Source organism: Grus americana, chromosome 17 (genome assembly GCF_028858705.1).
Source record: "Grus americana isolate bGruAme1 chromosome 17, bGruAme1.mat, whole genome shotgun sequence".
NCBI classification, from domain to species: domain Eukaryota; kingdom Metazoa; phylum Chordata; class Aves; order Gruiformes; family Gruidae; genus Grus; species Grus americana.
Window position 1 is genome coordinate 11960940 of NC_072868.1, and position 69809 is coordinate 12030748.

A 69809-nucleotide genomic window follows, 5' to 3' on the forward strand; every position below is an offset into this window, starting at 1 on the left:
CTGCAGAAATCGCCACTCACTACAAGCAAAGCATTTGGAGTTTGGCACAGGCTCCTGTCTCTGCTGTGAGCACGCACATCTTTACTCCCTTGTTTATCCTCCATGACAACACGTCTAGCATCCTTAAGTCCTCTGCCCATCACACTGGTTCCTCTCTTGGATGTCTTGCTGGGGAAAGCTCTGAGGAGTGAAGGACCCAGGGTGATTGTGCTGAGCCACGTTTCAGTGTAGCTTATCCTGAGTTATAGAGTCAGCTCTCCATTATCTGGGCAAACAAGAAGCTGGAGCACTATGAATGATGGAAAAATCTGGAGAACATATAAACCGTGGGAGTTGTGGGTACTGAGAACAAATACACCACAGCAGCCCTGCCCAAGAGCATCACAGATGTCTCTCCATCTGCAGCATAATGAATATTGGTATTTTCAGAGGGCCTGGCATTCAGCGGTTGCTGTTTTGTGCATTGATGCAAGCCTGCCATGCCTTTAAAACACAGACAATATGTGTCAGCCTAGGGATGCTGTGTGATATGGTGATATTGGGCACTGGGAGATGAGACTGCAGGACCTGGAGCCCTGTTCCTGGTCGTGGGAACTCAAGCCCACATACACACCCACATAGATGCTTCTGTTTTGGCTCAGGCTTCGCTTACCTGAACTCCCAAGAAAACTTGAAAGAGCAGGTGAAAAGGGGTTTTGGTAAGGCTGCAGGCAGGCTATGAGGATAATTAATAGGGATGGCAGGAAGGGTTGGTGACATCTCCAGGTGGGCAGGGGAAAGTCAAGTCAGAACATGTGGTGAGCCTTTGATGACAGCAGATGGAGATGATGATGTACTGGCCTCACAGCCAGGTACTCCACTGGAAATACACCCATCAAATCAGAGCATGCCAGGAGCTTGCATGAATAAAGTCTAGTGGCCTGACTAGGGGTCGGGGAATCTGCAGAGTCTTATCTTGGTTAAGCCACTGAATCATGGCTTGACTTGAGAGGAGGCGCAAGACTGCCTGGGCTACAAATCCATGCAGCCAGAAAATAAAGACTACTGTAGATCCCGCTAGAAAACATGAAGGGGAAATTTCCTGGGAAAACCAATAAAAATACAGGTGAGTTGTAGCCCAGAATTGTATCAGAGCACCTAGGAGATGTCTGTCTTGCTCACGCTGGTGAAGAGCTGCATCTCCGCTCGGCGAGGCTCCCCTTAGCCACGCACTGCCTGGGGTGCAGAGCAAAACATCTCACTGGGACTTTCTTTCCCCTGCCACAGGCGTCCCAGAGGATCGCCAACCAGCTGCATGGAACCATCGCCCTGGTGAGACCTGGCTCCAGATCCTGCCTGCTGGAGAAAAGTCCTTCGGGGGCAGCAGTGTCCCCACCAGCAAGGAAGACTCCTCTCCCATCGGAGCGCGAGCACAGCCCCAGCCTTGAGGCGTGAGTTATGTGCTCTTGGGTCACGGTGTGGGCCTGATCCATGGCCCGTTGCAGCTGTCCCACCAGGCAGACTGCCATGAGATGGCCCGCATTTGCTGTATCTGCCCACCTTCTTCTCCAGACTTGTCCCACAGCCTTGGGGAGGAGGGGGTCTCCCAGTTTACACCAGCAAAAAATGACTGGAATCCAGCATGACGAGATCAGCTTCTCGTTACTCCAGCTTTGTCAGACAGACCCATAAAGTGAACCGGGTGCCCCCACCTCCAGCCGGGAGGAGAAGGACTTGTCTCACGGGAGGCAGCAATCCCTGCTCCTCCTTATCTATTCTAATGGGCTTTTCTGCAGGGCTCAGCACTTCCCTGGGCTTATCCTCCCCATTGATTTCGGAAGCGCAGAGGGCTGCGCAAAGCCAGTGAGTTCACCTGTAGAGACAGCGAGTTTCCCAGAGTGGGAGTAGGTCTCCCGAACATTCCCAGGAAAAGCTCGCACACACAGAAGCTGCCAAATAACCAGCAACAGCAGGGACTTGGTTTGCAGGGCGGGTTCATTCACCATGCCGACCTTAGCACGGCTGTAAAAATCTCCCACTGAGTGACATTAGGGGAAGGTGGGCTTCCTCAGTCCTGGAGGTCTTCAGGCCCATCAAGGCACTAAGAAAGCCCAATGGGGGGTAGTTAGGATGCTTCTGGCTGTAAGGCATGGTTTGACAAGGGACTTCTCAGCAGCAGTGGTGACAGGAGTGGTCACTGCATCCCCCCGCTCGCTCAACCACCTGCCCAGAGCTGCGGTGGCCCAGGGACAGGAGAGCGCTGTTGGATGGTGGGATGGTGATGGCTTCCTGCGGTGTGTGCAGTGCGGAGACCCACTGCCAGCTGCTTGACCCCTGCAGCCTCCAGGACTCTCCTCCCCAGCACAGCACTCGGAGGCAAGCGTGATGCACAGGCCAAGAGCTGCAACAGGGAACAGGGCAGAGAAAGAGCAGGAAAGACCATACACATCACCTGCATGAGCTGGGAAATCACATGAAAATTTTCTAATTAATATGATTATTTTTTCCTGCTTATTTTAGTTATTTAACAGCAAGCAAACCGGACTCCCCCAAGGTTGCTCCATCCTACGAAAACCTAAAACTGACCACCCGGAGAGAGCAGCTCTGCCTCCTCCACAAGCACCTTTCCCTGCACCACCTGGGGCTGATGAGCAACTGTACCTCGGCTGACCGGGATGGCAGCAGCTTCTCCAGCCATTTGCTCCGGGCTAAAGACACCGACAGCAGGACACGGTCGCGCGATAGCTGGGAAGATCGTGCAGCCTTGCTGAAGCTCCCTGCCGCCATGGTGTACGTGAGGGATCAGCACCTGGAAGAGAAGCTGCACCTCCTCAAGCACAGGGAACGACTGCAGCATTTCCTCACGCAGCAGTGCCAGCCAGGCCAGCGGGCACATGGAGACCCAAAGCTCATGCCTGAGGAGCGGCCCCTCTCCCCATGGCAGAGCATCGTGCCAGGATGCAAGGAGGAAAGGTCCTTCCTGGAGGATGATGCAGATGGGAAGGAAGAGAAGGAGCTTTGGCTGAGCCGGGACAGTTCTGAGCTCCGAGAAAAGGTGAAGGTGGCGAGCGATGATGGTGCAGACGCACCACTGGATCTGTCAGACTCCGGCCGTGGCAAGGAAACAGGGTGGCACAACTGTCGGGAGCCGCGGGGGGCCGGCAGCCCACAGCTGAGTCCCGGGGAGACTCCCCCTGTGCCAGCAGCCCGCAGCCTCTGCAGGGGACACGGCACAGAGCAGGACGACTTGCGCTTCCCCTACCGCTGGCCCAATGCCGCCTGGGCACAGCCTGGTGCTGTCGAGGAGGAGGATGCAGCTGTGGTGAGTACAGCTCATGCTGGCATCAGCCATGGCCCCTTCCCCTCCCCAGGGTGTCTGGCACTGGTGCTGGCACCGTTATGACCCCATTAACATCCCGTGGGAAGATGGCTGTGCTGTGTGTGAAGCCAACGGGGACATGTTCGCACATGGCAAAGCCACAGCCACTCAGCCCTAGATCTCGTTCCCCAGCTCCCCTCCCCTCTGGCGCCAAGTCCAAGGACAGGGAGCACATGTGCTCATCCCCACGGGTGTCACAGTCACTGCACAGAGGCCGGGGACGGCCCTTTGGTCCTGCCTGGCGAAGGCAGCATTTGTGCTCCCTGTGTCCCACAGCTCACGCTCTCAGAGGCACATCTGGCAAACAACTCCACGCCGAGCAACCCAGAAGCCCTTCCAGAGACCGGGGTGAGACTGGATGTCAGCGCGCAGAAGGGAGAAGCAGGTAAAAAGCCCCAGGCAAACGTGACATTTGAGAAGGAAAGAGCAAAAGGTGCATTTTGGTGAAGGTATCTTACAGCCAGGAGCTCTCTGTGCTGGGCTCTGCAGGCACCTGCAATCCCCACTGACCAAAGCAGTAGCTAACCAGCACGGGACACCCAGGGACCCGGGTGCTCCTGGCTCCCAGCTCTTTTGGGCCATTGGGGGAACTTTGGGTTTCACATTTCCATCCTTGAGGGCTCAATTTTCAACCGTAGGGATGCCAAAAATTCAGGTTCAGTATCTATAGGGAGAAAATAACCCCAGCTGTTCTGGAGAAGAGCCCCATGTCTCTGCCCAGTACAGACCAGGAGCTACCCACGGGGTGCCCTTGCACACCCTGCAGAGCATCCTGCACCCTGCACTCAGCTGCTGGGTGGCACAGAGTTCTCCAGGAACTAAAGAGGTCAGTTTAGCACTGCCCCATTGGCAAAACCCACTCCATGGTGAGCTGTGGCAAGACATTGCTACTCCAGCATTGCCTGCCCCTCTCAGGGAAGCAGAAGCTCAGAAGTTTCCCCAGCAGAGATGGGGAAAATGCAAAATGTTGGCAGGACTAGCACTGGAAAAACCATCCCTGTCTGTGCCCCCTTGCTCCAAAGCGTGTCCTGTGCTGGCACAGCACGTAGGGTTGAGCATGGAGCGAGGGATGCTGGTACCTGCAGCAGGTAGGAGAGGATGCTCTCCTCCCTTTCCCTGCTCCATCCCCTGTAAAAGCCCTTTCCATTCCCAAAACCAGCAGTGCCCTTAGTCTGGGGGCATGCAGTGCTTTCTCCCTGCCTGACCGCCGTGGGACGTGGGTGCCAGGTTTGCTCAGGCAGGTGCGAAGCAGCAGCCATGGGGAGCGGAGCGGGAAGCACGTCTGCTGAGAGCTGCTTGGTACCAGCCTTACTGGCTCGGCCAGAAAGTTGAGCTCGCCTGGATTAGTTGGTCTGGGCGTGTCGGAGCGGTTTGGGAACACTCTCCGGAGCAGGATTTTGCACGGTGGAAAGAAAGAAAAAAAAAAGGGGGGAGTCCTCTGTGATTTACATGCTAAGGAGATAGCATCATAGCAGAAGAATTTCAGCTGATTACATTCTGGGTGTGGGAATACAGGACTTTCTTTAGTTCTCACCTTAAGGTTGACACAAAGCCCAGGAAACAATACACAAATACTTCTGCACTTTCTAGTGAACCTTGACCCACAGAAGGATAAGGTGAGGAGAGGATCAGACTACAGGGGCTCTAGGAGTGCCTGAAAGCAGCACCCTCTGCTCTCCCACCTGGGCAGGAGCAGTAGGGGAGGCTGCCCTGCCCACAGTCCCACCCCGGCCAGACCTGGGTGTCAGCGGCAGAGTTACAGCAGCAAGTGTTGAGGTCCTGCGATGCCCCTGCCCCGCAGAGGGTACAGCTCCGTCCCCTCCACGGCCAGCACGGGTGTGCCGCTGCGGGTGCAGACAGGGTGATGCCACCGCCGGCAAGGCTCGGTCGCTGGCCCGGGCAGCTTTGCTCTGTGCAAAGGTTGGGTGCGTGTCTGGTGCGTGCAGGTACGTGTCTGGGGTTGTGCAGCCTCGGGGCCTGTGTGCAGCAAAATCCTTTTGCTGGGCAGGGAAGCAGCTCCCCCGTCTTTCCTTCCTCTGCTCCTTGGCACACGTTCCCGGCCAAGAGTCACCGACCGGGACCGTCAGCAAACTTCAGGATCGTTCATTTTGGCCTCTTTACCCAGACACATTTCTCTCCACATGGGTCTCTAACAGGAAGGCACAGTCTGGGATTTTAAACACTCCTTGGCTTCCCGACCTGCACAGGCCCATGGACTTCAGGGCAGCACTTGCTACCTTGGGGTAGCCAAGTCCTATGGATACAGTTTTATTGGGAGCTGGTTCCCCAGCAGAGTCCTGTTGGATCTCCCATAAACTTTCATTTCAAGCCACATAGCTCAGAGTGCCTCTGCTTTGCAACACAGTTTATTGCTGAATCTGTTTTCTGCCTCGATGGCTCTCAGAGCCTGGGCAGGTGGGTCTGCATCTGCTCGTGAGCTTGTCAGGCCCCCCATCAGCCAAAAAAACTCTTCCTTTTGTGTTTCCTTAGATGACGATGACGCTGAGTCTGAGAAGCAGGAGTCTGATGAGCCAGACACAACAGACAGCGAGGTGTGTTGCTCTCCTCAGCCATTAGCTCAGGCTGTCAGGTCCAAGAGGCGTAAGATGGGTTGTCCCCACCTGATCTCACTCGGGGAGGTGATGGCTTTTTCTACACGAAGAGCAAAATCCCATTCCCACACTGTTACCCAACGTGTTGCTGAGGGACGGAGATATCACCCTTTCAGCTAGTCAAGAGGGTTTATGAACAACAGCATTTGTACCGGTGTAGCAGTGGTTACAAAGGTCCCCAGCAATGCCACCGGACCATCAGCCACCTGGGAAAGCAGGGTAGTTTGTAGACTGACTGCCCTTCTTGTTGGTGTAGGTGGCTGCCCCATATGAAGATGATACCCTACAAGAAGCTCAGGCTGAAGGGAGATATTTTTGCACCAGAGACAAAGCTCATGCATTGCAGAAGAAGAGAAAAAGAGGACAGGATCCCTGGACAAAAGGTAGGAAGGAGGAATTCCTAGTGGCATCAGCTCAGGGCTACAGCTTCTGCTGCTTCCCAAGGGGCTCCTGTGAGAAATATCTGAGGGCACCTTCCCTGCAGCGGAGAGGAGGGTGCTTCTCTGCCGAGTGCATGCCACCCTGCAAACAAATGTTTGCTCAAGGTGATGATACAGCGGAGTGTTCTATTTCCCTGTGATAAAACACACTGCACAGTGTTTTGGCAATGGTTCTATCTCCAGCCAGAGGAGCCCTGCTAATGGTTAGCCAGGGGAGCCTGGGCAGGGTGGCCAGGAGAGCATTCCCGAGCACCTAAGCTAACAGGGCTAAGTCCCTTGTGTTTGCTTAGCCGGTCGGGGAGGTGATGATTGGAGAAGGCCAAATTCCCAGGGGTGAGTTATTGACATTCAGAGAAAGGTTCCTGCCAACTCTGTTGATCTCCCAGTGCGGCTGTGGAGGTTTCCCTGCTGACAGAGGAATGTGTTGTACCCGTGTTTCCTACAGGTGAATAAGCAGAAAACTGCTCCTGATAAGAGCAAAGATAAGCCAGCGTGCCTGTCAAGCCTTAAAAAGTGCTCTGTCAGAAGTACCCCGCTATTCACCCCCTTTGTGCTGTTGGTAAAGACAGGGAAGTGTTGCCCCAGTTATAAATGTAGAGAGGGCTGCTGCTTAAGCACGAAGGCAGCTCGTTTAACAGGCAAGCGCTGCCCTTTGCCCAGCATTCGGAGGTGCCGGTGCTCTCAGGGGACACCACCCAGCTGAGTGAGAAGAGGATTTGCTCTACAAAACCAGCTGCTCGGAGCAATGGGGAGGAAGCTGCCCTGTGCTCCCCAGGGTGGACACCATCCGATCCTCCGGGACTGTGGATGTCCTGAGTGAGGGCTGGATGCAGTTGTGGCACGAATGGGGTGATGGAGAGGCATAACCCCTCTCGCAGAATGTGATGTGTGCCATGTACCACATTGGAAGGGGGAGAAATCCAATAAATGCATCCCACTGGTCCGGGTACCCTTTTAGGTACACTCCTGCACCACGTCAGTTCTCTATTTCTGCTTCACATGTTATTTCTGTTTTTAGGGTCGCAACATCCTCCCCCAAGTACCTGCAAATCTCACGTGTGAGAGGGGTTTCTCTTCATCTTTGCTGAGCTTTGCTTCCCCCTGCGCTGTCCCTATTTTGGGACGAGGCCATGCTGACCTCGTACATGTAAATCCATTGTTCTGTGGTTAACTCCTGCGGTCATCTTGCTGTTTACAGGAGCTAAGAAGTCAATGAGAGGAAGAAAGAAAGCCAAAGTGGAGCAGTGCTCAGCAGGGATCACGAAGGAACTGGAGAACTGCTCTGCTTCCCACAACAATATCTCCAAGGAGAGCTAACAGCAGGGCAGGATGAGAAGTGACACAGACGCTGCAGACCAAAGGAGAGGGCTCAGAGACCTCAGCATCCCACCCATGCTGGGAGAGCGACTCCTCCTGCCGTGCTGGGCCAGGCAGTGGGGAATTCGTAAGGACTCATTAATGAATAGAGCACCCTGAAAATTCTCAGTCGGTGCCCCGGGAGAGGCTAGGCAAGGAAGAGCCGTGCAGGTGATACCTGGAGCAGCCAGGTCACTGCTGGTGGAGCAGCGCATTCAGTGACCCCCAGCCCTGTGCCAGAGCAGACCCTCAGACCGACGCTAGGAAGAGGAGATGGCCTTTTTGCAACACTCACCCTGGATCAGGACCATGTTGCTCCTGGGATTTCATGCAAGAACAGACTACCCAGACCCCGCTCCCCATGTACGATGTCCCGGTGGCTGGCTGAAGAGTGGTGACCAAGCTGAACACCCATGCACAAACCTGCATTGATTAAATCCCTACCCAGGTTTCGTACATGTGTAGATCTTGTTTGCCCTGGAGAAAGCCCGTGGTTTTCTTTTCTAGTTAAGTGAGGAGCAAGCATGTGGGCGGGCAGGTGGGACATGTCCCTGGAGAGGGCAGGGAGAAAACCATGGGAAGGGAGGGTTTGTGTGCTCCCTGTCCCCAAGGTGTCCTGCATGCCTGGAAAAGGCAGGTGAGTGGGACCCAGCTGTGGCTCACAGCAGAGCACCAGCTCAGCAGTTCACACTGACCCTGGCAGGATTGCTGGGAGCTCGTTTTCACCTGCATAAACTGTTCTTAAACAATTTTTTCTGATGTGTTAAGCATGGGCAAGTTTTCCTTCAGTGTCAAGTGACAGGGCTCTCTAGCCAGGGATGGGATGAGAAGGGCCGCAGCAAGCATCTCTGCAGCCACAGCATTGCACCAGGAGCCGGGCTGGGTTGTTCCTAGCACATGTGCGGAGAACAGGGCCGAAACAGAGGGAGACCAGCGGAGAAGTGCCAGAGGCGGTACCCGCCCTGCCTCATGTACCTTTACCTGCAGTCATTTCTATTTAAACGTGGTTTTACTTGCCCGTTCACCAGAGCGAAGGGCAAGGCGCAGCAAGCCAAGCACCCAGCCTGTCAAGAGCATCCTTTCTGCACCCCCCGCAGTGCGTTCCCACCTCCTCAGAGCGAGCAGGCAGGGGAAAAAAAAAAAACAACAAACCCACCCCAAAAAGCCCCAGCTGCAGGGGAGCAGGGCTGGGGGATGTCAGCCCCGCGCCCAGCCGGGGAGGAGGATGCTTGTTCCGAGGGAGATGGGCTCAGCTGCGCTGGAGCGGTTGCGGGTGGCGGGCTGTGCGGTGGGCAGTGCCGCCTCCTGGGCCGGGGCCCTCCGGGGCGGGGGGATGCGGTTCGGTCCCCGGGGACGCACGGCAGGGTCTGCCCCGGGCTGGGCGGCTGATGGCTGTGGAGCCAGGTAAAGGGGACCGGAGGGGCCCACCAGCTCCGGGAGCAGGAAGGGTGCGGGGGGGAACCCGCAGGGGCAGATGCTGCCAGAATATTTCAGAGCTAAACTTCCCAAGCTGACACATTATTGCGATGGCTCTCATCTTCCATCTCCACAGTTTTGCAGAGCTCGTTGGATGCCACGGGGTATCACCATTAGCAGCAGGCTGGCTGGAGCAGCACAGCCTCCAGACAACCCTGTCGCATCTCTCCGCAGCTTCTGCTCAAACCCAAGCCAGGCCCCAAAAAACAGAGTGAGAGCTGACAGGTTGGAGTTGCAGCAGGAATTTCTATCTCATTTGCACTGTCGTGGCAACTGGTTCCCCCAGAAAAAAACATGCAGTTGGAGGCTGTGCTCAGTGGAGGAAGCTCCTTTGGGCTCAACCCTTCGGTCGTGCTCTGCGTCGAGGAACAAAATCCCGGCTTGTGAGTTATCCACTGGCAGTGGATATTCTGGGAATCAATGTCCTGGAGGTCTGTGCTCAGAAATGCTTGAGACGTTCAGGTTATAAAGTGGTAACGGCTCTAATGGAGAAAGCGGCACCGGCGATGCCTCGTGTCTGCAGGCTCCAGGCAGTGCAGGAGCGAGCCTGGGGCTCTCGTCACACCACGACCCGATGGGCAGACCCCAACTGACACAGCACTTCCCCCTTCTCCTGGGGACCAGCTCAGCCCAGGTAACGTCCATCTCTCATTTTGCATTTCAGTGCTGTGACGTGGACACAAGGAGGGGACGGGCAGCCGGGGGGTGCAGGGTTGCAGAGCGGATTTATCCCAGCTCAAAGCGTTCGACGGATCACGGCCGTGGAAACTGGATCAGGGCCACAACTGACACCTTCCCCGTTCCACCCCTGGCAGCCAGCGCTGCGTCTGTCCCTTGCTCAGACTGACTTGCAGGGGGCAGCAAGACCCAGAGCAGTGCTGAACGCGCGTGGTGAACTGGATAAATCTGTCTTTTAAAAATACCCCATCCAGGAAAAAAAAAATAAAAAAAAGAAGTTGAAAGGTAATCCCATAAAGAGGCCCCTCAGACTGCAGGGAGGCAGTCTGGGCTCAGGAGAACTGAAGGAAGGAGGGAACTTTTATGCAACTATAAAATAATCCCTTCCCTATGACGATTCGTTGATAAGCAAAATGTGCAGAAATCCTGCCAAAAATAATGAAGTCCTCAATTTCTTTTTTTTCCACAGAATATTTTTTTCCTCCCACTGCACAAGACCACCACAGAATTCACTTTCATTTATCGGACTTTTATTTTCTTTTATATTGCTTCTTCTTCCAGCAGGCATTTTCAACTGATGCCCTGTATCTCCACACAGGATGTGTTCGAGGGGCTGGCAGGGACATCTATTTCATAGTTAGGGCAATCCCATAACTATAAAAACAAAAAATAGTTTTGTCAGCTCTGAGCAAAGTGCTCCTCTGAGCAAGTTGCTGAAGTGAAATAAAACTTTATACGCTGCATTTGATCCAGCCCTGGAAACTCCGCTCCTTCCCAGCCCCTGGATTGCTGTTACCCCACCACCACGTTGCAGAAACACAGATAATTGCTGAAGTCCATTAATTCTCATAATTATGCCTGTCAATCTCTTGTTCAAGCCTTTCTTGACAGATAAACGTATGTATTGACTTGGTGATGTGCAGGCAGCCTCAGACTTGAACTATTCTGCTGTAAGGAAGAAATCTGAGACCTGCAAGGAACCCTGCAGCTTCGCAGAGGTTTTCCAGACACAGGTTCAGTTCTGCTGAAGGTAACGTGTTTGCAGGACCGCACTGGGCAGCGTTCAGCCCAACGGGCTGATCCTGCCCTCCCTGAGAGCACGGCAGCCTCTTAATAACTTCACTGGAATTTGGCTAATGACTCCAAGGGGCATCTGCGTACCAGACACAGCAATCGATGCTTTCTGCAGAGTTAAACCACTTTTGTTGCTACATTTCTGTTCAGCACAAGAAGGACTATTTTGCACAATGATCTCAAAAAAGTCACTGAAATTACCCTTAGAGTTACAACACACAGAGCAATAAAGCAGTAGAAGAGAAGCTGTCCTGTGAACAGATCAGTCCTTCTGAGAAGCTGGCAGCTCCCGTTTGTTTTGTTCAAGCAAATTATAGCTCTGATGTCATCAGTGACGTGATGTAGGTAGGATGCCTGGGCCATGAACTGTTTTCCCAGAGGAATAGGTTCAGAGCACAGCTTGGGTTTGCTCCAGTCACGGGCTGGATTTGAAATCGCCCACAAATCTGGAAGAGCAACAATGTAAGCATTTCTGTTCACTTTTAGACCATCCAAAATAGCAATGTCTGCTCCCTTATTGCCCATCATATGAAACAATTCTGATAACAAACCATCGCAACTCTTTTGCTTGCTGATCCTGACGTGTCTGTACATGCTGAATCATTCTCACAGCACAGATCATTGCTCTCAGCTTGCAGACCCCCCGCCAGTCCTCCCTGTGCATCAGCCTCCCACTAAACTGACATTTTCAGCTACTATCTAGATTTGATTTGTAAAATTTTGTAAGAAATAAGTTTGTGCAAGTCTAGCTGTGAGTATAAATCTCCATCTCGGAAAAAAAAAATTTGCACTGCACAAAGGTTCCTCTGTTGCATGTGTAATGGAGACAGTGCTGGGCAGGGAAGTGGGAAGTCCTACAAGCTTGAAGCAAAAGGGAACTGTGCTGGGGACGCGGCTGGCTGCAATGCAGGAACCAAAAGCACCAAAAATAGAGAAATGCACATCAGATTGCTCCCCCTTACAATCTTCTGCGGTGGTATTGTCTCTGTGACGATGGGTATTTTAAAGGTGTCTTGATTCATGTCTTTTTTGTGAGGGTGATCCCCACCTTCTCTGTAGTGAAATGCTTTTAACCAAGACCTGATCAGTAGGTAATGCCCATTTATAGTGCTGGCTTTGGAAACACAGCTTCACTCCTCGGTTCGCCACAGGAAAACTCATTCCAGGCATTACTGAAATCTTGCTTAAGTCCCATTTTGGGGATTTAAGTGGGCCGGGCATTTTGTGCAGGTCCTTCCCAAGGTCAGATGCACCCTGCATGTCTGAAAAAGGCAGCACGCACCCAGGCAGCCTCGCACACAGCTCTGGGGCGCGCAGCCAGGAGCTCGGAGGGGACAGGGACAACTCGGGTGTTGAGAACAGAGCGCAAGGGCAAGGCTTTACACTTTTGAAAGGAGGCTGTGAAGTCGTGGCTAGGTTTAGCAAGTCCAGCGTGCAGTGGTGGTCCTTGGAAGGGAGAGATTTGGGGAGTTCCTTTGCTCCTTTATCTTGAGCAAAGTTTATTGTAGGAATTTTTGAGCTAAAGTGCATGTTCCTCCCACATCGCTTGGGCATCATGGCTTTCTGCTCCTCTTTCTCTGGCAGGCCTGTGCTGCACACCCTGCTCTTACCAAACTCGCTGCTAGATGTGCTGATCACCAGTGGGATCTCTCCAGAAAACACATTTTACAAGATCCTCCCATGAAAATTATTGCTCTATTAGTAACAGCATGTAGTGCAGCGCCACGTGGTCCAGGGGAGAGGGTTTGATTCATTCATTCACAAATCCTCACGTAAACATCACATACATTTTTCATGACGCGAGCACACGGCCCTCCTGAGTGCAGAGCTATGATTAAATCAATCAGCTCCGCATTTTTTAAAAACTTTGTGTCACGCAGGAGAGCCTGAGTCATTTTTCAAGGCACACAGTTATCGGCACAGAGGTCTGTTGGCAACACTTGCCTCCTGGGGCTCAGCGCGTTATTTTGCTGTAACGAAATCTCCAGCGAGAGCAGAGGATTGCGTCACCCACGGCGGGTGAGCAGCCGGGAATCCAGGGGACACGGCCGCTCCGCTCCAGCAGCAGCCAAGAGAACCCAGGATTCCCAAGTGGAACTGACTGGAGGCAGATTAAAACCATTGCAGGTTGCACGGCTAATGTACTGGTGGGGTCAACCCTGCTCGTGGGTTTGGGATGTAGGAGGAGAGCGACGGAGATGGATGTGCCAGCGGAGAGCAGGAGTGATCCAACATGTGAGTGCGGTTAGGAAGGGTTTCATAATTTCTTACATACATAACACGTGTAGGGAATGGAACCTCTGGGCATTTTCTGAGACATACTAAATAGGAGGGGGAGGACGTGCTCAGGAGAATGCATAGTCCCAAAACCACGGTGGCTGGTCCTTAGATGGATGTGGTCAGTGTGAAGCTTAGCTCCAAAGAGCGCTGGTCCCCTGGGTGTGCCAATTCAAGGAGAGGATTTAACAGGGGTGATCTGTGATAGAATCCTTGGGACAAGGACCTTGGATTGGAGCCTGTTCAGGAGAGAGGGGATGGTAAGCTCTGGATGCATGCTGTACTTACTCATCATCCTCCCAGGCTTCCGGAGGCCACCCTGGTCCCCAGTGAGGCTTCTTGAATCCCCATCCACACCCCGCTTAGGCTGGAAAAACATGTACAGAAATTTGTGGTGCTTTATCTAGGAACTAGCAGTTCCTCCAACTGGAAGGCTGTTCTTCTGGTTCCCAGTCTAAATATATTCCTGACCTGTTTATCTTTCTTGATTTTGGGCCATGATTTTGCAAAAAAATATAACACCCAGCCCACATATGTACTTTAAAATGTTGTCTCAGATGCTTAAACCAAGTCCTGCAGTTCTTGCATGCAGGAAAATCTCGGTGACTTTGGTGGTTCTATTCCCCCCATAATGTTGGAATAAGGACTCGCAGGCTTGGCCCACTCCAGACCAGCTCCTTATTCCAGCAGCCCCTGACTGCTCAGATGTGTATCCACATAGTCCAGGGCTTCCTTTAAGGAACAACAGGAGCTCCAGGAGCAAAACGAGCATGAGTTAAGTATTGGTGATTCAGAGTAACGCTTTACATTTGTGCAATAACGCTGCTGTAAATGCAAAACTACCTGCCTTCCCGTTTGTCCGGGGGCTTTGCAGAAGTGAAGACTGGAGCATGCTTCAGCCCAGACCTTGAAGCTGCTGTGCAGCAACACCATGACAAGTCCAGCCTTTCTCCAGAAGAGCATCCTTGTGTATGGATTAGGAGCATCTCCAGTCAAAACAGAGCTCGGGCTCCCTCCACCCGCCCACTGCAGAGATTCCCTCGTTGCAGGGAACAGGGAGCAAAGGTTGCTCAGGGTTGTACCCAGCCCCTGCCATTTGTGGAAACGATGCTGATGTGCTGCCCGTCTGTTTTAGCAGCAGGTTCCTTGAAACACAGCAACATGCCCACCGTACTTATACACTGTGAGCTAGTTCGCTTGTCAGATGTAGATGAAAGCTCCCTGGCATTAACAGCAGCAACATTCAAACCGCTAAATTCAGCTTTAAAGTTAGCAACCCACTAAGCTATGGAGGCTGGCTTCTTTCTGCTTCATCCTGCGCTGACTCAGTGGGACGATTTACATCCTACAGCTGGTTTTACAAGGAAAGAATGAAAAAAAAATAATTATTTTTTTATATCCAGTCTTGGGTTCTAGAGAATTGTTTGCAGCAAGCCTAGCTAGGTTTCCATGCCCTTTTATCCCTTGGCTTATTTGATGAGCCTGCCAGCAAGAAGAATTTTAATTCCTTTTTATCCCAAATTATTTTCTCCACAGCTGTGATATGAGATGATTCTGCCAAATAATTTAGGCTCAAAATTTGACCTATATTGAATATCATAAGATACTGAGGATGTTCTTGGGATTTTAAGGGGAGAGTTTATATTGCACTGTATTATTTTAAGAGCTTTTTATGGAAGCCTACAAGAAAATATTGTCTTATGTTCCCTATACTGATACTATTATTATTTATTATTACTGTTAATATTGTAAGACAAATGTTGATGTCCTGCTTCCAACAGTATACAAAAAAGGGTCTTGTGAAACAGCCATATGAAAAGACTTAGTTCCTGTATGTGTTTTATAGGACGGTTTCAAAATCTGTCTTTTATTTAGTGCCCACATATCAGGTCGTATCATCAGCATCAGTTTGATTGCTCATGTAAACTGCAAACAATATTAAGAGTTGTCATGTAGCTTCCTTAAACATGTTTGGCAAAAGCATTTACCATTCTAAGGGTCCACTGTTGCAAATACATGAATACCTGCTTAATTGTAAACATCTCAGTAATCCCTCATTAATGGCAAATTTGGTCTGATATGTCCATGTCTATGGGCAAAATCCCACTTGGGGGCACAAGCTGCTTTGGAGCATGTGAGGTGGGAAGCACGGGAGCCTGCAAGGGCCATTTCGGCTGCAGAGGAACACAGAGGCCACCAGCACCCACACTGTGGTGCTCAACGTGCCAGAGGCTTCGTCATGCTCAGCAAATCTCCTCTGCCAGGCCCAATCACATGACATCATCAGTGCATATTAACGTCCTCTGAGGACAGCGGTAAGGGCAGAGCTTTCTTACTTGGCAAGCATCTTTCTTGCTTGGTCAGAGCATCATCCTGGGATGCAGCAGATATCTGTTCAAGTGCCTAAGGGGTATGTTTATACTGTGTAGGATAAATACACCTGTCTGGGAAGTGGCGTGCTAGGCAGAAATGCCTCAAGTCACTTTGTGGAGATAAATACTAAGTGTATGCTCTCCAGATCCAGGTCTGCCTTGCCCATATAGAGCTCACCATCAGTGCTGCCTCAGCTTTGCCTCAGGGGCAGGGAGGCGTGGGGATTCATCCCTCCACATGGGTTTTGGGGATCGCCCATGAGTCTCAGCACGGTGCACAGGTATCCATGCCATGCACGGGGATCCGTGCCCTCAGGGATGGCTGGTCCAACCCAGCCCCGCAAGCTGGAGGGCCAGGTCCCAGGCTGCCGGGCTGGAGCAAGAGGAGTAACTGCCTTCATCTGCTTTTGTAGAAGAGGTTTGATGCACACAGCCGCCTGCCGATGGTTTTAGTAGATGTGTCCTCCATGTCTGCAGCAAGACCAGGACACCTTGGGAACGGGCCACCACCAGAATCGCTGGGGGTTTGGGCGGGGAGATGGGGGAAGGAGAAGTTTTAAAAAAATCATACAAAGGGACACGGCAGGTGTTTGCGTGGGGACACGGGGGGTATATCTGAGGGAGGAAGGGGCTGCCTGCGTAACGGCCCCGGGGAGAGGGCCAGGGACGGGCCGTGCCGGGCCACGGTCACTCCGGCCGCCGGGGCAGTGTCTGCCCGCCCGGCGGGGGCTCCACCGAGCTGCCTGGACCGACGGAGCCGTTGAGTGCCGGCGCTAGGACCCGGCAGAGCCTCGCCGGCCGGCGACGAAAGGGCGGAGCTACCGGTGAGGAGAGCCTAGCCAATGAGCGCGGAGCCGCGGCCGGTTCATTTGCATCCCGGCGCGACGCATCCAATGAGCGTGCGAGTTGCCGGGCGCGCTGTGCTCCCAGCCGCCCCGCCCAGGCGGCCGAGGCGGTCGCGGCTCATTCGGAGAATGGCTGCGGCCACGGCGTGCGGCTCCCCGCCTCCCCGTCCGCCCCGTGAGCAGCAGCAGCAGCAGCAGCAGCCGCCGCCGCCGCCGCGGAAGCGGGGCGACTCCCGGCGGCGGCAGGCCGCCCTCTTCTTCCTCAACAACATCTCCCTGGATGGCCGACCGCCCTGCCCGCCCGCCGAGAAACCGCCGCCGCCGACGACGACCGCCGGCCCGGGTGAGGGGGAGGAGGCGGCGGCGGCGGAGCCGGCCGGAGCCCCACCGCGCCTGCTGTCCCCGCCGCCCGCTTGCCAGCCGCCGCCTGCCCTGCTGCTGCCCGGCGTCCCCCCCATCGCTGCCGGAGCCAAGGGGGAGGCGGACCCCCCCCGCGGGGGCATCTTCCTGCCGCAGCTGCTGCTGGGCGGCCCGCTCTGCCCGCCGCCACCGGCGCCGCCCGCCCTGCCGGGGATGCTGGCGGCCGCCAAGCCGGGCGCCCCGGGGCTGCTGAGCCCCACGCAGAGCGCGGCGGGCGGCGGCTTCGCGCTGGAGGCGCAGCGGCAGAGGTGAGTGAGGGGACGGGGCACGCCGGGGCAGCCCGCACCTCCCCCCGCACCCCCCTCCCGGCGGCGGGGCCGCCCTGACCCCGCGGGGCGTGGGAAGCGGCGGGACCCCCCGTGGCCCTGGGAAGAGCCGGACTTTCTCAGGGCCCTCGCCCGCCCGGGGGGTGGGGAGCGGGGCATGGGAAACGGCCGCCCCCAGGGAGAGCGGTCGTGGGAGGCGGCGCCGGCCCCGCTGTCTCCGGGCCCCGGGAGGGAGCACCTGCCCCGGGGCGGCCCCGCCGGAGGTGTCCCGGGGGCCGAGGGGGTGGGATTCAGCCTCGCAGACAGCCGGGGAGCGCTGCCGGCTCTGCCCGGCTCAGCCCGCTGCTGTGGAAGCGCTGGGTGCGCGTCAGCCCGGGGGGATGTGCGGCCGCTTGTGCGGAGGATGCCCCAGCGTGCGGGAGTGTCTGGTGAGGGGGATTTGCGGAGTATTTCCCTCGCTGAGTCTCTGGCTGCAGTTCTGCGGTATCCTGAACCCTGCCTCCTGCTTTTTCTCTAGCCCAATTTTTGCATTTTTCTGTTTCCAGATGAAGCTTACAGAGTCACTGGTAGGTAGGACTCTTCCTCCGTGCAACGGCCACGCCGCTGATGTAGTGCCTTCTAATCTCTGCTGCTTGTCTATGCAGTAACGCCGTATATTAATAAATGCTTCTATGCTGGGAACTTTGAGTCAGCCTCAGGGGAGGATGTTCTGGCCTTCAGCACAGGATTACCATTGCATTTTCAAGGGACTTCTATGAGCCCAAAAGTGTTGGTTTTCTAAGCTACTGGAAGGCGGGCTCTTGCTCAGATCTTGGGGATTTGAGCTCTGAAGGAACTCTTTTTAGGGCGTTTCTTGCATAAACAGCTTTGTAAAGTGAGCTGGCCCTCTGAGCCTGCAGATAGGCAAAGCAATATCAAAGTCTCCATGGTCTTTATGCTGGCTTCCAGAGCTTTGTTAGTGAGCTGAAATAGAGATGTTGTCCGTGCTTTAAAGCTTTGCTCATGCAGTTGCTCAGTGTTCTCTTTCAGCATACATCTCACAATGGAGGTGTCTTCTTGATCCCCAGGAAATGGCTACTTGGAGGTTTGAGTGAATATAAAGAAAAGTAAGGATGAAGGGATGCTCTGTCACAGAGGTGTGGGGGTCCTCTTGTGTGCCATCCCTCCTGGGTTTTTCCCTTCTTGAACTGTCACTTACTACTTGTTGCTTTCCTTCTTGTAATGGAAGGGACCTTTCTTTCCTCAGTTCTTGGAGAAATTGAAGCTGGGCCTGGTAGATGGATGTTCTGTATGCACAGGTTGCACTGTTGTATTCGGCTTGTTGTGCAGGAAAGCTCCAAGTAAGGGCGTTGCTGTGGCACAGCTCCTTCCTAGCACTCCTGGTCCACAAAAGCCAGCGTGCTAGGTGCTGTGCTATTCATTTCATTGTTTTAATACCATAGGTAAAGTTCTTCAGGGTGGGTTTTCCATCAGGCGCTTTAAAAGCACAGTTACCTCTGTGAGTGTGCATTCGGTGTGCCTGTGCGTGCTGAGTTCTGGGCTGCTGGAGTTCATGTAAATGGTTTAATCCTTCCCCTTCCCACGCCAAGTCAAGAGGACACTAAGAAAACACTCTTTAATCCATATGCCTGAGATCTTCTCATTCCATGTCCTTCCTGCCTCTTTCCTTGGCATCTGATTTTAGATGTTATGTTCCACCATCATAATTCTAAACAATCCATCTGAAAACAATGATAAATTGGAAATAAAAGGTAGAGAGAAGTGCAAGGAATATATTCAGAGGAATGAAAGGGCTTCTGTGTGAGTAACGACAAAACAGGCCGTGATTTTTCAGCTTGGAGGGGATGGCTGAAAGGGTATATTGTATTGCATTAATCATTTTGTATACTACTTTTGAGAGTGATTTGGAGTGAGAATTCATCTATTTTTTTCTTTAAAGAAGAGTGGAGAACATCTGCTGAAATTTATCAGGCGGAAGACCCACACCTTTACCTGGAGGTACACACACCTTCTGACAAAAGGACAGGTTTACGCTGCCTGTGGGGATGTGTTAGACCCAACGTATCTACTCCCACTCACGTTGGGCACAGGAGCGAGTGCGATGGACCATCCCTCTGTAATAACGTCTTTACCTGCGACTTGCAGGGTGAGACTTGGAGCACTAGTCCTTCGCTGGACGGTTCTGTGGTTTGCTCTGTGACAGAGCATCCCTTCATCCCTGCAGAACGGCAGCGTCTCTTCTTGTTGTAAATACACAGGGACTTTCTTTGCTGCGGGACGGTGGTAGTTATGCTGCTTCCCCTTCTGGTTGCAAAATAAGATTCAGAAATCAACAAACAATTGCAAAATGGATTTCCTTTTACTGAGACTTTGGAATCTGGGTATCGTTTTGCCATAGAGTAATGTTGCTACTCTAGATAGGTTAACTGCGTGTATCGTGCAAATGTACAGGCGTACAAAGTCATCAGAGGGAAGGGGGAGGTGGAATCTGTGCTGCAACTCTGGACGTCTCGTCTTTGGTGCCCACTTAAGGCAGTGCTCTCCTCAGAGTCCTTTTTTAGTCACTGTCAAGAGCTGCTTTGAGTTGGAGCCTCCCTTAAACGCACCAGGAGCATGGGCTGAAAGGTCTCTAGATTTGCTCTGTCCATGTTTGGTGACCGGTGCGGCTGCAGTCCTGTGCCATGCCCAGGGATTTCATCGCACTGGGGCTTGCCCCAATCTGTGGAGATCACTGTATCTAGAACTGGCAGTTTCACTGGGCAGAGTTTTATTACAAAACTTGATCTTGTTTGACTTGATTGAGAAGTTGCAAGAAGCCGATGAGGCCGGCCAGCGTAGGTCAGTGCAGGTTGTGACGGTACCTCTGCTAGAGTTGGTGGTTATTTATCGGCAACAGGCAGGATCTTCGGTACGGCCCAAGGAATAAGTGATCTGTTCAGCTGATGTAACGTGGAGTTTCTTGAAGCTGGCTCAGTAGCAGTCAGCTCCTTTAGGATGGAAACTCCAGCAGTGCACTGCTCAGTCTGGATGCTTGGTTTCATTGTGCTGCTGGCTGAGCATTATAAACTTAATGACTTCAACCTTTCACTTTTGTTTTCCTAAGGAATCTTCTGTTTACAGGATCTTACTTGCAATGCTGTGTTATACTAGCTTCCTTAATCTGCTTGCTATCCCTCCTCCCTTCTCCTTTTGCATCTCGCTCTGTTCTTTTGTTCTTTCAAAGAACAAGCCTCACAAAAAGCAGTGGAGGGAGGCAGCAAACAGCGAACAAATCGGCATTCACAGATTTTTAATGAATTTCTGCAGCTGTGTCTGAAACCAGCAGAGCTTTCTGGGGAAACACAGATAAGGGAGCCCTGAAAATAGCCAGGTTATGAAAGCATGAAGAATGGGAAAAACAGCCCTGAATGTCAATGCTTCTTGTGCTTCTGAGGTTTCAGTATAGTGTAATGTAAAGCAGCTGATTTTGCCATATATTCGCTGCATTTCGTTGGGCCTAAGAATAAATACGGAGACTAAATTATTTGCAACTGATGCTTTAATGTCCTTGGTGCTCAGTGGTCAGGGAGCTGAACTGAATGTTCACGGTTGCTGATAAATCAGAAATGACTGAGCTAATTTAGGTCATTTTAAGGGTAGGCGTTTAAACAGTAGTTAAGAGCAGCAATTTGGACCAACTCTGCTTTTAAGTGTTAATTGTATGCCAGATTGCTGACATAGGTGTGATCAAATTAGTTCCTTGAGTAGAATGGCAGAATGCTTGGTCAGGCTTTTATGCTTATGATGGTTAATGTGTTGTTTTGTCCTACTGTCAGCTTAGCTGCTGTTTTCACTCCAAGAAACATAAATACTTTTTTAAAATCCTTCTGATAGTAAACAGATTTTGTTGAGATGGACAAAATATAATGTTTAAAAGTCTTAGTTTTAATTTTGAGCCTTATTTTGGATAACCTGAGCACACAGGGTGCTTTTCAGGAAGCAGCAAGATCTGTCAGAGCCGGCGAGCTTTGACCTTTCAGGCATGAATAGTAGACTGGGATGTGCTGCTTGGGGCTGAAAATGAACACATTCTAAACCTGAACTTTATTTAAAAGTCAGCTGAAATGTTAAGGCTGCGGGCTTCTCAGCAAGCACAATTTGTTTCGACAGCTTTCTCTCATATTTGCAATTGCAGGTGAATTTCATGTGTCCAGCATTAAATGTTTATAATTTATAACTGCCTGTAGTATTTATTATCTGACATTCCCAGCCAGGTATATTAATCAGAAGAAGTTGTATGCCTAGCAGGAAACTTGGGGATCAAAAAATCCACGTCCTTGTGTCCTGCGCACCTCTGCAGATAGGTCTGGGTCAAACAATCATAGACACTTTTAACACCAAGGTTATTTGACCTCTTCAGTTAAAGGAGTCCAGAGGCTTTTAAAATAACTTTGTACAGGCTACTCCTGCCTGGAGATCAGAATTAACTGTACTTGCAGCTGATTTTACCTGTGGACAGATTCTGTAGCTTTTCAAAGGGATTGCGCAGGAGCCCCGGCAGCGGGTTTCGGGATGCTGCAGGAGGGAGGATGCTTCGGAAGCGCCATTTCCACCTTTCCTTTTCCCTTGCTGCAGCTCACAGCTCCTCTCTGCAGGAGGCCACGAGGGTGGTCGGAATGATGTTTTGTCTTGCTTAGAGTCAACGAGTCATCAGCTGAGAGGGAAAATGCTCCCAAACTAAATGTAAAAAGCTGAATAGCTTGACTTTGAGGAGGAATCGATGGGGCCTCGTTTCAGACCTCCAGTAAGCAAGTCCTGTAGGAGCGTTACAGCCGGAGCTTCTTATCCTGGTGCTCCTCTGCCATGGACTTGAACATACTGCCAAAACCTTATGTGGCAACGCGGCGTTCATGGCCGTTTTCTAACGGTTCACTTGCAAGATTTATTTTACAAGCTTACTTCAAGTTGGGAAAAATAACGCAAGCTTTATTGAACCATTATTTTCAAATGTAACTCTTGACTCTGAAGTCTGCAGGATCTCAGAGTACTGGCTTAAAACGTCGTTTCTTTGATTCACAGTCTAAAATAGTTATCTCCACTCTCCTCCTTGCCTTCCCACCCCAAGATCTCAGCTGGTGAACAAGTGCCGCCTTCTCAGCCTGAGCACTCGGGGCTCCCAAAGCTCACGTTGGGCAGCAGCTGTATGCTGAGCGCTGTGGGTGCCGGTGAGAAGGACGTGTTCAGGTTGTCGGTGCTCTTTTCTGTGACTTTGCTTAGCCCCAAAGTCCTTGATAATTGCAGAGATGTGGGCTGCCCAAACTTGCATCTCCTTTGCCAGCTGACTGAACAGCTATTGTGCCTAGCTGCGGGCCAAGCTGCTCCGTCGAGGCTGTCGTGTGCTCTTGGCACCATGACTGAACCAGTTCAGGAGAGTTACTAGTGGTGGTTCTCTGTTTTTTTGTAATTTACTATGAGCTGTGCGATGAGGCAGAGAGGGAAGGATCTTTGCTTTCCCTTTTAAAGAGTAGTTCTGAGCTACAGACAAGCTCTTCTGCTCTGGGTTTGGGTATGGTTTCTTTGGTTTAGAAGGGAAAATAAAGGTGGAAGGAGGGGAAGTGACTCTTACAAAATTATCTTATTTTTTTTATTTCCTGCAGTATGTGTTTTTTACTTACATTAAATCTTGCAGACTGAACTTCAGCTGTCCTGTGTTCCTCCTTTTTTCCATCTGTCAAGCAGTTAAAGCTGTGAGGCTGTCAGGCTGAGCCAGCTTGAAGATGCTTTTGAGCTTTCTTTTGAAGATTGTTCTGAAGTCTTCTGGCTCTGTAGTTTGAGTTTAAAAAAATGCACAAGCTGACGTGCACATGAGCATAATGAAATTTGGATTCTTTAATGAGCATGAGGTATCGTTGATAAAGCAGGTGACTGCAGATGGAGGGTGCTCAGCTAAAGCTGCTCTGTCACGCTTCACATGCAGAGCTTTAAACTCCTAACCTTTGGTTTATAGCTGTTATGTATATAACTTACTGTAAATTATTATAGTTTAACCTCTGAAAAAGGTGTTAAATGAAGAACCTCTAACTGATCTCACCAGTGCAAGCAAAGCACAGTGTTTCACCAGGTAGCCCTCTGATTCACAAGCCATACCAAGTTTAAAATGAAAAACTTGCTGCCCGCCAACCCCACCGCTTCCCCTGGGAGCTCCAAACGCCCCGACTGTGTGCAGCCACCTTCGGGGAACGCTCCTCTTGTGCCAGCTCTCGCTCCGCGTGGTGGTACCCTGGCTCAGCGTAGCCTGCAGACCTGTCTCGGAGCTGGGTAGCCATTTCATTTGCTAGCCAGCCACAGCATGGGCTGAACTGCTGCCAGGCAAAGCTGCTTGCTCTACAGCACGGACAGACTTGCACTTGCTCTGTTGTGGTTGCTGCAATTTAAGCAGAAAATTTTGCCCTGGTGAGGCTGCAAGCTCTTGATTGTGGGTCGGAGGGGCTGACAGATGTTGCGGTGGGAAGAACCAAGTGCCCATAAAAACACTGGGAGACCGCTCTAAACTTTCTTTGACTGGTTTCCTCTGGTTGCCTGTTTTGAATTTTCTTCTTCACAGTTAAAATATTTTTTGTTTTTTAACATGGTGTCCTGGTTTCAGCTGGGATAGAGTTAATTTTCTTACTAGCAGCTGGTATAGGGCTGTGTTTTGGATTTAGGATGAGAATAATGTTGGTAACACTAATATTTTAGCTGTTGCCAAGCAGTCAAGGACTTTTCAGCTTCTCATACTGCCCTGCCAAGGAGAAGGGCGGGGGGGATGTGTGTGCACAAGAAGCTGGGAGGGGACGCAGCCAGGACAGCTGACCCAAACTGGCCAAAGGGATATTCCATACCATATGACGTCATGCTCAGTATATAACTAGGGGGTTGGGCAGGAGGCAGTGTGGCTCAGGAACAGCTGGGCATCGGTTCTCGGTGGTGAGCAGTTGTGTTGTGCATCACTTGTTTTGTATATTCTGTTGTTATTCTCTTCCTTTTCTGTCCTAGTAATCTGTCTTTTTTTTTCAACCCATGAGTTTTACTTTTTTCTTTCCAATTCTCTCCCCCATCCCACCCATCGAGGGGGTGGGGAGTGAGCGGGTAGTACTCTGGTGGTTCTAGCTGCCTGCCAGGTTAAACCATGATGCATGGGAGTTTTATTGTGCTGAAGGCTTTTATCTTAACAAGGCATGTGATGAAATGACAGCATCACCTCAGGGAAGTGCATGAATATTTCTAGCATAATGCCCACAGTGTTATCAAGGACGCGCTTTGCATTTCACTTGCCTGTTTTGGTCAGTGGTTCAATGCTTAGTGAGCAGAGCACAAAGCACAGAGGGAACCAGGGTGGTGAGCTAGGAATGCCTCTGGAAACTGGTAGAAATTTGGAAAAATACAGTTACTGGTTATGTTCTGGCCAGCACATCCAGTTTGCGTTGTGAGAAGCAGCAAGGATCTTTAGGAGCGGGCTGTAGAAGTGGACTCTGGGCATGGCAAACCTTGCATCTGGTTTTGTGGTTCTGTTGCAACAGATGGCTTTCATAATACTTATTGGAAGGCATTATTTTATCCTTGGGTTGTCTAAACACTCTTAGCACTAAAACAATGTGATTTATGAAATGCAATGAATACAAAGCTCGTTTCTTAGTAGCATTAGGTCTTAATCATATGTGGTTGAGAATCAGCAGTGAAGTAGCAGCCGCTGTGAAGAGTATCTAATTTCTTTCCTTGTTAGTATTTAAAACTCTCCAGACTTAGTGAGCTTCCTATTTACTCTGCCTCCACCTTTGTTCAAATTATACTTAATTTTTGTTCCTTCTTGCCTGTCCCGTAGGCTGCATGACATTCTTTTCCTTGCATGTGCTTTACGGGTGTTTGAGGAGTGCAGGATTTTCTCTTGGCTGTTTGGGACCAGCAGGAAAGCCCCTGGTGCCCCTTCAGTTTTGCAAACAAACCTTGAATAAGAACACAAAGGGGAAGGAATTGGGCCTCACCCCCTCATCCTGAGGTCTCAGAGGGACCTGCTCTGAAGCATAAAAGTACTTCCATGCTCATGTAGCTCATTTGGTTTTACTCTTTAAAATGAAAATTGCCAGAGGAATAACTTAAACTAGCCCTGCTGTGAGACTTGCATTTATTCTCTGGCAGTCTGATACTTAAATGTCAGGACGAGCTCCTGGGACAGTGGCGGGCAATCCAAACTGCACGCTTGTGGTGCCATAAAACAGCGAGTAGCTGACTTTGTAAAGGAGGAGTACTTAGCTGTATGCTTACTACAGGTCATGCAGGGTGTGTTCCCTGCTGCTGCCTCCCATTGAACATCAGAGCTGAAACCATCTAGCCATGAAAATGGCTTGCTCGGTGCTGTGCACTTCATGGTGTAGATTCTTCATTAAAGTCATTTATTTCACCAAATATGTGGGTTTGAAAGTGATTCAGTATAAATGTGCTCTCTGACTTCTTTTGGCTTTAATTACTGAGAACTTGTTGCTACTGGTGAGCTGTACTCAATCTGCTTTTGAGCTGGAAACTCATTAATGTAAGCGCCGAGGGTGGTAAGGCATGGGGCACTGGTACGGGAGTGGGGATGCTCACACCCGTACGTTGAAATGCAAGCCTGAAAACAGTAAATGTCTCCTGGGCTGCATAAGTAACAGCAGTTGTGAAAAATTCAGCTTAAAAACTGGAGCTGGCTTTCTTAATCCCGTGATGCCAGTATTTTACCTAATCAAACCAAAGCACGGTTCGTATCGGGTTGTTGGCTCGCCTGTAAGGAAGGAAAACAATACAGCTTAATCTTTAAAATATGTCTTGGCAAAACAAAAATCTGACAAATAGGTATGTCTTCCTACTGCAAAAAGGATTTAGGATCTGGATTCTTGTGCATATTACCTCTGACAGTTGTTACTAAGCTAGTGCTTCCAAAAACCAATAAATGATTTTTGTCCTTGTTATATTAATAATTCGGTCCCCTGACAGCTGTGATTATACCGAGGCCTGTAAAGGACCTTACAAAGGGACATCCATGTTAAAATAAAACTCTTTCAAGTGAGAAATAGGAAACTAAATTCTATTAGACCCTAATTTTACACAGTAATTAAAAATCCTTGACCTCCTCCATTCCACCCATCTATCAGCAGTACGCATGGCTAAAGAGCCACAGAGGATATAAGCCTTGCAGCTAATTTCAGCCCGGTGCCTGGGGGGTGCGTGCCTGTGTGGGTGCATGAGCACGGCATCCTTCCCCCGGCACAAGGGCCATGGATGTGACTCCATCTGAAACGAATCCGCCCCGCCGGTCCCTGTGGCTGGAGGAGTTCTCAAGTCATGTTACTGTCTGGCTTTTGCAGCATCTTTGACGCTTGTGTCGCAGCACTTGGCAATTCTGGAAGTGGTGAGGATGAGAAGTGATGGCAGAAGATGAACTCAAGGTGCGGCGTTGGTGAAAATAGCTGAATGCTGATTGAACTCTGGCTGTGTGGTTAGCTCAGAGTGCAAACCTGTCCATGAGAGACGAGGGGTTAATTGGGGTGGGAGGAGAATCCCAGTAAGACTTTAGAAACTTCTGATTTAGCTGTTCAGGAAGGAGTGAGACCAGCCAGTCTGTTCACCTGCTGTGGTAGAAATGTAAGGACCAGAAGGGCAAAACAGTGAGAAGCTTCAAAATTGCCAAATGGCGGCTGCACATGGGCTTAAGTAAGATCACTGGCCACTGTAAGGCCCGATATTAGGGGCTAAAATGAGATTAATGATGAGGGCTGTTTATTTCCAAGCCTGAAAGCGGAACCTGGGAGTGCTGAGCGGGGACATGGATGCCCAAAGAGCTGACACAGTGGCCCAGGAGCAGGCGTGCAAGAGGCTTCCCTGTGCCTGAAGCCACGTCTGGTAGCACAGGGTTGGTATCTCTTTTGCATGCAACCATATCTGCCAAAGCATGGTCAACTTGGATACTTCCAACTACAGCAACATCCTGAAACTTTACCGTTGTCCTCTTGGGTGTCTGCAGGTAGCCCAGCCCCTGGGTGGGAGAGGGGAAAATACTCTTGGCAAGCCGTTGGAAAGGTCACAGCTCTTTAATCTGGAGCTGTGACTTAACCAGCTTTTTCCTCTCAATTGGTAAGACGGGACGTGTAGGGATTACCAGTGCTATACATAGCTTGCTCTTAGCTGTGTCCTGTTCTGCTGGGAACGCTTAAGAGCTGTGTCAACCTCGGGGCTGGGGATCTGCTGCTTGTCCGTTGTTTGCCCTCTGCAGAGGGTTTTTCTGCCAGCACTCAGTGGGCACTGGCAGGAATAGGAGAGGACAACTCTGAAGCTGGTGGCACTGAGAAGTTGGGTTTTCTCAGTGGGAAATCCATCAGAAAGGATAAATGTGTGGGCTGGCTACTGCTTCCCAGTAAATGCACCTCTGGACTTAATGTGATTGGGGTTTTTATCGGAACATGAGGGGTTTTTGTGTTGGTTTAAGTGCGTGTTTAGCTCATCAGGGATTCGCAGCAGTGTTGGATTGTGTGCGTCCATGTGTGCACATGGAGATAACAAGCCAAGACGTAATCCAGAATTCCTCTGCCTGATAGCCGCTTATCTCTGAGCATGTGCTGCATGTGTTTTCTCTCTTGGTGGGTCCCCTCAGGGGTGCTGGCTGTGTAAACACAGTTGCTGTTTCTCATGTTGAAGTTCTGGGAGGGTCCTGCTTTATTGGCTCCAGAAATAGTGTCTGGGAAGCACCCAAAAAGGAGCTCCTGGCCAAGGACGTACAAAAGAGCAAACTCTCTATAGTTTGTCAAGGAAATAGCTGGTATTGGTGAACGAGCATGTCTGAACGTTCTTTAGGATACTGTTGAAATTATAGCCTGCTCCACAGTACTCATGAACGTCTTAGTATTGGATATTTCAATTTCTAATTGTCAGGTAGTGTGTCAGTAAGGATGTGTGTAAGGTAACTTACAGTGCGTGCAGAGATTTTGGTATTCTGTTTTGGTATTTAGTTTGCATTTGGCAACAAATGTTCTATGTAAACTACTTAAAATCCTTTGAATTCCAGTGGATCAGACCACAAGCAAGAAGTGTTATCCTAGTGAAGCTGCTTAGGACAGGGTATGTGACTTGATGTTTTTTTCCTCAAAGCTAGCAGCCGCTGAAGTGATCCTGTGCTGCCTATTGTTGAAGTGTGGATTGGCTGCATGAGAAGAGCACTCAAACTAAAGCGCATATATATATATATATATATGTATGTATATGATAAGTGCAGGCAACTGGAAGTGTTAAATTTTCCAGCATACTCCCCTACCTAATAAGGAACTTCTGCTGATCAGTGGTACTGAGGAATCTAGCAAGTCTCTCTTGGACTGCAGCGAGGGAGCTGTGTTGCTGTAAAACGTTGGCTTGACCATATAAACAATTTTGGGTACTCTAACTGGATTAGTGAGACCTCCTTAGGCACACCCTATTTTAAGATTTGCAGGAGAGCATCTTGCTTAGCATCTTGAATTCTTCCAAGGCGACAGCTTCACTTGAGGACAGAAAATATTCTTTATAAGCGTAGCTAAAAATGAAGTTTCCTGTTGGCAGAGTGGGGATGAGTCATTGTGGTTTTGAGTCAAAGGGCAGGATCTTCCCTTCACTGCAGCAGGTTTTTACTTCCAGCTATGCTCTTACAGAGCAGCAGGTTCAGGTGTTTGGCACTCTTGTTGCTACTGAGAAAACGAGGCGATGTTCTGGATGGTCTCCACCATGGCAGTGAGCACATTCTCATTGACCCTGCGGGCAGTCGCACTTACAGCACTGTGAGGTTACTGGTGAGGGTCTAGCTGTGGCGCTCTCAATCCATCCAGTTACTTACACCAGTATCCTTTTACAGAACCACATGGGATTTTTTGTACCAATGCCTATTGTCATTGGCCTTCGCTGTGTTTTCCCTTTGCTTGCTGCTCATGGCGTCTTTCTGTCTGCATCCAGACAGGTCTCCCCCAGGAGGGGAGGAAGACTGGATATTATCACCTGCGTTCATGCCAGGAGGCTTGAGATTGGCCTCCACATTTCATGAAGGGTTTTTTTTTTTATTGCAGGTTAGATGCCAAAGTAGACTGGAGAACCATGTGCATGTGAAAGCATTAAACTTTCTTGTGCAGTTCTCACTGAAAAGAAAAAAAAAAATTTTTTGAACTGAAGTGCTGGTGAAGGGTGTCGAAGCTGTGCCAGAAACATTCTTCAGTAGTACCCTTAATAGCTGTTGATTTGTGGGAGGCAGTCTCTAGCAATACTGAGGGTGTTAGTCCTGTGGGAGGATTTACCTCTCTTGTGTTTACAGAAAGGGGCGCTAATTTTTCATCCTCCTACCTGTTTGAATTGTGGTCTTTTTTTTTTTTTTTTTCTTTTAAGAATGCCTGAGTAGTGCTGCTGGGAACCTGAAGACAATTTCCTTCTAGGAGAAAAAATAAAGTTTTATATGGGAGTATAAATTATTACAAATTCACTGAAAAAGGCCACTAACTGTATTTTATTAAGGAAATTGTAAGCAGACGTTGGGAAGAAAATGAAAATGTTCATTAGTTCGGCATTCATTCTCTTTATGTACTTGAGGACACAGAGAATATGGTGACTTGTTTCTTTTGAGCACGTGGTGAGGATGAGGAGCTAACCTGGTTTCAGGAATACTCAGATTGAAGTGTCTTTTTGCAAAACCTGTAGATAAGTGTTGGTACATTAAACTACAGCAATAACTTCACAGACCTTATTGGAGGGGCTTGCCTGCGAATCGGTATTTTTAAGTAACATTCATGTCAATGTGTAAGGAACAATACCAGAACACCATCTTTTCTAAAGTGCTGTTTTTCATGTTCCTGGTAGAGCTTGAAGCAAGATGGGCAAATGCTCCTGTTGCTGATCATCTGCTGCTTGTAGAAATCCATAATTTTATAGCAAGTCTGGTGCAACAGGGACACTGCCCATAACAGTGATGTGCTGTGCGGAGTGAAACTGCCACGTCTAGCTGGCACAGTTTTTGGTAGGCAGCTCTGGCAATACCTCCAAGTAGCTCAGAAGAGAAGAAATAATTTGCAAGAAGAGGGAAAAGAGGTGAAAACACCTGGTTTGTCACTCAAAACTTGCATTTCTAGGTGCTATGCTTAAGAAAAAGCAGTCAGGTTTTGTTCATGTCCAGAACTCTGGTATATCTCTTCTGTAGCAACCAAATAGTGTGGTTTGGTTTCTCAGCCAGCTCAGGCTGGAGAGGAGGAAAGGCAAAGTCACTGGCACTGGCAGATTGTCAGGCTGTTTCAAAATCCTGTAGTGCTGGACTTCAAGACCAGACTTAAATTCCAAGTAGCTTTTTTTGATCTTTACCTTGAGTCAGCTGAAGCTGTAAATGCCTTTGATGTGTAAAAACTTTTCTATAGCTGTTTTTTAATACATCCCATTTTTCTTGACCTCTTTTTTTTTTTTTTTCCCCTGAACCAAACCAAGGCACTGTGCTTTTGCTTTGGGTATTAACTTACAGGCACAAGAGCCTGGCCTTGGTCTGAGCAGTTTGTCTGCTCGTGGGTGCCAGAGCTCTGATGCGACTTAAAGTTTGAATTTTTTCCAAAAGTAGATCTTGTCAAACCAGAGTCCTGCAACTTTTGTCTCATGTACTGCTTCTACGTTGACTTCCATGGCGGTATTGTCCATTGAGTTACTATGACACTTTGGAAGAAAACCTTGAACTTGAATGCATGTGGCGTATGCTAAAAAATGCCACACAACGTATGCTTAAACAAAAGCAGAAAATATGGAATCTGATAGTTGTAGTATCAGCGTTTTGCTGGTGGCAGTTGAATCCAAGTGCATTGTTCCTATGGAAATTGCAGTCATAGCTTCACAATTCATTTGTAAATCTCTACCTACAAAGAATGACTTGACTTTGACAATAGTAATGTATCTTACTTTGGCAAAGTCTATTTTTTTGCTTAAATGTAATATCCTATTACTGTTGCACTAACTCACATGATTCCTACTATTATTCTCCTTCATCTTCCACTCTGGGATTTCAGATGGGTACTGAATACTCTTTGCTTCCTCTAATAGCCCCCTCTATTGTTTTCCGGAGAAATCTGTCAATTTTATTGAGCTACTGTCGTAGACTCTCGGTCTGCCGACTCCTGCTGCTGGAGACAGCTGTGTTCTGAATCAGGAATGCACACAGATGTTCAGACATCATACAGATATATCTGTATCTATCCATAGATTGATATAAAATTACTTACTCCCTTGCTGAGAGGGGAGGCTTTTTGCAATATTTCTTGTAATATTTTAATGAGTACTTCAAAGTTTTTTAGGTGTTTTAACTTATAGGTAGGTGTTCTTATGTGTTGAAGATAGTGAATGCTCTTGTTAATGAAGTTGGTATAACTATGTACTTCAAGGGTCCTGGAGGGGTGGACAAGTTCTTGGCCTTTTTAGGAACTTGAAACTTAGTTAAGCACTCTTCCACCACAAAAAAAAAAAAAAAAAAATTCAAAAAAACCCTGTCACTTGTCCTAAGAGCTCATAGATCTGTTGCAGTTCATAAACTCAGAGGCCATGAACTAATATTGTTCACTCTTCATGGTGTTGTACATTTTACAGAAGGCGTTTTATCTCCCAGCGCTGCTCTCTAGACTTTTTAGAAGACATAGTGGAATATGCCAGTGTACGAAGGTACTTTTTTCAAAAGCAGCATTAATCTCAACTCGTTGCATGCAGTCCTCTCCTCCCTCCACCCTCTTCCACGCCAATATCTGAGGTCCTGCATGCTAGTGCTGCCATCTGATCATAAAACTGGCATGACTTTTTTTCAGAGCACTTAATGGGTTTGGGTGTTTTTTATATAATTGCAGAACCAAGCACATATCTGGGTCTCCAAGACACAAGAGTTTGAAGAAGATGCACTTCATCAAGAACATGAGGCAGTATGACACCAAGAACAGCAGGTAACTTCTGTACTCAGGTGAAATAGGATGTGCTCAAACGTAGACTCTAGCTCAGTGCAGTTAGCAATTTAATGTCAGTGGGAATAAGGTGATGTCCTTGGGGTCTCAATTTTATACATACTTTATCGAAGGCAGTAGGTGCTCATATCTGCTATATCTGCAGCAATCAATATTCTGATGGTTCTGCCATCCTGCTCTGAGGAGGTTAAATCATTCCCCTCTAACACTCTCCTTATCTCCAGCACACAGAGGGGTTAGAGCTGAGGAGGATGTAAGGAGAATGGCTTGGTTTAGCCAAATTCTTAGCTCATAGTTCCTAGGCAGAAGAGGAAGAGGGGGCTGCGTTTGTATTTATTATTAATAGAGGTGTGAGACTTCATCTAAATGTAAAATACTATCTACATCTTTTCACAAGGTTTATGTAAAAATTACATAAATATATATTTAAAGACTGGGGTCTCCTTTGAGGAGCTCCCAAGGTGATGGCAGATGCTGAATGCTGGGGTTTGATACAGCTTGGCTTTAAAGACCTACAGGATCAGAATGAAACCTCTGCTTTTGTGCTGCTTTCTGAAAACATACAATCCGTAGCAGTATATGTAACTTAGAGGGCAATTTAAGAGGGGTTCTGGGTTCATGTTCCATAAAAAAAGCTGCTTTGTAACTTCTGAGTCTTAATTCTTACGCTGATCTTTTGCTGTCTGCTTACAGGATAGTGTTAATCTGTGCTAAACGAACACTGTGTGTAGCTTTTTCTATCCTACCTTACGGGGAGAGTTTACGGATCAGGTGAGTCAACTTTAACTGCTTTGTGAAATATGTGGTCTATTGTTTGTAAAAGGTCTTTTTAAATGAGTGTGGTTGGTGAATGTCTCCTGTTTTGAAGCAGGTGAACCTTTTTAACTTACCATTTATGTGTAAGGACAAGCATTTGCTATCAGAGCAGTAAAATCAGACATTGCCACAGTGTCAAAGTGTTTGTTCAAACTCCAGGAGAAAAATAGAGGAAAAGGTAAACTTTTCCAGTGTTTATTCACATTTTAAAGTATTCCAGTCCTGTGAAATCCCTGAAACCAGCTTTGAACAGGTGATGTGATTTATTGCTGTGCAGGATTTCCTATGTTCTTAAAGTGGTCAGAAATCAACTGTCTTTAGTGAAACAAACAATTGGGTCAGCAAAAAAGCATACAGAGCGTTAGGGAAAGGCAGCATCCAGCTGCCTTTACTGGAAACCTTTCAAGGTTTTATAGTGAAGTTACATCTAAGTCAATTTAAGATGCTTTTCCGGTTTTTTAGCTCTCCTAAGCCACAAATGTCACTATTTGCAATCTAAGAAAAACAGAAGCAGTTTAGACTTGATACTGCTTTTAGTGTTTGTACTACATTTTTCTATATAACTGTCAGTATGACTACTTATGAGAAACAAAACCTGCTAACTGGATTTCCCTGCAACTTTGCTCAGTCCTTTGTGGAGTCCAAGTTGATTCTGTGAAGGTCTGTGATCTACAGTTATGCCATAGAAAATACTAATTTTATTCTAATCCACTTTTGGCAAAACAATTGTGTTGTCACTTCTGTCCTGTGCGTAACTTATGGATGAAGGAAACGGATGTTTAGTGGTAGGAATTGTATTGTATGCAAATACCCTTGCCATAAAAATAGTTGATGGGAAAATATTCTGTCACTTAATAGAAAAGCAGCAAGGTCACTGGAGCTATTTTAGAGCACTTCTGAGCACTGTCGTTCTGCTTGTAAGCTGGCAATGCAATTCTTCAACTGAAAGCTGCTTTTTTGCATTGGAATATAGGTGACAAAGCTGCATGCTGCCATTGCTGAAGCAGTTCTGCTAGCAGCCCTAATTCTTAATTTGACCTTGTGTGCACAGTGGTTGGAAAATTGCAATTGAAAGGCAAGTTTCTAATCCTGGAAAACTAGTCATATAAATCATGTTTGTTAAGTGTTTGAGCATTAGTGTATTACAAATGGTATGGTCTTATGCAGAAAGACCATATTAAAAAAAAAAACCAACAAAAAAAACCCTGGTTACTTTTCATAAGTATATTGGTACAGATTTGAGTTAACATGAGATGAAATCTGATTCTTCAGTTAATTAACATCTCTACATTCTGAAAAGAGTACTTAAAAACTAATGCTTTCTTGGAGATGGGATTGAGGGATTGCACTGTTCTCACGTATAACTCTGACCTGGTGGTGTTGGCTGTAGCTAGTGGCTGCACCTGGTATTTACAATAGACAAAGCTGGGCTTGTGCTGCATTTTCCAATAGTGCATTTTCTTATCTGCATTTAGTGATTTAAAAATGGAAGGACAGAAGCAACGACATCCTTCTGGCGGAGTTTCAGTCTCCACTGAGATGGTGCTTGGCCTGGAAGGAGTAGAGTTGGGTGCTGATGGCAAGGTAAGGAATTTTTTTATTTTTCTGTTTTTTTCTCTTTGGTCTCTTGATCTGCAATGCCAATGACCAAACCACTGAGTAGAGCTGGGGACAGCGGGTGGGTAAGCTGGGTGCTTTCACCCTGGGACCATTTCATGCTGGGACAAATCACTTTATGGATGGCAAAGCACTGCATAAATTGAGAGCTGTAACTTTTCAGAGCAGTAGAAGTTTGGTTTGATCCTTAAAGTTTGAAATGTTTGGCTTGTGATAAAGCTTCTTCTGAGGAGGCTGTTGAAGCCTGTGATCACTTCTGCCTCCATTTCTAGAGAATCGATTTGACTCTGGTATCTCAGGCAACATGTGATGTTTTGATAGAAATATGGGTGAAAGTTATATCTCTTTAGTTAAATTTATATACTGCCAGAATTTTACTGATGTCCCCTTTCCTTTGCCACCCCACCAAATCTTCTACAGCACTTCCATACTGAAGCCGTGGAAACAAGGCGTTCCTTTTCCAACTTTTCCCTTTCCTCCTGTTCCACAGTTTCAAGGTTGCCACTCCCAAATACAAACTGCAGGGGTGTCTGAGTTGTAAAATCCTAGATATCTGGAAATAAGCTTTTCAGTAATTTTTGTCCTATAACTATTACAACTTTCCCTTCTTTAAGGTTGTGTCCTATGCAAAATTCTTGTATCCAACCAATGCCCTAGTTGTTCGCAAAGCTGACAGCCATAGTGCTGTTTCCTCATGTCGAGCTAGTGCTTCACGGAGTCTTCCTGGATCAAGATATAAACCTGTGACAGCAAAAACGATACCAGCAGGAACAGACATTGGTAAGGACAGCCGACAGCTTTGTCACCACTTGTGCACACATAAAAACATAAAAGGAATATATTTGTCTGAAACAATTGCAAATAGTAAAGTGCTTTATTAGAAAGGATGTGCTGCAGCTAGGAGACTTTTTTTAGCACAGCCTAGCAAAGACAGCTTGTTAGTTAAGTATAAATGATAAGCCTCAAGACTGAGACTTGCACGCATTCCTTACGTCCTCTGTATATCTGGCCTAGTTCTGTTTATGCAATTCAAGGAGCGCAAAGCCGTTTCCTTGGAAATGTGAAGTTTTATATTGCTCAACAAGAAACATCTGGTGTATGTAGGTACAGGTGGTCCTCCTTGCCTTCTAGCACAGTAACAATGCATAAGCCAAAGAGTTTATGACAAGAATCCCTTCTCTTGTATAAAACAGCAAACGTGACAGTTCTGCTGTCTGCTGGATGAGACTATAGGCAAAAGAATTCAGTCTTGTGCAATTGTTTTCTGTGCATATTTGTGGAGGATAAACTGTTAGTTTGCACTAAGTCTAAAATGGTGTGTCAGGCATATGCTGGAGAAAGAGCTTGCGTGGGTTTTTTAAAAATTCTAATACCTGACTGGTGCATTCATGGAATGCAAACAGGTGACTGTAGCTGCAGTTTGCCTGTACTATGGGGTCTGCCAATGATTTTAATGTTTGCTGTTTGAAAACTTTTTTAAAGAGGAAACAGGGAATTTTAAAGCTCTGTATCTTGTGACCCAGCATAGTGCTTTCCTCATTCCACTCAGGAAGTGAAGCTGGGGAAGCCACAGAGTATGATCCAAATCTTCTGGATGATCCTCAATGGCCCTGCGGAAAACATAAACGTGTTCTCATCTTTGCCTCGTACATGGTGAGTGACTGGCATACCTGAACAGAAGAGTGAGTGAGTGCCTGGAAGATCCTCCTATAAAGAACTTCCTCTAGGAAGAGAACTTCCTCTAGGAAGAAAGTTGTAGCTTTTTGAGAACTGATTAGGAAAAATGTGAATACTTGGGTTTGTACACTCAGTTTGAGGACCAACCTGCCATGTATCTCCATGTTGTCATTGACTTCTTGTAACCATTTGCTTATAGTTTTTTAACTTTTTGTCTGTGGTTGAGATTCAACATGGTGTATTACTTAGGACATTATAGAAATGTTAAATTGTGAATAATAAAACTCAGGTTTGCCTTTGCATTAGTGTCTTTGGAAGACTTGTGTGGCTGTCAGTACTGTTCACAAGAGAAATGGTAAATTTTGCCTCTTGTGTTTCAGACCACAGTCATAGAATATGTGAAACCCTCGGACCTTAAAAAAGATATGAATGAAACCTTTAGAGAGAAGTTTCCTCATATCAAGTTGACACTGAGCAAAATTAGGAGGTAAGAAACAAGTGTTGAATAATGAGAACATCTCCTACGCTGTACAAGGCTGCTTTTTATCTTCCACTTGTATGGAGCAAATACTAGATCTATTAATAGTATATATGATTAAACACTAATCTTTTGTTGCCACTTGAGCTGACTGTAGGATGACAATCCTGTACAGGAATGTTTAGGGTGCTGAGAAAGGGTAGCAGTTGGTTTTCATAGTTCAGCCTAAAAGGGTTTTGTTTCACCAACTGTGGTGGAGTAACATTAACAGCCAGTTAGCAGTGAAACAGCATTAGCCTTGAAACACATACTTGTAACCTGATTGTTTGGCTGTAGTGCACTCCTCCTCTAAATAGATTGTCTTTCTAGACCCGCTGGCTATTTTCGCCTTTCAATTACAAGACTTTCTGGCTGTGGACTTTAACAAGATTCTAGGATAAAGAAAAGTGTTAGGTCTGGGGAGTCACAGTAAAGAAAAGCATTTTGTGAAGGTGGCACTATGCCTCGCCTTCCAGGAAATGCATCTGGCCGCTCATCAGCGAGGTGCACTGTTGCACCTTCCAAGAGCTGTAATCTTGCTGGTATTACACAGCAGTTAATGCAATCAGAGCCTTCTGAAATAGTCAGCTTAGAACACGATTCTGCTGAATCACCAGGGCTATGTGTAACTCTGCTCCAAGTGGAAGGCTTGCTCAGGCAGAGCCTGTGTTCTGCCAGTGTCCTGCATGCTCTTCTTTGTAGATGTCTCAAGTAGTGTGTTCATGCAGAGATCTTCCTTCAGGTGTAGTAGGGATGGCAGCCATGAGAGGTAGCATCCACCATAGTCTGCCTTAATGCTGAAGTGAAGGGTTAGCTGTTGTGGGAAGGGTGTAAACTAGTCTGCCTTCCTTCTCGGACCTGATTCTTCAATGAGGTGTGTAGTAGACCTGTCTCTGTGCAGGAACTGCTGTGATCTGCACGGCTTTGATGTGGTATTCTATAGGTCAGGGTGGTTCATTCTTGTGATATGAATCACAAACCAGTTTGGAAGCCCAGAAGGAGTCATATAGCAATAGCCTGTGTGTCAGTGATGCAGCTGAGCACCTGGTGTTTATGGGCAGATGAGGAACTGTTCTTCCCCAGTAGATGTTGTCAGCCAGGTTAAATCAGTTTGTGCGTCAGCTCCAGCATGCTGCCAGCTGGGCTTCTCCAGTCTGGCATAATACTCATCATGGTTTTCCAAATAGGAGTCTTGCCCATATGCTCTTCCAAGTTCCCATGCTGCAGTGTTTCTAGAGCATTTCATAAAAGCTGTGGTGGTTGAGAGGGTGTCTTTTTTTACTATTCCCAGTTTAAAGAGAGAGATGCGGAACCTGAGTGAAGAGTGCAATCTGGAGCCAGTTACTGTCTCCATGGCTTATGTTTACTTTGAGAAGCTCGTCCTCCAAGGCAAACTCAACAAACAGAACCGCAAACTGTGTGCTGGTGCTTGCGTTCTGCTTGCAGCCAAGATCAGCAGTGATCTCAGGAAACATGAAGTTAAACACCTTATAGATGTAAGTACTATGAGACTTGTTTCAGGTGCTGTCAAAACCCTCTATTCCATGGAACAAGACAAAGAGTAAAGCCAAGATTTTCAGCAGTGCGTGCTTGCATTTAAGACCAGCTCTTTCAGTCAGTTTTATGTCTCATTAGGGCTCTTCCTTGATTTACTTTTTTTAATTCATTAAAACTACCTGACTGGTGCAGTCTAATGTCCTACTGATCCTACAGTGAGGTTATTTTTGCACTTAGCATTTCTCAGGCAAATGTATGTTAACTGTTGTGTGGGTGTCACAGCTGAGCTGATAAGCTGGTTTACTTGTCTGATCCCTGGCAACACTTTTGATTCTGTACGTACAGCTCGGGCCACGCATCACCAACTCCTGTTTTATGCTGACTTAATCTAACAGTATCTTGTGGATTAACTGATTCTTTCTCCCCCTCTTTTTTTTTTCTATTACTATTATAGAAACTAGAAGAAAGATTCAGATTCAACAGAAGAGATCTCATCGGTTTTGAATTCACCGTCCTTGTAGCTTTGGAACTGGCTCTCTATCTTCCTGAAAACCAAGTTTTACCTCATTACAGACGGCTCACACAACAGTCTTAACCAAAGCTATGTTCCAGCTGATGGCCAGTGGCGCTGGGGATCACATCACCAAACGCTGCTGGTGAAGTTGCCACTGGCTTTTCTGTGCTGCTGTGCGCATCCTGCCGTGGCTACAGCTAGTTTTGAAGCCTGCAGTGTGTTGTTAAAGTGTCGAGGTGTGCATTATGGACACGTATGCCAAGTCTGGGGGATGGTACGAGAAGAGTTATTGAACTTTATTTTCTTTTGGACATTTAAAGCACAAATATTCACCAGTCAGCTGTCATGGCTGCTTATTATTCGTTATTTATCTTTTCAGTTTTACTAAAACTGTTCTTCCCTATGAAGAATACTATTGCATTGTCTGGGTTTTTTTAAGCCTTTATTATATTCCTTGAAACTAAAGGAAGCATCACTTCCATTCCAATGCACCATAAAGTTCAGATGTTTCTAAGAATCTTCTTGCATTTTTACATTAATGAAATGCATACTTTATTTTTTTAAAGATGTGCCTAAAACTGGCTGGTCTGGTACCAGTGCTTTTTAAGTTAGTTACGTTATTTAGTGGGGAATCCTGAATTTGTATAGCCATTTATTCTTTACCTGCATTGGCCTTGCATACAAGGAAAACCAATTTCAGTATATCTGCACTAATGATACACAGGGCATCTAGTCTATACTATAGATCTGTAAGCAGCAAGATTGCAAGTACTCCGTTCCAATTTAGTTAACTATTAATACCTTTAAGAATATATATTTTATTTAAAGTGGAAAGATTGTTTGAAAGTCTGTCATGAAATACCACGTGTTGAACAAGGTAGCTGCAGCAAATGATTGCCATCCTAGTTCACTCTTCAGCAGAAGATGAGCCCTTGACTAAGAGCAGTTTGCTGTCAAATGTATCATTTACGGTTCTTATTTGTTTCAGTGTTCCATAGTCTGAAATAAGCACCTTTTTAGTACGACTGTATTAAATATGGTCTTACGTGCTCTGAGCAAATACTTCAGTCAGTACAGCTACTGCTGCCAAACTAAGCCAATGAAACAAAGCATGTTCGATATTTAAAATGCTACTTTTTTACTCCGTTCTTCCAAGCATTGTGTCACTGTGATAGTCCTCATGAAACTGGCATTTGTTGCACATCTGAACAGCCACCTAATGGCTGGTGCCCAGCAGCACTATGACGCTTGTGCAGAGGTTAAATAACTTCTCTGACCATTGGCTATTCCTTCATTTGTTTTTAAATTATCCGGGTTGGGAATGAACTCTGATTATATGTGGAATCTTCTATGATACTGGCTCTTGGGTTTATTTTCTGAAGCAATATTATGATACAAGTAACCGTATCTATTTGCAAGGAACAAAACTGATGCTTGGCTGTTACAACTGAGAAATTTGCCATTTAAGTTTGACTTTTAAATGAAATACTAGACCTTGTACTGAGGTAAGGGACCTGCTATCTAATATGTAAAGTAATGTAAATTCCTGTTCCTTGTATTAAATGTTGGTTGTAGCCAAAACCAAAGCTGAATCTTTGAGTTTCAGCCGTGTTTTTGTTTGAAGCTAATTTGGCTTCATTAGAATTGCAGCAAACTTTACCAGAGCCCCTTTCTCTTTAAGTAGGGCTCAAAATGTATTTTTCATATATAATAATTACGGTGACTATCAAATCTTTTGTAACTGTATTCAGCTGTATGTAGCTTCAAGTTATTTGTGTAAAATTTAATATGCTTGTGACTTCTCTGTAATACAGAAGGACTTTCCAGCCTCCATAAGTGAGATGGTAGCTAATAAATTAGACAATAAGCTTGCCAGTTATCTTTCACCAGGTTTAAAAAATTGCCTACTAGTTAAACTATCTACTGAATATAACTGTCCTTGCATGCAAGAAATAGTGATGTACTAAACATCTAGTGTATAATGAGTCTTCAAATTAGCAAACAGTGATGAAGACAACTGAAGTGGTCCCCACCACCTAAGCTCATGAGGGGAGGGGAGAGGGGTAGAACTGAGCAAAGAAATTTCTCACACGGTATCTCCAGAACTAGTAAAACACTTCGGTTAGTATGAATGAAATGAGAAAATGGCTTTCTCTGGGCACTTTTGTTTAGTGTATAAAAGTGTTTTCTGTAACAAAATTAACTTTCCTTTCTTGCCATCTAAGGAAAAAAAAACGCACTTTGGTTTGCAACACTTTGCAGTCTCTATTCAGTGGAAGTTTGTCTGGTTGCAGTGGGCATTTGGGCTGGAGTTGCACTCCCAGAAGCTGTGGTTGGTTTCTCGTCATAAACCAGCAAGCTTTTGTTTCCTTTTTCAGAAGAACAAATTACGATAAGGAGCATTAAATTACAGAATGCTGAATGTTGTCTAAAAGTTGCTCTAAATGTTGGCTTGGGGCATATGCAGTGTTCTCCAGCTCAAAAGCTGTTTGGAGCACAGGCCAAAAACAACTTGGTGGAGTGAACGCTGCCCTGATGTCTTTGGTAGAACATGGGTTTGGGGCCGATGCCATCCAGAGGCGCAGTCTGTGGCTTGTACATCGGTACCACTGTTGTGGTATCTGTGCAGAAATAGTCCTTCTGCAGAGATATGGATACTTGTGTGTGTTTGTGTTGATTTTTCTATTTCTAGAGTGTAGCTTACAGCCCTGTGTGGGAATATTTCTCTCTTCACCTAAAAGCTGCCACCATGTGGCAAAGGACTATTACTACGTTACCAATTAATAAACTGAAAGTGAGACCTACAATACTACATGGATCTGCTGGCTTTACCTTTTCACAGCCCAACTCCTCTTGCTTTGCAGAGGAACGCTGGTTTACGCCGAGGGGTGGTCAGACGCTGTGGAGCGTGTAAAGATGCTGCTGGATTGACTCAGCACGGACAACTCTCTTGATAAGAGGCTGTACATTTTTATGTAAACAATACTGTTCTGGTTTTGTCTTACTCCATTATTTAAAAGATGAGTTGTAGCCTGTTCCATTTTTTTTTCCTGTTTTTCCCATGAACTTGTGAAATTAAGATGCTGTGAAATAAAACCTGTTTTGATACGTGTTTTGTAACCAAACGTCTTGTTTCGGAATGGTCTTTCGCTTTCTGTGAGGGTTGGTCCCGCCAGGCCTCTCGGCTCCGTGGCGCCATCACCCTCCCTCACCGAATGGCGGCCCGTGGCGGGGAACGGGACCCTGGGACACCGCCGCCCCTGGGGGGACGGCACCTAAACCGACACCCCCCTCAGCGGCGGCGGCGCTGCTGCCCGTCTGCCGGGCCGGCCTCAGCGGGGGAGGGAGGGCGGGAGGGCGGACCGGCGCTCCCATCGCGACCGTTTAACGACCGCGCCCCCGCGGTAGTGACGTCCTGCCGCCACGCCGGAAGCACTCCCCTCCCTCTGGCGCGTTTCCGCTTCCGCTGCCGCGCTTTCTTTTCCGCCGCGGCGCACGCGAGGTAGGAGCGCGGTCGCGGTGCTGCTCGGGAGGGAGCTCTGGGCTGGCCCGGCCGGCGGCGTGGGGGCACCGGGCGGGGGCCGGCGGGGCCCAGGAGGCCGGGGGGCGGCTCTTTCCGCCGTTTCCGGGCTGCCATGAGGCCGGGGGAGGCGGCGGCCCGCTCCCCGCGGGGCCGGTTGGCTGTGGGGACCGGGGGTAGCTCTCTGCGCCGGCCAGGCCTTGTGGGGATGGCCCATGAGCCCTGCCTTGCTCCTTCTAGGTATTACCGCTCAGTGCCCCTGCCTCAGCGGCAACCCGAGCGAGATGCAGAACGACGCCGGGGAGTTTGTGGACCTCTACGTCCCTCGGAAATGGTGAGCGGGTCCCTTCAGCGGCGAGGGCGCCGGCGGGCATGGCGGGACTGCAGCGCCTGTCCCCGGGGAGCTGGGCAGATCCAGGCTATGCAAAAGCAGGGGGTTTGTAGGAGCGAATGTCTGTGGGAGGAAAAAAAAATAATCAGTTTGTCCCTGTTACTGTATTTTTAAATATTTTATGTGAAATCTGAAGCAAAGGCTAACGTTGAAGAGAATACTGTGCATCTCCCATTGCGTGACTGTCAGCCTTACAGTGACAGCTCATGTGTGGTTCATTTCAGAAGTAAATGCATTACTATAGAAGTTATATTATGCTAGCATTTCAGGGCTGCAAGCTGTCATAGTGAACCCCTTAAGGGATTGTTTGTTGCCTTGATAGCACATCTTAAGTACAATTTTGAGATTATGGTAAATAGACAGTGAGAAGCTTTTTGTAAATGTGTTTGTTAAAAAAAAATCTCTAAAAATGAACAATTTGTATGCATTTTATTAGGTTTAAGTCAAATGTTTTTCACAACCTGTGATTTCTGTGAGTTTGCAACCTGTGTGTCTGTTGACAGCTGTAATGGCTCATGATGAAAAAGGCATAGAAACTGCATTCTCACAAATTATCTTGATTGCTGTATTTTTTTGCACTTTAGAAAAGAAAAACTTGATATTCTGTTTGTTTTGAAGGCCTGTGCTGCTCTGTGCGCTCTATAGGGGTGAGCTGGCCAAGGGGTGGTTGGCAACTTAGCATGGTGTTACCAAGTGAAAGTCTGCTTTAAATGTACTTAAAAGTGCATTTTAATTTTCTGAGCGCTGAAAGCTTAAACTGTTACTGTCTAAACTTACTGTGCAGCCTTAATTTGCATGTAGATTTGGCTTTAATAGTTTTTTTTCCATTGTCACTGTCTGTTTCCTTTTGTTTAAATATATCTTATTTTATTCCTTAGCTCTGCTAGCAACCGAATAATTGGTGCTAAGGATCATGCTTCTATTCAGATAAATATTTCTGAGGTAAGTTTTGTAACAGAACTATGGGATGAGAGCGCTACACCTTTAAACTTTGGATAGAAGTTAAGAAATATAACAGCTTGTGATAATTCACTAGAAATCACATAAGTGTAGAGCTAGAGTGCTTTCAAGCGTATTTTACTATGTCGCCCCTGGTTATTCTTCAACCTATGGGAAAATATTCAGTAGAGGGAATTTTATAAAGCTCTGTACAGCCTGTTCCAGTACTGAACTGTTTGACTAAATACAACTTTCCAACTTTCTAATGTTTAGACATTTAGAGTTATAAATTAGGGAATTCCTTGTCCTGAAGGAAACAAGGAGATGAAATACTTGCTTCTGGGAGATTCTTATCCCTTCTACCTTCACTAGTCTGTAAGAATGTACCGTTCTTTGGTCTGTCCTTGTGCACCCTGTTTTTTAATTTTTTATTCTTCTTGATCTTCTTTGTGCTTTTTCTAGTTTGTCCAAACTTTAAGAAAGATATGGTTTCCAAAACAGAACTCTATTTCTGTTCTGCTTTGCTTAACTGAAATGCCATCTTCCGTGTTTTGCCTGAATCATTTCTGTGAATACTTGACACTGCTGCCCTTGATAGGTGACAAATGAGGTTGCTCGTGTGTTTTGTGTGCAGCATTATCATTTCATTAACTTAGTGCTTGGGGCGTTATATGCTTAGACTTTTTCCCAAGGCATGCTGGTTATTTGTATTGACTTCATATTGTACATTTAGTTTTCTTTCTGTAACATAAGGAATTTGTTCTTGTCTAAGTTGAATTTCATCTTCTCGAGGTAGCATTATTGCGAATCCCTCCAAGCTTAACATATATGCTGAGAAAACTGTAGTAGACCTTGATTCCTGCAGGGCTCCAGTTAATTTAAACTCCTTTTAGCACGCTTTTTTCCCCATTTGTTTATTGGTATTCACCTTGCAAGAATTCCATGGACACAATGTTCCTATAGCTTATGAGCTATGTAGCTTGACTTATTTCTTCTGGAATGGGAGAGCACAGGACTACATTCCCTTATTTTTAAACTGAACCTCTCGTGTTATCTGTCTGACTTAAGAAACCGTTTTTAAAAAGGCTCTGTTTGTGATTTGCTGTAAATGTTAAGGCAAATACTTTTCTTGCTCACTGTGTTTTAGTCCTTCAGTGATCCCTATTTCTTATTTTCAAAGGATCAGAGATTAGCAGAACTCGAAAACAAACCCACGTGGTATTACAGGGTTCAACCGTACTGTTTAATTTCATGATTTATATTGTTGAATCTTTTTTCCTGTTAAATTTCTCAGCAACTGGAGGAAGTGAGACAATTTGTGTCCCTCAACTTGGGCATTTTTCTACCTGTGTAACAAGACTGTTCCCTTCCTCTTTTCACTTCAATTATCCTTAATACTGACCTTTATGAAATGAAACATGAAAAAAATAACAAAGGCAGTAAAATCCACAAGCAAACTTTACGTTGAACTTGTCCACTTCTTTAGAACTCTATCATCATCTTCTTTTAGCTACCATTTTCTAGGGTGTCCTTGTTATGCTGTCTGATGCATTAATTTTTATAGCTGCACAATGTAATAAACTATACATTTGCTGTGAAAAGACACTCTATAGTTGTCTTTCTGACTTCAGTGTTTGCCTTGGATTTTTGTAGTTTGCAGAAAAATACTTGCAGAATTTAACAAGTCATTTTTACCTTTGGGTGCTTGGCAAGTGTGATGTAAGAGTATAAAATTTTAGAAGAGTCTGTATGGACTAACTTCCTTGTAATTACAGGTTGACAAGGTAACAGGCAGAGTAAATGGCCAGTTCAAAACATATGCCATTTGTGGAGCAATTCGTAGAATGGTAAGAATTTTCTTGAGCCGCAGTATGATTGTGCTTCTTTTTATATTGATTAGTCATTTTTTTAGATTTGTATTTGTCCCTGAAAACACAATATGCCTTCAGCTTGTTCCCCTAAAGGAAGAGCTTTTGTGGGGATAGTGAAGACATGAACAAATTCACTTGCAAGAATCAATTTCTTCCCCCCCCCCCTCAGTCTTTGGTTTGTAGAATTACCTGTGCTTTGAGGGGTTTTTTTAGATTACTGAAGGATGCAAATGGATTTCTTTCCTTTAAGAATGTATCAACCTATTAATATCTGGCTTTCATCTATTGTTTATGATTATGCAAGATGATACTACCATAACTTAAATTTGTTAAACATGACATGAAGCTTCTTAAGAATTCTTCAGAAGTCTGCTAACACAGAAATATATCTCGTTTATGCAAGTGTATATTTTATCAAGTTAAAACTATTCCTAATCCTAAAGGATGACATAATTTAACAGCTTGTTTTGAAAAAGCTAATCTGTGCATATAAAATGTAGTGATCTGTGGAAAGTATTGTGCGTTTCACTACCAACATTAAATGCTGCAGCTGCCTCTTTTTAATGTGTATCAGCAATTATTTGGTCACTTCAGAATCATCTTTTATTTTTTTAAAGGGTGAATCAGATGACTCCATTCTGCGTCTGGCAAAAAATGATGGAATTGTTTCCAAGTACGTCTGTTTATCTTATCCTCTAACTCTTGCAGGGGTAACTTCCATACCCAAATCCAACTTTTAGGATGAAAATGTATACACTGTATTTATAGGATGATTACGTAGTTGGTCAAAAATATTTACTACTGTGTAACAATATTTGTTTCATTTTCTTCTAGGAACTTCTAAGTGGAGAACCTCCGGTATGGAACATCTGATGTAAAATAAACAGTTCAAACCTATATTGTGCTGTGTCTTTTGTTCAAGTCATCAACATTGGTGGATTTATTACAGCTAGTTTTAAAAGACTTAAAAATGTGTGTCTTCAAAAGATATACAGATTCTGATTACGAATTCTTAAACCAAATCTGCTTGTGAAGCAGTGCCAGAGTGAAAATCAAGAATTTCCACTTCACTCTTTGGTTCATTACCATCTTTCTTTTCCAGATTTAATAAGTTTTGCAATTGTAGCTCAACTCCTTTTTTGATCTGTAATGGAACTTTTTGCAATGCAGGAATCTAATTCAGCTTGCTGCTTTTTCACTGGGAAAAACTACAGGAATTGTTTTGGTTATGATGTCAAAGTTTAGTGTTTTTTCTGCTGGTAGAGGCTCACAATATTTGTTCTGTCAACGAATACTGACAGATTCTTTAAGCAAATTATTAAAACTTATAAACTGGAATTCACGGAAAACTGTCTTACCAGAAATACTTCTTTGCATGCTAGCAGATTGATTGCTGTGTGAGAGAGACTCCTAAAGTTTTACTTTTTTACCTTGATGATGAAAAGCAGGAAAATAAGGAGAAAAAACTCTGAATATTTGGCAATACTTTAATGAATTACTTGGTAGCCCTTTAATGGCTAGATAGACTTTCTACCTGCTAATGTGTTCTATTTTTTAGCTGTCTTGCTAGCAGAACCAGGGGAGGACGTAAGTGGTTTGAATGATCCTATATCTGCTGACGTTGCCTCTTATCTGTCAGTTCCCTCTGTCTGGCTAATTTCCATCCCTTTGCCCTTCTGACCTATCACACAAGTTTTCACAATGTAGTTTGAAAGAGTTGCTTCAAGATTTTACCTGTTGAATGTCAGGTATTTAGTTTTAATATGAGCTGGTTGGTTTTTTTCTTCTGTTCTCCATATATATTTTCCTATACTGTCCGCAGAAATTGAGAAACAATTGCAGTAAGTGCTAAGCTAGAAGCCACTTGGCACCAAGATACGGGTATGAGAAAGGGAAGGGTGTTCAGGGAAATACTTTTGTGTCTTGAAGTGTCTAAAAATCCTTGACACCTCTATTGGGAAAAGAGATTTCTGATTTCCTTTGGCTATAATTCCACAAGGACTTAAAAAGCATGATGTCCTCTCCAGTGGTGTAATGTCTCAGATTTTTGTTTTGCAGGAGGGATACAAGAAAAGGCTACACCTTCATTTCAGGTGCTGCTTTTCCTAGATTTTGTTTGCACACAGCAGGTTTATTTGTCAGTTGATGCTTATCACTTAAATAGAATCTCATAAATGGTTTTGGTAGTTTTAAGATACGCCAGCATGCTGTGACTAGTATTGAAAACTGTTGTCAGCCGCATTTTACCAACTTAGTTTCTACAACTATACAGGCTGTCCTTCAGACCGTGCGTTCTCAACAATTGCTGGGAGAGGTTCATCCAGATTACACCATGTTCACTCCTGTGTGATCATCTCTAGGACAATGTTTGCCATTGTCCTTACTCAAATGTCTGCATAGGCCCTCTCTCAATGTTTTCTCAAGTGGTAGAAACTGTTTTGGTGATGCTTTCCTGTTTATGCTGTAAGCTGTCTCCATGTAGAGCTGGTTTCCATGTGGCTTATTTCTGACTTGTTTGCTGTGGATGCATGTGGTGTGGGAAACTTAAGCGTCGGAAATTCTTTCCTGAGAGCTATCGCTTCTGAACTAAGGAGGAGGATGGCTGAACTACTCAAGTGTAGTATCTCTCTTCTTATCTGTGTTTTTTCTTCTCAGACGTGTCAAAATGCAGCGTATTTCTTTGGAAAATCCTGTCTTGACACGATGGCTAACTTGATTCTAAGCAGAGCAGGTCAGCCCACGTTAATGTGTTGTTGCAGTATGGTGTGGTTTTTTAGTTTGAATCAGGTGTTGGTTTTTTTTAATCATAAAGTGAATTAGGATTTTAAGTGTGGATATAATGAAGTACATAACTCAACCTTTGTTTCAGGAGCAGTTTGAGCAGAGAAGACAGATCAGGCTGTTACCCCATCTGAGCATGGCTATCAACTAAAACATCTTTGGTTGCACATTCTGTCTTCCCACTGATAATGCTTGAGTTTATTAGTCCTCCTCCAAGCTGATAGAACTTTTAAAAGATAAACTCCTGGATGTTTCAAGTAAGGGGGAACTCAGCTAAAAAGACCAAAAAAAGGCTGCATGTTGAATTTATGTTGAACTTAATACAGAAAGCATGCGAGAGAGATATCTTTTAAATACCACAAGCAGAAAAACAAGTGAACCCACGCTTTATTTTTGAGGTATTTTCTTCTGACATCTAAGTCAACCGTGAAAGATGCATTTTAAAAAAAAAAAAAGAGAGGGAGGGGGGACACTGTTAGTTGTGATTCTCCTGGAAATAATTCATTTTTCCAGCAGATAAATCTCTGAAAACACTTTCTGGAAAGATAAATAACAGTCTCCAAACTGGAGAGATTTCAGCTTGGCTTATGTCCAATCCTCATTACTTTCCTTTGTATACAGTAAAAGGAGATAAGTTTTAATTGGACTTGATGTTTCTTTCTGACATATCTTAAATTAGCTGCTTCTGCCTTGGCATTAGGGCAGAACTTTAAATAAAACCAGTAACTGTTTACTGCTGATAAATGCCTCGTTTACCAAAGTTTAAATATTGTTGACTCATTTCTAATCCCCTGGGCCTCTGTTCATCCATGTGGATTTCAGCAGAATTCCTCCATAAGGCAAAGTGAACTGACAGCTTAAAAGTTCGAGATGAACTTGAGGTCTCTCAGATGTAAGCAATAACACTCCATTAGCATACAGCTATACCAAATTTACACTTCTGTATTGATTAAGTATTTAAGAATTATGCTGTAATTTAAAACTTTCTTTGTATTGTAATACTGATTGTTGCTGTTTGTTTTTCAGAATTTTAAAAAATTGAAACAAATTATTTTTTCCTTATTTTCTTGTCAAAATAAGGTTATTAAATGTTACGGTGCCATATCCTAAAACCTAGTTCAATTGGAAATGGATTAGAGCTGTGTTTAAAGGCTTCTTGAAATTTACACCATTTTCACCAGCGAGACTGCATAGCACATGAGGTCTCATAAAAACGTCTGCAGAATCCTAACAAGGGAGGACATGTGTCCCTTTAAAAATCAATTTTGAGTTGTGTTTTCTAGTATTGTGATGTAAAATGCTCTTTGTTTTCCTGGGACAGGAATAGTTCGGATCCTCTAGAGCCATGAAAGGGAATGAACTGTACTCATACTGTACAGGATGGACAGAGTTGCCCTTACATGGTTACATTGCACCAAGTCATGAAATTCTTTTCTGTTACTTACGAGGACTTGGCAGTGGCATCCTAAAGCCATCTGATTTAACTGGGGCTATTTTAGTGTCTTTGGTGAAAATTTTGCTGCTTGGGCAGAGCCTGTCTACTCCTTAAAACACCTTGTTTGTTGGTAGGAGCTTGTAGATGTCTCGATAGTGATCTGGTTTCTTTCAAGCCTTGACATTCTTTTAATGAACGACATGGTGTTGAAAAGCTGCTTAAGTCAATCTCAGCTGTAAGTGTGTTGTGATCAGAGGTCTGGGGGTAGGAGGCCACTGCATCTGCTGCTGCTGGGGGCACAGAATTAGCAGCTTTGCTAACATCAGCTTTGCTTGCAAGGTGCCAAACAGGCAAAACACTGCCAAGGCTGGGAGAAGACGAGGCAACGTGCTTCCCTGGCATCGTTTATGCTTTGCTGCAGAAAGGAGTGCTGTGACTCGGAAGAGGAATAAATAGGGCCAAGAATGTCTTTTGCCTTCATGTGTATCCATCACTGCCGGTCTGCTTTCTGGCTCAAGCTCCCAAGGAGAGTGTGGAGCAGAGGCTGTCTCGCTAGTGCTCCCTACAGAAAGGAAGCTGGGACAGCTTGGGAAGGATATAGTTCATTTTCCTAAAGCATGCAGTGATGCTGGAGGCTGCTGAAAGCCTACCTAGAGGGCTGAGCTAAACTGTTTTGCTAGATTTGGCAGCAATTTTGTTTTTCAGTTGGATGTTAGGGAGGGCTGTCTATTCCCATCTCTTGTTTTGTTCAGTTGCTGTCACTCTTAGTGATACACAGAGATAAAAACACCTCTGCTGCAAATATTACTTTGAACGGGTTAAGGGAGGTTTGGATTTTAGTTAATTCATTGATGACCATTTGCGTTGAGGCATCCCAGGGCAGGCAGCTTCCCCATATGTACGTTGGACTAATCAGCCATGGAAAAAACATACAAAACTAATTAGGCATTTTTTCCTGCTGGGAAATACACTATTGTTTAATATCAGACAGGAGTTCTTGACTAAATCCTTAATAGGAACTGCAGGTACTGAGCTTTTAAGAATTAAGAACAATTAATAAGGTCAATGTGAGATTTTTTTTTTAATGTATTATGATGAAAAGGGTATTATTTTAACAGCCATTATCAGATAGCTGATAGCAAGTAAAACAAACGTGGCTGGGCTGAACCAAGCATATTATTCTGCAGTGTACAAACCTGAGCTTTAGTCTGTTAAATAATCCTGTTCTGTGGTTTCTTTCTCCTGGACTGGGGCTGTGAAGAAAAGCAGATACATGCCGCTTGTGTTGAGGATTCGGGACGCTCTGTGTGGGAGCAGAGTGTTAGCCGATCTTCGCAGTCCTGGGGCGGGTCGACCATGGCCGGCTGCCAGGCGCCCACCCAGCCGCTCCCTTGCTCCCCCTCGTCCACAGGACAGAAAATGAGATGGAAAAGCTCATGGGTGAAGGCAGGGAGATCGCTTAGCAATTACCATCATGAGTAAAACTGGAAAATTAATTTATTGCTTATCAAAACACAGTTGGATGGTGAGAAACCCCTACCACCCCCTTTTCCTAGGCTCAGCTTCAGGGGAACGTCTGCTCTGGCGCCCAGAGCTCCCCGTCCCCCCCCACCCCAGCCCCAGTGCCCATACGGCTGCCTCTTACAATTATTCTTCCTACCTCACTCGTTTTGCCCGTTCTTACACATGTTTTCCCAGCCATGGCCGCAGCATTGCTGAGGGGCCCAGCTCTGCCCTGGGGTGGGGCGGCTGGAGCCGGTCGGCACCGGCTGTGTCTGGCATGAGGCGGCCCTGCTTCTCCTCACAGAGGCTGCCCTGCTGACACCTGGCACCCACAACTCTTGTCCTGATCAAAAACTAAAAACCTTTTGTGCTACCACTGGTGATGGGCTTCAGCAACACCTCAGTTTTGTGTCTCGCTTCTCCTGCGGCAGATCTCCACCAGCTTTATGGGGACATATGTATTTTAATCCATGTTTCGCACCTGGGAAAATGGTGGTGCTCCAAAAGTGAGGTATAGTCATCTGTCAGTCATCTGATAGCGCCAGGATTAAAATGCAAATCCAGAACTGTACATATATTATCTGTTAACCCATGGCAGCTGTTGTTCTGAGAGGATGGAGGATGATCCTTGTGCAGGCCGGCCAGGCTTGCTGGGTGTCGAGTGGGGATTATTGCAGGGATGGGAGTAAAAGTCACGCTTTGCGTTTTGATGAGCTGATTGTAAGCTGTGCGCTAGGACATGCCACGTACATCAAAATTAAGCTGTTGCTTATCTGGCTCTAAATGCAATAATCTTTTCACTGCTTTCACAGAGCACCAGAGTCCTGAGAAGCACCTTGATCCATCTGTCGATGCGTATCAAATGGAAATGTGCTGGCATCCTGATGTGAGATTACTCCATTGCCCGCTCTCAGGAGTTACAGTGCCTGTCAGGTAAGTAAGGCTGAGCAAAAATGCTGAAGTACTGTGTGTTTTATTTCACAAACTGCTTTCCTAAGTATTTAGCACAACTCTATACAGGTTGCTCTTGGAGCTGGGAAATATGATAGTTGGTGCTCTAGGCAAAGTGTTCCAAATGTCTGAGGCTGAATAAAAATAGCACTTCGAAATAAATTGAGTAGTGCACTGGGGAGGTGGCAGGAGATCGTTACTTGCAGCTTGTCCCTGGTTCATTCAGTTCTTTTCTCTACAAGTGCTAGAAAGGCTGGGGGTTTAACTCTGCCTTTGGCTAGTTTGGTGCTAAAAGGAAGGGATTTACACACCTGACTTCTGCTCTGGCCAATGGAGCCATGCTTGCAGTGAACACCCTCTCCATTCCCGGGCAAATCCGGTCATTTGTGCTGGATCACTCGGCCAAGCGCAGGAGCTGGATCTGTTGACTGTACAGCCCACAGGCCAGCTGTGCTGAGGAAAAAAATGACCTTAAAAAGTTGACACTGCAGTTACGTTCAGTGTCTGCTGATGGGTCGCTTTTGCTGCTGCCTTGTGTCTGCTCTAAAGTCCTGGAAACCATCATCCCAGAGTTCAGTACATTAGCTGGTAATCTCAAACCTGGAAGAGTTTCCAGTCAGGCTGACCAAAATCTGAGGAACTAAGACTGCCTGTACCCGAAAATAAGTAAATAAAAGGAAGCTAATCCCAGATGGTGCTGATTAAAACATGAACTACAAAAGGCAGATTAAGGAAGCAGCTTTCAGGCTGCAAAGTATATTACCTGAGGGAGAGCTTGATCATTGTAGCACAGAGCTCATATTTCTGGAAACCCAGCACATCTTGATGCAGCACTGCCTTTGGAGAGCCTGCATCCTCCTGCAGAACAGAACAGCACCAAGCCTTGGGTCTTCTGATCACAGAGGAAACTGATGTCTCAGCAGTCACCTTCTTGCCAAGTGATGCTAGTGTGACCATGTTAGGCACAAACCGTTTCAGGGTAAAGGGAGGCAATTTGATGAGATTTTTCTGACCTTCTCCCAAATGCTGCACTTGTCTAGGGAACGGGAGGCTTTGCAGGAGTGGGACAGGTGGGACCGTACCTGCCTGCCAGCGACACTGTGGCCAGCATTCACTTCTGATCTTGGCTACTGAATGGTTGATATCAGACCTGGTTTGGTCTTAAGGCCCCAAATGCAAATTTCTTATTTTCCAAAATGTATTGTTTGTTGCATATCTCTGTGGGTTTTCTTTTTCAAGCTGGTTTGCGACTATCCTGACAGCAGAGTTAATCCTCGCTTCAGCTGGAATCGGTGCTGACTCACTGCTGTAAGCAGTGAAAATTTTAAATATTCAGGAAAGTCTCATACACATATGTATAACAGCTTTCCATGCAGTTATGTAAAAATCTTTAACTATGTCACTTCATCGGCTATCTTGTGGCTCATGTCTGTTGTGTTACTCAATACTCATTGATTTCAGTGACTTTAAAAAAAAAAAGGGTAAGAAAAAAAAAAAGTGCTGTTCATTTCTGCTGAGCAGAGAGCTGTTCCTGGCATGCTGCCCATGAAGCGTGCATCACAGGCATTCAGAAAAACTAGAGCACTGGGGCCAAGGCTCAGGAGACCTACTTTCTACTTCTGAGAGTGATGTTTGTTTTGAGCAAGACCTGTCAGCTGGTACATCCTATACTATCATTTACCTATCTCTAAAATTAACATGATGAGAAAGGCAGAAAGCTTTGAATCGATTTGAGGGGTGCTCAGAAAATTCAGTGTGAGGTGGCACAGCTATTTAAATAACTGTTATACAATGAATACATACATCTGCAGAAAGCTCAGTAGAGTTGAGCCAGAGGCAGGTGTCCTAATTTATTCTTTTAACCACTGGTTTTATGCTTTATTCAGCAGGGAAATTTTACACCATCAGTTTTCTGGACACGCAAATAAAATACTCCAGGTATCTTTTTTTCTCTTTTTGAAGCCAGTATCATTTATGGGGATAGGACATTTTGAGCATTTTTTCTTCCTTCAGGGGGTGTGCAATGAGAGAGAGGGTCATATAAAAGTTGACTGCTGGAAAGAGTGACTCTGATTTACAGTGCTCTGCAGCTTGAGATAATGCCTCTGGTATCTGGGGACTCCAAAATGCAAAAAGCAATGCTCATGGGGAGCCTGTTCTCGGTCACCCATTGCTTGTATCAGTAGCTGGGACCCAGGAATCACAAATGGCACAAAGGACTGATCATAGTGCAATCCGCTGCTGCTCCAATTGCTTCACAGTTGTAGCTGCCACGTTTGCTCCTACTGCTCTGGCCCAGTCTAAAGACTTTTTGGACCTTTGAGGTCAATGGAGCCTTTAATGCAAATTCACAGGATACCATCAGACTTAGATTCCCATCGTCAAGAATTTGCAGAAGACAATGACAAGCTACACCAAATGCTCTCCAGAAGTTCTCAGAGCTGGGAACAGAGCAACCCAAGAGAAATTCCAGCAAAGTGGGCGGTAACTGATTCTAGCTCCAGATAACAGTTGTTATCAGAGAAGCTCATAAATCCACCCAATTTAAACAGAGTGTCAGGCAGCATCCCGTTCTGCATTGTGTGTCGCCTCAAGGGATCTACAGCTGCTTGTTCTGATCAACAACTTCCATTCTATCTTTCGAGTTCCCAAAAGTCGCTACTTCCTGGAAAATGTTTGTGGGGGTGCTAGTTCTGAGTGTCTGCATGGCCTCAGGGAGAAGGAGCAGAACGTGTTACTGTTCCAATAAAAAGCCCCAAATTATGGTATGGCTGTCACTTGGGTGGCTGGGAAATGCACTAATAAGTAAAACAACATATATTGGCAAAAAAACCTTGCCAGAAGTATGGAGGTTGTTTAAATGTTGACTTTGGGATCTGATTTTCTAATCCAAAGTGTCTGTTGGAATAAGAAAAGTCTCCATGAAGAAACAGTGACCATGTCTCTCCTGGGACTTGTAATTAGACGCCTAATAGCCCCATGCTCCTTGAAGCATGAACACACTGATAGTGACACCTTTGCTGTGTCACTGGCACCTTTTTGGTGTCATCACTGCAGTTGCAGAGCTACCCTGCATCTTGACAGATGAAGATTACTTGAGGAGAAAGGACATGAGACCACACCATGGTAATCAATGTATCTTGATTCTGGTTTTTGCCTCAAGCATTTGTTTTGAGGTACTATGGGTAAAATAAAAGTGAGGCATACCTTTGGGAGAAAATTTACATTTACTGTTTGGAAAAAAACCCACAGCTTTGTTATGGAAAACTATGGATTTGCTGTTAAAGAACGATGCAGATGTGAGAAGATGAGCATCCCTGGCAAGTAGTTGGTCACAAGAGCTGACTTTCATGTGCTCCAAGTGATTTCTCAACAACTCCTTCCTGCTACATGAAAGGAAAAAAAAATGTATTGTGGTCAGCCATCCCTTTTAGGGATACGCCACTACAATTATTAGGAGTGAGAGGGAGTCATGACCTTGCTATTATTCTAGCAACTCTATTAGGGGAAAATCTGTGGATTTATTTCAGCCACATTTTGTCTCTTCCAGCAAACAGTTCTGTAGTTTCCAATACACAAGAGCATCAGGGGATTTTTGCCTCCCCTGTGATGGCTTTTGAATGACCTCGCAGAACAAGACTAGATGACGAAGTGATCTCATAAAACACTCTTTTAGGAAAACACCATGTCATACACTGCTGGGGTGAATTGTCCAGAACAGGATGCTGGGAATAACTCTGACATTTTGGATGAATCTGTAAAACGAGACTCTGGACTCACCCCACAAAGTGGAGAGAGAGGTATGAACCTGTGGGACTTGGTGTCAGTCAAGCTATTGCATCAAATCTCTGTGGCAGCCTGCAGTGTAAGCGGGGTACGGAGAGGGGAGGGTTGTTTCTTCTGCCATACGAAAAGGTTCAGCATCTTGGCTACCTTCACAAGTGTGTAATATCACATCCATGACTTCTGTGGTGAGGAAACTTGGGTCACAAAAGCTGCGTCCTTCTATTTATCCAGGTAACTCCTAAATAGGTTGTTTGTACCTAAGTAAAATAGTAGCCATATGCTGAGACCCAGTGCTGTAACAGCTCTGGCACCAGGGATGACACAATGCAAACTGGTATTCTGGTATTCCCAAAGAACAGCTCTGGGGAGCTCAATCTCAATCAAGAGATTGATAAAATGGGAAAATAGTGACACAATCATCTTTTTTTTTTTTTTTTTTTTTTACTGTTGTAAAATGCCATTGAAAGAAAAGAGCAGATGGAAATGTTTTGTGTTGTAGTGAAAGGTGAATACCGGTTGGGCAGCAAGCTCTTCTTACTGTCCTGAAACAAGCTGCTTACCTAAATGCTGAGTCTGTGATCTTGCTTTAAAAACCATCCCAATACAGCCTCACACAGTATGGAAGAGACAGTACAGTGATATGGATTTCTTCCTGCATTGTTTTGAAATGCACTGCACTAGGTGAATGAGATGGTTTACAGCTGGATGCAACCCTTTCTCAGGGCCAAGAAGGGAGGGCAAATGGATCGTGACAGAGAACAAGAGGTGAGATGTGAAGAAAGACAGAGTGGCTTGGTAGTTAGATAAAGAGCAGGGAAGCCACAAATCTGGAGCTGGTGCCACCAGAACAGGAGATCTGCTGAGCATCTGGAGTGGGTCTGTTCATTCCCCATGCCTGGCCTGCCCTGCCTGTAAGGAGGGATAAAGCAGGAGAAATGCAGGAGAAATTCAGGCAGGAGGAGTGGGTGAGGAAGGAGTGAGCAGCTGGCAAGGCAGCTCAATGGTCATGACTTGGGGGGAATTTCGAGGAAAGCTGCACTGAGATCTGGAGGGAGGTACTGCTGCCTGCTGAAAGAGATTGGGAAGGGCGAGTTTTTGTGTATTTATACGCTATGTGGGGCCCAGACATTCAGATCACTGTGCAAGCACTGCACTGCCACGTGTTCTTTCTAAATGTGTGGGCAATCACAGCTGAATGTGTATTTTCTAACCAGCAGCGCTGCATTCATCTGCACTGTCTGGTAGTGGCTAATCTTGAGAAGAAGTAGTACTTCCCCATCTGCTTGTTAGAAATGACCTGAGCGGCAACAGCGTAATCACTTGCACTAACCACATGGCTGGAATCCTTGTGATAAAGTCCAAGACACAGGACAGCTTCCTATACACGCTTTCCTAAGGCCTGGCCGCCTTGAGGGCAGACCTGACCATCTGATTCCCATTGTAGTGAAATTTCAGAAGCAATTTTATTTGTTCCGGTTTGCTTTAATTGAACATCTGAGTTAATAGCAGGGAGATCCCAAGGTTGGCATCGGAGTCGGGAAGGAAAAGGAGTCATTTTGGAGTCCTTCCTTAATCCCAGCTTCTTTGTTAGAAATGTCAGTGTTATTTAATTGACTGTTAAATCCTGATCACATGAGCACACTCCCTGGGTGTAATCTCCTGTGATAAATTGCCCAGCACTTGTGTCAGAAGTACATTCTGATCTCCAGCCTTTGCGAGACTGAGAGTGCCCTGTGATTACAGCTGATTTTTGGAGAGGGAACAAGGGAGGAATGGTTCTTATTTCAGTTTAAATTGATTTTAAAAGACAGTTTACTCCAAATTTGAATGAAGATACCATTCTCTAGTCCGCTTGAGGTCTTTGTAGATATAGGTATTTTTTCCATGCTTTCCAGCAAATGCTTACAGGGTCCAGGTCTTATCAGACGAAGGCCAGGTGGTACAGCCTGCCCTTAGGGGAGAGCAAATAGACAATTGCACAAGGTCTCATCTCACAGGCAGAAGGAAGGAAATGGGCTAGGTTAGGGTTAGATAGGAGCTAGTTGTCTGTTGGTAGCAGCCTGCACACAGTCAGATCTCTAGGATCAGGAAAGAGAACTTGAAGATGGAAACGGTAACTAGATATGAAGAAGGAACTGAGCAGATAAGAGGAGGATGGGAAGGAAGACCTGTAAGTCTTCAAGGAAGCCTTTCTTGTCCTACAATCCTCTAATATTTCCTCATTTGATTCTAGTTATTTTCCCCCCTCAGAAATTCTACCCTATGTCTTGGGGTCTCTGAGAGCAACCAGAGCCAGAAAGATAGGACAGAGACAGAGCAAGGTGCTGGCATCCCTGAGAAGCACAGATGCTTGCACAGGGTGAGTGTGCGGGTGACAGTAAGTGACTTCTGAGATGCTCATGACTCCACTGCCACAGTGTTCCCCCAACCTTGGGAATTGGGAAGGTGGCAGCATCCATGAGCTGCGCACCAGAAAGGTCTCTGATCTGACCTCCATACTTGGAAGAGGGGCAGAATTTGTTGGCTCTCAGATGCAGATTTCCATCCTGCCGTGAAGCCACTTACATTTATACCCAGCTGAGAAGGTTGGTTTAGCTTTTTCCAGACAGTGTCCATTTAGAGATTCCTCACCTGATGTTTTCTTAACTCTCAGGGCAGCAGCAAAACAGCAAAGGACTCTGTGCCTGCCTCTGGGAAGGTGGTGGTGTGCAGCTGCAGCCTAGAAGTTTGCTGGGAGGAAAGCTAAGAAACCAACGTTCTGCAGCAGGAGAGGAGCAGCGCTGTGGGAAGCAGCTTGCGGCACGGACATGTCTAGGTAGGACAAGAAGTCTGGCCCAGATTGGCTGCACATGTCTGCCAGATGCAGGCAACTACATCTGGCAGAGGTATGGTCTGGAGGGACTGTCCCTGGTGTCAGGCATCTGTCTCCCTTCTGGAATGCAAGGCTTGTGCTGAGACCAGCTTGTTGGGTGCTATTTTTCCTCTAATTTTAGAGCTATTGCACTAAGGGAAACAGCAGCTTGTATTGTGGTGGGCTCAGGAAACGCAGCCCTGGCTGAGTCACTGGATTGCGATGCACCCTGTCTCGGATGCCTGTTCAGCAGCAGCTGTGATAGGGCCCGATGTCCCACCACACTCGCAGCACGTCCTTTGGCACGGCCCCGCTGATAACAGCGTGTTCCCTCAGCCCGTGCAGGCACATCACAGGCCATCTCATTTTATCCAAATACCATTTCCCTGTCCTGAATCATCACCAGGCTAATATCAGTGCCTGTGTGTCAGTACCAAAGGAATGCTCAATAATATTCCTTTTTCTCCTCAGCTTTCTCCCAGCTCCCTTTAAATCCAAAATGATTTGTACTTCCTTATGACCCCAAAGGCAGTATAAAACAAATGTATCAACATGAAAGTAAGCACTTTAATCAGTAAAATCCAGGATTTTTTTTTAAAAATAATAACAGTACCCTGAAGGGAGAGAGACTGAGAAAGGAAGAACAAATAAAAAGAAATGCTATGTATGTTCTGGCTAGGAGCCAAAGGCCCTCTGGGCCAGGTTTGGATAAAATAGGGCTTAATTTCTGGTGTGAGAAACAGCTAGAGTGAATCTGTAGCAAACAAAGGCCAATTCACAAAGGGACATAGGCCATGGATGGAGGAGGAGAGGGCAGCCTGCCAGTTCTGCCAGCTCCTGTGATTTTATCATGTCTTGCAATATCACATGTTTTACTTGCAGCTTCCTTTTCTGCTTGCATTTTTTTAAAAAACTGCATTTCTGCTCATGAAATCTGTAGGAAAAAACTTGAAGTACACCCCAAAGATGGTCCAGAAATTAAAAGGCAGATGAAAAACACCAGAGTTCATTAACTTAATGAAAATTAAATTGAGATTCTTAAACCAGACTTGGGGAGAGGAAGGGGCTTTTAACTGTTTGGGCTGGGCAGTGTGACATGCTTTCTTGGACCATGAACAACTGTTTACATTTGAAAAGAAATGCTGTGTCAGCAGTCCTAGTGGGCTCATCGCTCAGTGAGAGCATTATCTCCCTGGAGAGCTTCCAGTGCCCGAGGAGTGTGAGATCCCCCAGAAATGGTAGAGCTCAGCACTGCCCTCTTCCAGACCACCAAAAACTCTCCTCTGCAGAGCAGGGGGGTCAGAGAGATGACATAAAGCCAACTATGGTAACAGGATAGTACAAACCTACCAAGGGAATTCTCTCCATAATGGGAATCTTGCCTGATTCTTAAAAGGAGTTCAGTCTACTTTTTCCCTTGGGAGCCATCCCAAAGAGCATGTATCCCGACCTGTGGCATTTCCATTGCAGCCCACAGTATGGGTGGTACCGACGGGAATGAATCACACTCACGTCCCGTTATGTACTCTGATTCTTTCCAATAAAAAGCAGAGAGAATAGCTTGTTCTGAAAATCTAAAGCTTTTCTATTAGTTGCATGCTGTGCTTAATACCCTTGATAAATAAGCAGTTGGCTGGTAGAATATACTTTTTTAATTGCTCAGATCCAGGCAGTATGTTTGGTAGTCAGCTCTCAAACAACTAGGCATTACTGCAGCTACAGAAACTAATGGCATTATGTGCAGTGAAGACAGCTTTAGAGTCGCTCTCAGGAAGGCTGTTGAGGATACAGGATTGCTTCCCCCAGGAGTCATCCCTGTGTTTTCCCATGATATTATCTGATTTTTGAGGCCAGTTGTGGACTCAGGAACTCTGCCCACGCACATTTCTTGTGGCCATTGTAGGTTCTGGGATGACAGTAGACTGGCCCACACAGGGCAGCCTGTGGCCATTTACCAGCCCAAGCCAACATAAGCTTATTACTAATTTTTCATTTTGAAAACACCATTATGGGAGTGTAAGGAACACAACTTTTGGGTCACCATGTCCACTTTGGGCTTACCTCAGGCAACCATGACTTGGGCTTTCCCCATAAGCTTTGTGGTTGAGCACAAGTGGGTGTGAGGTGCATCTGTGGAGCAGTTTTGGCTGTTTTGAGGTTCAGTCCCAACAGAGGCATTTCTAGAAACTGCTGCTTGAATTGCTGCCACTCTGGCAGACCAAATCCATTAAGCTTTCGAGCAGAGATTGAGCTAAGGAGCTGAGATGTCATGATGTAGTTTGAGAGGAGGTGGGTGGAGTTTACATCAAACCCCACTTTATGTTGCTGAAGCATTCAAGCCCCATCCCAAAGGCAGGGAGGCCATACATACATACAGTGGGAAGGTGAGGGATGAAATAACACTGCAGTTTGCATGACATTAGGAATCCAAATTGCTTCATGTCCTCTGTGCTGGAGGGGTGCTGTCGGGCACAGGCACATAATAGACTTTCGTACGCCTGAGGCACCGGCTTCAGTGACAGCCAGTCTGGTAGCACTGGTGACAAATGCATCAAGTTACTTTCCAAACCAAATATACTGGACATGACTGATGGGCTGGTAGCCCTCTCCCAGCCTGCTGGTGCCATGTGTGGGTGTCCCTTGCTGGGGAAGGGAGCCGTAGCCACCGTGTGCTGAGGCACGCACCGCTGCTTCCAGCCTGCCATGTCTGGAGACCAGCCCAGGGACCCCTCTATGGGCACTGGCCTGCTCAGCGCCTGGCGGTGGGCAGATGCAGGTTTTCCGCTGTGTTACACAGGCTCGATGTGACTAATGGAAGGGAGACGAGGAGTGTTTGACCCTCGTTAGTGTCATAATTTCAAGTGATGTCCATCCATTGCCTGAATGGTCTTTTACACTTGCAGGGCTCTGACAAAGAGGGCTGTGTTCTTGCTGTATATGATTAACTAAATCCTGTGTTAGATGTAACAGGCTGAATGGGGAGATGAGGACGCTGTTTGCAAAGATAAAGGATGTGCAACTGTACTGGCACAAGCAGTGCTTCTGCAGTAGTGTTTTTTGAGTGGAAGAAGAGGCTGGCTTCTGGTTTTATGCTGTTTGTAGCTGTGGTACTAACAGTACATACTTGAAATTTGAAAAATCCCTTTGTTTGCCCTCCCTCAGGCTTCCCACGTGGAAAAAGGGTGTGTGGGGATGGGAGTGTATAAGGCTGTGAACACAGTGTGCTCTCTGCTGCTTGCATCACCCAGGCTAATCTGGGCAACGGTGAGGGAAGGAAAAGTCAGTTGCCTGTGTAACGGGAATTGCTCGGCTACCACAGCCGTGGAGGAGAGGCTCTGCATGCCACCCATCAGGGAAGCCCTCCAGGGATCAGGTTCTCCTGTACAAAAACTGTTCTCTTCCCTGCCTCTACCTCAGTGTTTCCCACTGTTTAGACACAGACTTGCTCAGACACCACTTTTTCCTACTGTTTTCACTTGCTTCTGTTCTGGACCAAGAACACGTATATCAAAATATTACAAGGATCAGCCTCTTGCAGGATGAGGAGATAGAGATGAGTCCCCGAGACTTTACACGCTAATTCATTTCAGCACCACCTGTTTCATCTGTTTATCATCTAACACTATTTTTATTACTCATAATTTTTCAAACAGAGTAAAGTAGTTTGGCCAGCTCAATTTAACTGCAAATGCTTTTGAAGATTGACAGGAACAACACTTAAATTGTCGCATTCCAGCATGAGCATACCTTTCACATCAGTGATTGGGATAAAAATGATATATTGTCGTGGTGTTCCAGGTTTAATTTCACCTACAGCATCTGTATATTATACGGCAGCAGCCATTAGAAATGAATGATGCCAAAACCAGACAGAGCCTGTACTCTTAGTTGTAGGGGCCATTTGCTCTGCTGATGACAGACGGTGGCTGCCTGCGTGTGCTGACTTCACCCCATTCATGTGTTTCTATGTTTTTTGCTGCAGTGTTTGGTATGGAGGCAAGTGAGAATATCCTTTTTGCACCATCTGTAGTGTTTTTGTTTCCCCCAAGTGTTCTGACAGATTAACTTGTGCTCAGACAAGTGTGATATCTTTGAACTGAATGGAGAGATGCCCGCAGGAATTCGTGCCAGCTTCAGGAACTGATCTAGGAGACACCATTCAGAAATTAAGAGTCCAAAAGCTTTTCCACCTCATCCTGGTATGGCTGTGTCTTAGCTGGGATTGCTCACCCCCTTCCAAGCACATTCACTCAAGGGAGGAGCAAGTGTGGAGGCAACTGCCTATGGAGTTTATTGCCCAAATAGAAGTCCTTTGCATGCAGAAGTAGCTCATGACATCATAGTGTGGTGTTCATTAACACACAGGGCATAATTTTTAATGGGTTTATGTTGGTGTGAATATTCAGCATGGGTTTAGGGTAACCAGCGGGATTGGGACAAGTGTGAGATCTATACTAGATGCTATCTGAAAGTGTCATTAGGACAGTATATTCCATGAGGTTTTTTTGCTGTTTGCAAATATGTGCGTGTCTGTGTATGCACACCGTGAGTCTCTTTTGCAATGAGTCTTCACCTGTTTGCTAATTGCTGCAATGCAAAACACTGCTGTGTTTGGTACCTGGTTTCCATTGAACACCTTCACTTCTGGATATGACCTTGGTAACCCTAACGAAAACCGTCCTGACAGCTCTGATGGATTGTCCCATTTATAAAAAAGCATCTTAATACCTAATCCTCACCACCTCTGCCAGCCAGGCAGTTTTATTGTTAAAAAGATTAAATTATTATCCCATGCAAACACCAGCCTCTAATTTTTAAATGTTAGGCTAGAGTCTTCCAATGATGGAAAGTGCCAGGATGCATGGGACATTGTATTCCCTGGAGTTTCGTGGCCAATACGTTTAAAACTCTGTGAAATATCGCTCACTGTCTCACTCATTATTTCTGTAGGTGAATTAGTGTCCCCTCCCCCAATCCAACCTCAGCTGGTTTGTAACTCAGAAATGAAAGTGAAGCATCTTTTGTTTTGCTTTTAAAACATTTTTTTTTACATTCTGCTTGAGTCACAGGCTAAAATTATAGTTGGTTTTGGACTATTTACAGCACAAGGATTTTAATAGCAGGAGTTCACTGAAAACTCAAAGAACAGTCCCCAGACATGGACAATTTAAACCCTTTGCTACTGTGTCTTGTACTAATACCAACTTTTTCCCATGGATCAGTATCAGACGGAGACATGATCTAACCGAGGTACATTTTGAGTCAGATTCCTGCTCTCTCAGAAGAGCAGACTGCTTGGCTTATGTATTTAGGAGCTTTTCATGAAAAGTAATTTGTACTGCACTGGGTTTTCAAGCACCTTTGGGTTTTATCAAGTCTGCTTTGAAAGGTGCGATTACACCCCAACATATGTTTTAAATTAAGCCATTTTGGCTGACAGGAGTCTAATGTAGAACAGATTTAAGTAGCTTGAGTTACAGTCAAAGATCCCCACGAGATTGAGTTTGGCCAGCTGAACACTTGCTAAAGGATGACTCATTTAATCTTTGCCAGCATGGTAGATGATGCATGTTAAACTGCACAAGCGGACATATCTAACAGTAAACCTTTGTCCAGGCCAGCTCTTGGTGCGGGGCACTGCTGTGAAATAGCCCTACTGAAGCTCGAAGGGTGGTTGCAGATGCCTGTTCTTGCGCGTGAGCGAAGGCAGCAGCAGCACGAGCTGTGGGGGTGGTATATCGGGCCGGCACATTCGTTCCTGTCACTTGCTGGAACTGCTGAGCTATTGCATGCAAGATCTGGAAAGTCAGCATGGTCTAGAGAAAGTGATTAAAGATAGGGGGGGCCTAAGGAAATGCCCTGGTTAGCTGAGATTTATGAGCCATGCTCGGATATGTCACTTGAAACTGCCAAAACAGAGGGGGATGGGTCTTGGACCTTCCTGGATGTGGTGGAGCTGCAGGCTGTACTTTCCCATCCATTTGGCGTCCATGCTATAATACAGCCATCTGCATGATGCCTGTAGCTTCAGGTGTCTAGGCTTTTTCTTGGTGTTTCTTGCCTTGTCTACTTTCCTTTAGTAAAAAGAAAGTAGACGCTTACTTTACATCTTCAGTTTAAAAAAAAAAAAAAAAAAGATATTTTTCTACATGGACTTGGCTTTTTCTGCAAATTTTTCCCTGAGCAGGGGAGCTGAGGTGAGGAGCTGTGAGGTTGTGCAGTATTTGTGATGGCACTGCACTACACTCAGGGCAGGATTCGACACTGGTAGAGCTGCAGTATGGGCTGAAGAACAGATCTCTGGGTTTGAGCCATAGCTGCTGATGTGGCTGGGGAGTCTCCTGCTGACGTTAGAGCACCTCTGTCTATGGCAGCATCTCTCTGCTTAGCCTGAAGACAGACAATGACTGGAGTTAATGGCTTGTGCTTCAGTGTTTTCTGCTCCCACCAGTTCTGGAAAAGAAGGGTAGTCACCAGCCTCCTGAGACTTCTTTTCAGAGCTAAAAAAAGCCTGTGTCCAAGCTGGGAAGAAGACAAAGCAGATACCCACTAACTACGGTGCTCTGAAGAACCGGGGTGACCTGTGGGGTGAGGACCTGTCCTATCTCTCCACATTGCACGGCTGTGAAAGGGGTAAGAAGATGGTGCTGGGTCTCCTTGTGGCAGTTGTCCCCTTTGTGCCAGGAGGTGACTGGGAAAACCACCAGCCATGAAGTATAGAGATCTCTGGTGTGCCAACTGTCTTCACCTCAAGGAAGGGATCTTCTCCTGTTACCTTTTATCTTTAAAACAGTTTATTAGGGGAAAAAAATGAGCTACAGGGGCTAGAAATGGCAGTCAGGCAGGGGAATGATTTCAGAGGAGAAAAATGCTCATGAACCTCTCTGCTCCTCCCAGGCAGAGAAGCTGCCAGCCTTGATGTGGCCTGTCATTCGTCAAGCTGTCACCCCGGGGCCTGGAGATCTTTCTGCCGAGGTTGGTTCACCCAGGAGGGAGCGAGGGGCACACCTGTAACCTTTGCCTCCCAGAGCTGTCTGCGGTTGTCCCCAAGGCTTGCTTTTGACAGCAAATGCAACAATAGGCTGCGGGGGAGGTGGGGAGGGGCTCTGGATTTCTGTGGGTGCTCGTACCTCCAGGGGTGGGAGTGGGGAGCATGCGGAGAGCGCCCTGGAAAGCCTCCGCTGCTCTGCTGCAGGGGTGTGTTGTAGCCAAAGGGGCAACTCTCCCATTGCAGTGAGCAGCAGCACAGCTCATCTCTGCCCCGGGAGTGCCGGCATTTGCTGAACAGAAGATTCATTTTTGTGGAGGGATCCCTAGCGCTGTCTTTGCTCGTTCTGAGGGTGGTTGAGATCTGCTTCAGAAGATTGCTGGTCAGCTTTCTGGGATGCAGAGCGCCTCTCAGACCTGACTTACTGCAAGCAGACAGCTCCTGCCTAAAGGTTGGGGCTGTCGGGTTTTAAGTAACTCTTCCCTTACCCATCAACTAAAGACCTAAGTGTGCGTGTTCAGATTTTCTTTTTAATGCTAGTTTCCAGATGTTATAGCAGCTTAGTCTGTGTGGTTTATCTTACAGCAAAGCACAAAAGAAGAGTCCCGTGCCTGTTCCCCGGCTGTGCACAGGCAGGACAGCTGCTATCAGCCCATCGGAGTGACGGTGGGCTGTACAGGCTTTGTGTTTGCTGAGGATATGAGCTGCAATATGCTAGCAGAGACAATAGCTAGGCAGGAGATGAAAAACACACCTGGTAGGAAAAAATGAATGGATGCCAGCTTTTTTTGAAGTACATGTGAGTATCTGTATAGAGGGAGTGGTCTTTAAACCAGGGTAAAGGCCTATCAGGCCAGTAAGTCTCACTCTTGGTTATTGTATAATTTATATAGTACTTCAAAGGTATTAGGGCACTCTGCAAGCAAATACTAGGGGAGAATCCACTCCCCAGAAAGTCTGCAATATGACCTTACAAGCATTACAGACTCACCCTCTTTGCTGTAACCTGGAACACCCTCCTGCTCCAAAAGGTCTCCTGAGGTCCCTTTTCCTTCCCTTCATCAGTTGCTTTGTTCATGTTACATGTAAGTGTCTAGATTAGAGCAGGCTCTGTTCTTCCTGATATTTAAGAAGATGCTGTCATGCATCAAGGAATCAATTTCATTTCTCAGCTGCTGAATATTTACAGATAAAGTATTGCTTTTTTTTAAGGTCTTGCTCCCTTTTTTTTTTACATTTTTTTCTTTTAACCCTGTGGCTCAAAGGAAAGTGGAAGCAGAGTGACACCACTTATTGCTTCAAAACAGAAGCTACGCTATTTCTGATATCAAGGCTGTGACGTTTGCTGAGGATCAAAGGGACCCTTTCAAATGTCATTGTTTGTTACTGTTAAGAGGTGGCAGCCGCATGTTAAATAACCAACCTTTTCATCCAAGGGAGTGGCATTGGTGATCAAGATACACTAAATCCAGCAGCGTGGGCTGGACTTCAGTTACTTTCTGGTCAATCTGGGCAGCCCAGTTCTTGTAGCTGAGCTTCGGCCCCAGTGAGCCCCAGGGGATGATTTGACCTTTAGTATGAATTTAGATCGGCGCTGTGACTTTTCTAAATTATGCCTGCCAGAGGTCTCTGGGTCACAGGGCTCTATCGTCAGAGCACTTCCAGCTCCCAGCGCACACCCGGCAGTGTGGGAGAAGGGACGTAATTATTGATATTAATTTCAAAAAAAAGCTGGATGTAAACTGGGTGAAAAAATAACAGTCTTCTTGGGGTGTGTGCTTGTTATTTGTGACTGCTATGTATTTAGAGATGCTTTTGCTGATGCAAATGGCATCACCTAAATTACTGGTGTAGGACAGCAAATCAGCTTTGCATACGTCCCAGGTGGTAATGTTTCTGCCACCATATAAATGGTTAAAGTAGAAGAGCTGCTCTCTTTGCCTAGATAAACAGGGTCCGTGTGTGAATAGCTTGCAGCCCCCAGTCGTAATCCCTTTCTGATCTCTGGTTATAAAAATGATAGATGGAATGTAAACTCCATAAAGATTAGTAATCACCAAGAGAGTAGAAAAAATATTGGGAGGAATTGTAGGGTTTTTCTGCATTCCTGAGGAATTCTGCAGGGATTCCTTTTCTTTGGTGAAGCCTGTGCTATTCCCCAGCTCATCTTCTTTCAAACTTGCTGTCTGGAGACAGTGGAGATGTTCGTGGAGGATTTTCAACTATTTTTAAAGAACTCTGGCATGGGCTCACTGTGACCTCGTGTAAATGACATGACTGTTGTTTGCCTTAATTTCTGCAGTTGTAAAGCAGCGTAAAAGGAAGTATGTACTTGTCAAAGAATTTGGGGATTTACTGCTGGCTCAGATGGTGCTGTGATGTTCTCAGGAAAGGAGTCTGACAGTGAAGCGCCAGTGTTATATGGCAGAACAGCAACTCTGTCATTTTATACGTTTCAGCATATTCATGTGAGATCCTGTTCTTCTAATCTTTTGCATGCAGGGCAGCACTTCTGAACACACCTATTGATCTTGAGTGTCTGGTGTAGCATGTCTGATTTTCCGAAGTTCATGGTTTACCTTAAAATGTAACCATTTATGGAGTACAAATTTGGATTGCAAGTCACTTCTCTCTCTCTCTCTCAAAAAAAAAAAAAATTTAAAAAAATCCCCCAAACCAAGCTTGATCTTTTAGTACACCTTGCGAAATACTCTGGGGTTTAGAAGTGTGAAGGTGGATCTTCCCAAAAACTGAGTAGTTGGGAACTGGGTTGTGACAGCTGCAGCCTTTGAAAAACCCAGCCCGTTGCACATTTGCTGTGTTTGAAATAAGTTTCTGCTAACTGGTGACAGTAATGTAATTAGGAGGAAGGGGAAATGTATTCAAATTAGACTTTACCTACACCTGTGAGGATATTTTTGGACTTGAGATCCATCAGTAATAGTGTATTTGGAGATTCAGGATAGATTGGAGGAGGTTAATGATTGATTGCTAATGCACAGCAGGCAGTAAAACAGAGGAGCTGAACCTCTGGCTGGCTCCCGCTTCCTGTTTGCTGGGTGTCAAACGCCGAGCTCGATGGGGGTCCTGGGCGAATTGCCAGCAGCAGTTCACCAAGCTTGTCATTTCGCAGAGCTCAGCTTTGGGGAGGCTTTGGATGCAGCTCAGCAAGAGAGATGTTCCCATCCTTTGGGATGGGATGGAGTAGGGGGGTGAAAGTAACAAGTCCAGCTGATGCAGGCGGTTCAGTGGGGCAGGGAAGATCTGCTGGGAGCGAACCCATTGAGCAATTGTGGTGTGGTTACACCACCAAGGCAGAAGCCATGCCTGGGCTGTAAGCTGAAGGATTTGGCAGAAATGAGGAGGTTGTTTCACCTACATTTCTGCAGGGTTTTCCCATGTACCTCCCACCCTCTGCAGGGCCTTGGACCATGTTCAGAGCAGCTGTGTCAGATTGAACAGTATGCTCCAGGGACAAAGTCGGGCTTTCATTTAGTAGGAAGGTGTTTGTGGTATGTTGCCAAGATGGTGTTTTATTGCAAATTACCAGTGTGAGCTGCATCAGAGACCACCCAGATCTCGCCCTGAGAACATGGCTGTGCTTCGAAACTCCAGTCAAGAGATCCCATTGCCATCTTGTCCCCGCAGTGCATACAAGCTGCCTGTCCTCTGGTGATGCCATGTGCTGTTACGTGAGTCTCTTTTTTCAGTTATCCTAGGAGAGTGTTTTACCTCAGTGTCTTGCTGTGTCTGCAGTGCTATTGTAGCTGTCTCACAGCTGGGAAACTGGGGTGCAGGCAAGCAATTCTTCCAAGAGCATGTAGGAAACTCATGAAAATCAAGGACTCAATCCAGCACCCAGATAAGCACTTAAAATATTTTTGTTTTTTTTCTCTTTTGCTGCTGATTACTACAGCTCATGTACCTTTCCTGACTAACTCTCCTATCCCTATTGCAAATCTGGATTTGGCTGGAGACTACTTCAGCAAAACATTTGGGATTTTGCCCT

The 69809-nt window shown here is 46.2% G+C and overlaps 3 protein-coding genes across 7 annotated transcripts in view; all 3 read left to right on the forward strand.

The window, feature by feature from the left end:
• The window catches only part of RBBP8NL (RBBP8 N-terminal like), a 23461-nt gene extending 15302 nt beyond the window's left edge, over positions 1-8159 (forward strand). Inside the window, exons 10-15 of the mRNA XM_054845530.1 lie at positions 1267-1430; positions 2500-3301; positions 3635-3743; positions 5849-5910; positions 6227-6353; positions 7609-8159. Coding sequence (XP_054701505.1) covers positions 1267-1430; positions 2500-3301; positions 3635-3743; positions 5849-5910; positions 6227-6353; positions 7609-7727 — 1383 coding nt within the window. The 3' untranslated portion in view covers positions 7728-8159. The remainder of the gene's footprint in view (positions 1-1266; positions 1431-2499; positions 3302-3634; positions 3744-5848; positions 5911-6226; positions 6354-7608) is intronic.
• Positions 8160-16611: 8452 nt separating this feature from the next.
• CABLES2 (Cdk5 and Abl enzyme substrate 2) lies at positions 16612-41909 on the forward strand. 5 transcript variants are annotated; one of them, XM_054845338.1, is made up of 10 exons: positions 16612-17156; positions 31785-31856; positions 32036-32128; positions 32840-32917; positions 34438-34546; positions 35194-35359; positions 36129-36232; positions 36637-36743; positions 38065-38269; positions 38725-41909. In XM_054845338.1, exons 1-10 carry the CDS (start codon positions 16618-16620, stop codon positions 38863-38865), a joined length of 1614 nt encoding a protein of 537 aa, XP_054701313.1. In that variant the 5' UTR covers positions 16612-16617; the 3' UTR covers positions 38866-41909. The 5 variants fall into 5 exon arrangements, with proteins under 5 accessions (XP_054701313.1, XP_054701314.1, XP_054701317.1 ...); XM_054845339.1 differs by lacking the exon at positions 31785-31856; XM_054845342.1 differs by lacking the exons at positions 16612-17156; positions 31785-31856 and adding an exon at positions 17187-17602.
• A 261-nt stretch (positions 41910-42170) lies between these two features.
• Positions 42171-46402, forward strand: RPS21 (ribosomal protein S21). The gene is made up of 6 exons (XM_054845959.1): positions 42171-42286; positions 42545-42638; positions 43574-43637; positions 45410-45481; positions 46123-46178; positions 46340-46402. The coding sequence occupies exons 2-6, from the start codon at positions 42589-42591 to the stop codon at positions 46347-46349; spliced, it is 252 nt and encodes an 83-aa protein (XP_054701934.1). The 5' UTR covers positions 42171-42286; positions 42545-42588; the 3' UTR covers positions 46350-46402.
• The last annotated feature ends 23407 nt before the right edge of the window (positions 46403-69809 follow it).

What these genes read in the sequence shown, in the direction of transcription:
- RPS21 (XM_054845959.1), top strand. Translation starts at nt 42,589, where the DNA reads ATGCAGAACGACGCCGGGGAGTTTGTGGACCTCTACGTCCCTCGGAAA. An exon ending in TTCAGATAAATATTTCTGAG is followed by an intron (nt 43,638 to 45,409) that starts GTAAGTTTTGTA and finishes TTGTAATTACAG; the next exon opens with GTTGACAAGGTAACAGGCAG. An exon ending in GTGGAGCAATTCGTAGAATG is followed by an intron (nt 45,482 to 46,122) that starts GTAAGAATTTTC and finishes ATTTTTTTAAAG; the next exon opens with GGTGAATCAGATGACTCCAT.
- CABLES2 (XM_054845338.1), top strand. Translation starts at nt 16,618, where the DNA reads ATGGCTGCGGCCACGGCGTGCGGCTCCCCGCCTCCCCGTCCGCCCCGT. An exon ending in CTGGAGGCGCAGCGGCAGAG is followed by an intron (nt 17,157 to 31,784) that starts GTGAGTGAGGGG and finishes TACATTTTACAG; the next exon opens with AAGGCGTTTTATCTCCCAGC. An exon ending in AGTTGGGTGCTGATGGCAAG is followed by an intron (nt 34,547 to 35,193) that starts GTAAGGAATTTT and finishes CCCTTCTTTAAG; the next exon opens with GTTGTGTCCTATGCAAAATT.